General features: G+C 38.1%; 3 protein-coding genes across 4 annotated transcripts; 2 read left to right on the top strand and 1 right to left on the bottom strand.

Moving 5' to 3' along the window:
- Positions 1-16,229: 16,229 nt before the first annotated feature.
- Positions 16,230-45,620, top strand: LOC140925145 (uncharacterized). 2 transcript variants are annotated; one of them, XM_073375103.1, is made up of 13 exons: positions 16,230-16,526; positions 20,869-21,038; positions 23,220-23,314; positions 23,944-24,033; positions 28,988-29,089; positions 31,769-31,835; positions 32,588-32,682; positions 33,246-33,433; positions 33,599-33,705; positions 35,931-36,069; positions 36,339-36,622; positions 39,386-39,583; positions 42,341-45,620. In XM_073375103.1, the coding sequence occupies exons 1-13, from the start codon at positions 16,492-16,494 to the stop codon at positions 43,369-43,371; spliced, it is 2,601 nt and encodes an 866-aa protein (XP_073231204.1). In that variant the 5' UTR covers positions 16,230-16,491; the 3' UTR covers positions 43,372-45,620. The 2 variants fall into 2 exon arrangements, with proteins under 2 accessions (XP_073231204.1, XP_073231205.1); XM_073375104.1 differs by lacking the exon at positions 39,386-39,583 and having other exon boundaries at positions 16,231-16,526.
- A 1,635-nt stretch (positions 45,621-47,255) lies between these two features.
- Positions 47,256-51,656, bottom strand: LOC140924482 (protein transport protein Sec61 subunit beta-like). The gene is made up of 4 exons (XM_073374505.1): positions 51,566-51,656; positions 51,367-51,461; positions 48,481-48,579; positions 47,256-47,507 (listed from the first exon to the last, which is right to left on the bottom strand). Exons 1-4 carry the CDS (start codon positions 51,566-51,568, stop codon positions 47,420-47,422), a joined length of 285 nt encoding a protein of 94 aa, XP_073230606.1. The 5' UTR covers positions 51,569-51,656; the 3' UTR covers positions 47,256-47,419.
- Positions 51,657-51,798: 142 nt separating this feature from the next.
- On the top strand, positions 51,799-56,850 carry LOC140924195 (adenylyl cyclase-associated protein 1-like). The gene is made up of 10 exons (XM_073374232.1): positions 51,799-51,874; positions 52,162-52,225; positions 52,538-52,736; positions 52,841-52,872; positions 52,988-53,056; positions 53,153-53,230; positions 54,146-54,199; positions 54,699-54,788; positions 55,528-55,610; positions 56,237-56,850. The coding sequence occupies exons 2-10, from the start codon at positions 52,169-52,171 to the stop codon at positions 56,343-56,345; spliced, it is 771 nt and encodes a 256-aa protein (XP_073230333.1). The 5' UTR covers positions 51,799-51,874; positions 52,162-52,168; the 3' UTR covers positions 56,346-56,850.
- The last annotated feature ends 3,198 nt before the right edge of the window (positions 56,851-60,048 follow it).

Genomic DNA, 60,048 nt, shown 5'->3' with positions numbered 1-60,048 from the left:
CAAAGCCACTGTTCACCATTATAGTAGATCAGGCAACACAATAGCCAACTGATACCACAGCAAACCGTTCGGGGAACAAGTTTCCTCCTCTTATAATGCCAACAATCCCTCGGATCAAAAATACTAACCATGAGTGTGTTTCCTGATACACCAATCACTAACAACCATATTGATACTAATAGTCCCACTCACTAAATCGACACTATCGCTTGATAAAGAACTGCAGTAGGCAGTCCAAACATTGCTATGACTATTGCAGTGACTATTGTGAGACAAACAATAACTGAAACCCTTTCTTATGGTACCGTGTACTCCCAAACCCTACATTCCCTGGATAGTAATAATACAGTCAATCCTTCACTAACGGCCACCTCTCCACAAGGCCTTTTTTTTTTGTTTCAACAGACAGTCCATAACCTGACTCTTGTTTAAACCCCTCTTTAACGGCCACCTCTCGACAACGACAACGGCCACTGAAGCGTGTCCCCAACTGCCAAAATAACCTCTCAAAAACAGCAAGTTCTTTTCAGGGACTGATAAAAAATTCAAGAATGGTCATGCAATTTGATCTGTACGGCACGTTGATGATTAAACGCGGCAATATTATTTTGATTGTGTTCCATTCATCCCGCTACATTAACCATAAATTTTATACAATACTTATAGCCAATGCTGCGAACTTTGTTCATTTGGTCACGTAAACATTTTCATTGCAAACATCATTTAAGTTTTTTTGCGAATTTCATCTCTCTATTTTAAATATGATTAAATTACCGTTATGGGATACAGCTGTAAGCATGAATTTAGTACAATAAACATTCTGTACTGCCTAACAAAATTGTCATTTTACACCCCTACCTCCCCATGATGGCCATTCCTCCACAACAGCTAATTTCTTCTGTCCACAAGGTGGCCATTGTGGAGAGGTTCGACTGAATTATTGTTAAGTTTTATTTACCAAGGACTGCTGAGACATCTTGAGTTACTGTCCTGTTAGTGTTTATTCCAGTTGACTTAGTGCCCTGTTTTGTAGACATAAGGTCACGATCACTGTCATCAGTGAAACTCAGTTCACCAGCCATTTCAGTTGCAGGGCTAGCTGTTAATGTCATACCACTAAATAAGGATGCCTCAGTATTACTGCTTCCTCTCTTTTCACCCTGTTATAGAAAACCAAAATGATTCATGTAACGAGACCTTCCAAGGTGTAAGCACATGTCAGCAACAAGCGACAACATACAAAAAATAAACAAAGGATAAAATAAAACCACGACATGGTTAAAGAAGCCTTTAAATTTAAACAAAACAACAGCTGGCCATAGCATCTCTTTATATAAAAAATAAGAGCATAAAAGCTTTTAATTTAGCATGGTCAGGTTTAAGGACTAATTATAACAAAAACTGGCTTGGCGATCAACGTTAGGTGATACGGAAGTGAGATCACCGATAAACTTTTAAAGCTCTGTTTGCAAATAAAGAAGGGTTTCTTACCGAAGCATTCTTGATACCATCTCCGGAAGACTGAGATTTCCGTTGTTGGGAAGATGAAGTTTTTGCCAGTCTTAAACGACCAAATAACGACATAGTTTCGCTCAAGATTTGTTAAATTTCAGTTTCATGTTGATCCGACTGTTGATCAGCTCTGTTGATCCACCATATTGAAAATATGAGTCTGCAGTCTTCGTCCGCTGTTACCAGTAGCACCAGTAAATTGGTGTTGGGACATTTCAACTGTCCATTTTTAGAATGGAAGAAAGGGAACGAACAATTCGAAAAAAGATCAATCTATCAGTTTTGTTCATACTCTGCAAGAAGGTAGTTCTACCTTGAAATTCTGGCGATGAAATGCTATGATCAGATGTGACATTTCAAAGGCCCTCGGGAAGCAGAAAAAGTGCCCGCAGCTGGAGTCGATTTGGGGTACTCTTTCTAAAAACTTTCAGTGTAAGTAAAGTCTTGTATAAAAGCGAAGAGTCTAAACGGTGTTTTAGCGGCCATAAGTTCAACTGTCTGCCTTTTCTTTTTTTTAACTTTTCAAACTTTTATTAAATACTGCACAGCGTTAAATACTAACGTTACATGACATTGCATGATACATTAGCTTACCATGCTTACATTACAGTGAATTACAAATTTACATTACATTACACTATGAACCAGACCATGAACTTTAACGGTAAAGTAACCACTAAACGATTTTCTCTCTATATAAAGGTTTAAACCTTTATACAGAGAGAAAATCGTTTACATAAAAACCCATAAAACGGCCATAAATCGACCCGTGGACCACACAGGAGAGACGTAACACACATTTTAAGTAAGGTAAGCTGTTTTTTATTGAAATCGTTTCATTTTCGTAGGTTACAGAAACGATAGGTTTTTTCCCCATACAAATCCTTATATTTTCAATGTTAGGCAACAATGCCGATGTTCGCCGATGCTCACATTTCGAGCTTGGGCTACCCCTGAAGTTACTATACAAAAAAAAAAAAGAAAAATACGTTCTAAGCACAGACGACACTAGGGTACAAAGTCCAAAGGCAGAGCCCACTTCTTATTAAATTTGTCCATTTTATTAGTTTTAACACATTTGTGCTTTTCTGTTTCATACTTAATTTTAACCTTGGATGAAAAGACAGTTATGACTGGAAGAGTCTGATTTCTTCTACAACCCCATAAGTATAGTTTAGCGATCAGTATCCAATAATTCAGTAAAGGGCAATTTGTATATAATATTCCTGTATTAAGGTCTTGTAAGGTCAGACAGATGAATTCTCTTGTCAATGTGTAAGAGTAATATTGAGATTCCTTCCAAAACTGCTTGGTGTGCCTGCATTCGAAAAAGATGTGGTAAAGGATTCCGAATCCGTTTTGCATAGTGAACATTTATCGTCTTGAATATAACCTATTTTGCATAACTTTTTATTGGTAAATAAAACTGAATTAAGGGCTTTGCAGGGGCACCCAACGAGAATATAATTCAAAACCACTTAAACATAGCATTGTTAAACGTATTTTAGTATTTAAACGGTAGATATAGGCATATTTTTATCCCCCAAAAATTTTTTATCTGTTCGGATTTGCTAGCTGAAAGTCTAGTGATCCGAAAATTATAGGGATCAAACCTTACCTTTTCGAAAATTTCAGCCAGAAAAAAAGGCTCCCGAAAATTCTAGGTGACCTTTTAAGGGTAAAAATCCGTTAAAAATGGGCAATTATACCATTTTTTAGATGTTCGAAAATCCTAGGAGAGGCAGGCAAGCAAGAAGTTCTACAACAAATGTTCCGAAAATTCTAGATCTCAAATCGTCTTCCGAACAGATATTTTCCGAAAATTGACGTTGGGTGCCCCTGACTTTGTATTGAAAAGCTTTTAGATAAGGTTCAAACGCTACCTCATGTGGAAGAAGGAATACTTTTTTCAGCTGGTCTTGGTTTAGACTGAAATCTTGACACAAGTATTTGGAGTTTTTTGGACATGGGGCAATTATTTTTTTAATTAGTATGTAGTAATCTTTAAGTCTCTTTTCTAATAAATCAAATTCTTTGTCATCGATTGTCAATATTAAGCTTATTTCTGAGCGAAGACAATTGCTATTCTTTAAATGTTTTGGAACAAAGTGACGAAGCCCTGCCCAAATTAGGTCGTTAATCTTGCTAATTTCATTGGAAACAATAGTAAAAGAATTTGTGGTATCTAATTCAAACAAAAGATCATTTACGAAAATGACATCTTGTTCAAAAAGTTTTTTTTTATAGAAAACAGGCTTATTATCAACACGTATCTCTTTGTTATTCCGCAAAATATATTGATATTCCCTTCAACTATCGAAAACACTACGAAACGCAAACCACCATTGAAGTAGAGCTCGGAATAGAATTTAGAGGAAATATGTATCTCTTTAATGTCATTCAACTGTCTGCCTACTAGAGTTGCAGTAAACGAGATTGTATAGAAATTGGTGACTTTGATAATTGGCTCTTCAGTTTGTAATTGAAAAATGATGGAGTTGCGTCAAAATTTGAAAGTAGTTGAGACAATTTAGCCCCCATTACCATACATTTCAGACATACTCATTAATATGGCTTTTGTCATTCTTTATTAATACAGCGTCTTTTTCTCCTAAAAAGCACTCAAAGCCCGAAAAGACTTCCTTCTCCAGAGCCTGCTGTGTTTCAGTGACAATTTTTTGACGTTGATAAATTACTCTGTTTTGGTATCAGCAAGGACAAGTGCTGAAAACAAAACAGACCATGATCAGTGGAAATGTACGTACAACTACTAGCCTTCCAATCGAGTTATTGCACGAAAGTTAGAGCGGGAGCAAAAAAAAGGTTGAAGGGGGAGGGGGAGGGGAGACGGAGGTTCCTTCGTTCCCCTTCCCCTCCCCCTCCCCCGTTATTCATTTTGTTTTTTGCTCTTGTCCCAGCTTTCTAGACGAACCTCGCGAGGAAACGCTTGCTACACAGGCTATACAACTACGAGAGTTTACCACTCTCGAGGAAAACCGCTTGGAATAAAACGCACAGAATAAGCGGTACGATTTGAGTTTCTCATTGAAAATACCGCCAAGTTTCGATGCGGTAAATACACATCGTACAAATATTTTTGGTCATTTTATTTGGGATGAGAAAAATTGAGAATGCGGAGGACCAAAAGACTGGTCCGGTTTCTTCGGCGAAATGGTATTAGAATGCTCCGCTAAGTTTGTGTTCATCAAAAAAGGCCGAAATGACATTAACGAAAAAACGGAGTAAACTGAAAAATATGATGAGAAGTACAGCTGCAGAAAGCTTTAATTTCAGGATTTCAATCATAAGCTGACGCTCTAAACATTTAGGGAGAGCGAAGAATTACTGGCAAAGACGTGAATTTTCTCACGGCAGCTGAATGTGCGCAATAAGGGAGCCTTATTTTTATTATACTGCAGAACAAACGTGCCACTTTTTTTGCGACTTTGCTACAAAAAGAGCTGGATAGCAATCATATTCCGCTTTCTACCACCCATGAAAAAAAACCTTGCAATCTTATTGCTAGCCTACGTGGCCAGCATTGAAAGGGGAAGGGGAAGGGGCAATTTGGGCGTGCGCGAGGTTCTTTCTCCCTCGCGCGCCCAAATTCCCCCTTCCCCTTTCAACGTCGGCCACGCAGGCTACCTTATTCCAAGACAGGTTCGAACGTGGGTGGTATTAGAAAAGCGCAACATCGCTATTCAACTCGTTATGCGACAATGTTGCAAAACAAATTGCGTGTTAGTTAGGGTAGCTTCTTGAGTTAAGCGTCAGGTTTCGAGCTACGTTCTGCGGCATTGCTTCACTGATTGCTTAATGTTGGGAACAAAAGTGACCAACATAAAATAGTTCAAAACACCTTTTGTTTGCTTTCTTGAACTGTCATTTCAAGCTGTTTAATCATATCATGCACTCCTCAATGGGGAAAATAGATGGCATCACAAGGAGCAACCTCGTCCCCAGGGCTTTTCCCTTAAAAAATGGGTGGGGCGGGAAAAGGCCCTGGCATCGGCTGGTCACGTGTCCCCTCGTACACCCTAAAATCCTGGGTGTAATAAATTAGCGCTATGTGAAAAGCTAAAATTATGCGTAACCTCACAGCGCGCGATCTTGGGCGGCCTTTTATATCTCTTGACGATTAACGAAAAGTTTTACAAGGTTTCCTTTTTGTCACAGATACTGGCTATGGTATTTTTTTGCTTTCCTCCGATTTATATGAAGGGGACAGCGAGCGGTAACATTTGTAAAACTTCCTTTATAGTGCGATATAAATGACAAACAAGCTATCGTCCATGCATAAAGTTTGTACTGGAAAAGTTCGTTTTCGCGACTCTTTCGATGTTTTATTTTATTTCTTGCGAAGTGGACCGCCGTACACAACCTAGTTCCATTCACCTTAACTTTTCCCGCCCCACCCATTTTTTAAGGGAAAAGCCCTGGGGACGAGGTTGCACAAGGAGACGTCTGTTTCTGTAGCTATGTATTTTTAGTTTTTATTTCAGTTGGCTCACTTCAAGGTTTCATAATAACTGTCTCTGGTATTTATAGTTAAATGCCACTGAAATACAGAAAGTAGACAAATTAAGAGACGTGGGCGTTTTACATTTAACCACCTGTCACCATAAAAAGCGCAATAAACAGCTGCACTTAAGCCAATTGGCTTTTAGGCTTAAGCCTTTTTGCGGAACTTCCATAAGGAAGCACCGCTCAGTAGCAGTTTCATTTGAATGGTAACTTTATCATAATAAACAGTGCCACAGGAAAGTATTGCTCAGTAGATTTCATTTGAATGGTCACACTTTAGGATTTCATCCGCAGACTCAACAGTTAGAACCACCTTGTACAGCATAATAAACAGTACCACAGGAAAGTATTGCTCAGTAGATTTCATTTGAATGGTCACACTTTAGGATTTCACCCACGGACTCAAAAGTTAGAACCACCTTGTACAGCATAATAAACAGTACCACAGGAAAGTATTGCTCAGTAGATTTCATTTGAATGGTCACACTTTAGGATTTCACCCACGGACTCAAAAGTTAGAACCACCTTGTACAGCATAATAAACAGTACCACAGGAAAGTACTGCTCAGTAGCTTTCATTTGAATGGTCACACTTTAGGATTTGATCCACAGACTCAAAAGTTGAAACACCTTGTACAGCATAATAAACGGTACCAGAGAAATTACTACTCATTAGCTTTAGCTAGCTTTCGTTTGATTGCTCGCCGTTGAGAATTTCATCAGTTTCATCCACATACAGTGTGGTGTATTCAATTTTATAGTGCAGCCACATTGTCTGACAGCTTATGATTATAAAGTTGATGAGCAGCACAACAAGAAAGTACTGCATATTATCCTCTCTTAGACTAAGATCAGTTTCTCTTTTTTCTTGGTCCGTCGGGTAAAGCGCCCGAGACACGCAAATGACCACGCCCGTAACTGAAGGCGCGAAACGGGAGAGGCACGTACGACAAACTCTTTTTTCTTCTCGGGCTGCCGCCCTCGTTTCTCGCGTCTTGCGGCGTCGCCGCTCAACACTCGCGCGCGCGCGCACTCCCCTTACTAAATCTGAAGAAAAAGAGAGATTGCTCGCAGTCTAATCCTCCCTGACCTGTCCCGAAAAGTGTCCTTAAAAGTCATTTTGTGGATTAGTTCAATGCGATCTAAACGAGCCCGAGGTAGTCATCTTCGATAAATTCGATGCATTTAAAAAGTTTCATTTCCGGCCGCTTTGAAGGTGCGCTATCTGCCTCCAAACATTATGGACTTGTTCTTGTTCGAATTCCACCCCCCCCCCCCCCCACCCCTCCTCCGCATTACGTTCTGAATACTTGACTACCTCGCCAAAGTGTGATATAAAACTGAATTGTCAGGCTAAAACCAACTGCCTAGAATGTTTTAGAGTGTTGTTTGGTATTTTGGAATAGTTCATCCTTTCATTGTCGTAAGCGACCACCTATGGTTACTACTAGTTTATTTAGATATAAACAAGAGACTATAAAGGGGACAGAGAGGCCATCCCCCATATACACCCTATTCCATAGGTAATTCGTCTCGAGTTATTTTTAACACCACAGATCTCAAGGGGAATTAGACAACAGCCAATCACATAGCGCGAATGTGTTCCGCGTGGATGACCCACGCTGAGAGCCACGCGTCCTTCACGAAATGACGCAGAACAAAGTGGGGGAAGACGCGGAGAGCGATTTTGCTATTCCTTTTGTCGACGAAAACGACTACAGCGAGATTTCTGCGAAAGCTGTCTCAGCGAAACCGAAATTAAAAAAGAATCGCCCTTCCTCTCTTGTATAGAGCTAACAGTAGAGCAGGGAAATCCTTAACACACTGAATATTCTCTCAGGATCATTTATAATTTACAGTTTGAAGAGAGCAATTTCTGGTTTGATGTTTATTTTTTTCAGTCTTTATAGCAATTATTCCTACCCACCTACTTTGTCAACTGTAGGCGAACCCTCCTAAAGCTGAATTTCAAGGGACCATATTCAAGCTCAGAAAGAGAAATAAAATTTCGTCGTTGCTTATTTACGTCCTCCATAAAACGCGAAATTAGGCATTTTCACGTCGTAGTCGTGCAAAAACGGGAAAGAAATGAACAAAAAAGTGTGTTGCACGTGCGAAGTTGTTGTTTTGCTAATTAAACGTATTGTTTTTTTGACGTTCTAGTTGTCGTCCGCGTCGTTGGATCTTAAACTCCCTAAATTGTACAAACGACCGGATTCAATAGACCGGCGAAATTTCTCATTTTATTAAAGCACTGAGGTTACGACAACTTCGAGTTAAACTGATTTCATGGGTTGTCAAAGAGTCCAGCGATTCCTTTTTCCCAGGTGAGCGTCGACTCATTTCGCTTCAATATTCAGGAATGCTCTCGATCTTTTTACGCTTTCATTGCCTCTCGCCCGACATGTTTTGTACTGCGTTTGGTCATGCGAAACATCCACGCCTCGCGCGAGGTAACTTTATCCCGATTCTAAAAATAACTCGAGACGAATTACCTATGGAATAGGGTGTATATGGGGGATGGCCTCTCTGTCCCCTTTATAGTCTCTTGATATAAATAATTCAGCTCAATTATCTGTCATTTCTCCTTCATTTCTATTCCACGATTAGCCACGTTCCAAACAGTTATGCAAGAGAACCACTCGATTCTTTGCAGGAATGTCATTTGTAAAACGCAAATAAAAAGGCAAATTTAAAAGGCTTATGAATGGGCTAGTTTTCGTTTATCATATGCGTCCATCTAACCCTGAATTAAACTTCGCCAATTAGAGAATGAGTCCCGGGGGGGGGGGGGGTTACCCGGAAAGGAGCACATTTCAGACTTAGGGCATATGACAAGGTAGGGATTTTACCAGTTGAATATATAAAAGGGTAGGGTAATCCGTCATTTCGGTAGACAAAACGGGCCAAAAGGGCTAACGCCATGCTAATAAAATGTTTCGTTTCCCATCGCCCAGTCTCTTGTGATGGTGGGTCGGTCGGTCGGGCAAACAAAAAAGAAAAAAAAGAATGAAAACTTTGTGTCCCAGTCTACTTTTGCATATTAAATCTCACGGTTAACCTGTATGATATATAATCAGATGGTGAAAGATGTATAGTAACACGACTATCAAATGTCTAAACAGCCTTTAAAAACATATCGATGTTAATTTCAGACAAGGACATCACATCATACCAATTGTTGTTAAAACAAGATCGTGTGCTTGTAAATCAAAGTACTTGTTTCTTTGACTAGTGAATCTGGAATTTTTTTTTTTTTTTTTTTGACTTTTTGAAAAAAATGGGTGGGTCGGGCGATGGGAAACGAAACATTTTATTGGGATGGCCTAACCTATGCGTTTTGTGGCGGTGTAAAAGTCGGGAAAACGTTCTGGTTTATGATTTATTCATATTTAACAGACAATGCATTTACAGGAGTTAAAAGAGGTGTGAGAAAGGAGTGAGCAGAAATTATGAAAAGTGGTTCGAAATTAACGAGGAATTACAATTTCTCTAATTCAGTGCATCAAAAAATGGATGACTTGCTTAGAGCACTATAATTTATTTTTGTTTACAATCATTAGACTGCTTCATTGCAGGTTTTTCGAGAAGACTATGATATTCTTGTAAATCAACACTTAATTAAGACATTTTTACTTCCAGTGAGCATAAAATAACTTCTTCCTGGTCATAGTTTACGGCCGTAGCCAGCCATGTAAACCCCCCCAAGAAAGTATAAAACAGTCTTGGCTGCTTCCTTGATCATCAAAGTTTCCCCTGACGAGAAAAAAAAAAGGAAAAAAAAAACAGGTGTAGCCAATTTTCACAATGGCTTGAAATTATTTTTGATTGTCGTTTCCCGACAAAGACCTCATTTTCCGTTTCCTTGAGACCGCCTTCGCCGACTTGGAATGTAGTGTTTGCTTGTCTTTCGCAGGCGTTCGTATTGGCTAGACTGTATGCTAAATGCCCCGCCCAAGTGTACGAAAATGGTGATAACGTCTTGTTATGGCAAACATATCTACAGACTGTTTGAACAGCTGCCCGAAGGGAGTTTGTAATGAAAATTTCATGGTGTGACCATTCAAATGAAATCTCTTCTGCAGCACTTTTGCATAATACCATCCTCGGCCTTTCCCTTGTTGAACCTTATATTTGTGGGCACTTTTGGGAAGAAACGGTTACTGGTGCCTTTTCCATTTTACAGCGATACCTGTATCAAGCGGATCCCACGTTAAACGGACACGCTCTTTGCCCGGGGGTTAGTCAACGAAGTTTGATCCACGAAACCCTCCGCCCCGAGGTCCAATCCCTTACCTTTTTATACACCATTTTTGACAGAAAGACTACCCCTTCGTATACCTTCTATTCACCAATGGTACCCTCTTTCACATACCTAGGTTAGAACACTGCATCTCTTTTAACTGCTGTATTTTAATATTTTAAACCGGGAAGTTTTCTTGTCTCTTTCAGATCTCCTTACCTTGTCTCCTTGTCTAAATTTATGGTGTTTTCTTAGCATTTTTGATCGTTTCAGGGCGATTCCAGCGAGTTTTATCAACGAACAACGAGGGAACTAAAACTCGCTGGAATCGCCCTGAAACGATAAAAAAGGATAAGAGAACGCCATAAATTTAGACAGAGACAAGGTAAGGAATTCTGATTTATTTTTATCACCACTTTTGACCCCTAAATAACTCAAATCTCCATACAAACCCTTCTAATATTTCTGTCATGCAAAAACTATTCTCACTCGTGAGCTTGGGGTACCTGAGCTTTAACTAACGTATACAAATCCCTACCCTTTTATATACCCGAAGCCTGAAAGGAGTGTGGGGTTAACCGTCAGCCATCAAACGGCCTAAAATTTAACCGTCATCTGTCGAAAAACCCTGTTCGGTATTCATTTGAATTTAATATAAGTTTCAGTCATTTACTCGGCCTCACTAGCCTTTTTGCTATAATTACCGCCTAGGGTAAATGAAGCAATTATTTTGAGCAGAAACAAGCATTATTATCGGTAAGTTGCTAACTTTTCGTGGCCCATATTTTCTATGGAAAAAAAACCTATATACATGTAACGCGGAAAACCTGTCTTGACTTAAAACTCCAAACTCCACTTACAAATTCATACATTTGCTTGAAGAATAGGATGAAAGAATTTGATAAAAGATCAAAGCATATCCCCTGTGGTGATCTTTTCATTAATGCTCAAAACCTATTCTCTAGATAATATATCGATATTGTTAGGAGAATATAGATGTAGGTCACTCTTGGGGACACAAAAGAGTCAAGGGGTCTTTGACGAGGATCCCGAGTAGCTTCAATACAATAAATATGTCACCAGAAACTTATAAGGGGTTGAATCGTGATTATTCATTTTTTCTTAGTACGTACATATTAGGAAACCCTCGCTGCGGCCTCAAAAATTACATTTCTTTGCTAATGCCGACACTGTACGACTACGACATGAAATTGCCCTTTTGTGGAGGGCGAAAATACAGTACAGCGACTTTCTTTTTCTTTTCCTGAACTCCTCTTTAGACGAACTGAACGAGATGGAATAAGCGCGATAAAGTTTGAAGCAGCGCAGATAAACTTTTTACGTACGTTTTGGTAGTTGTCGCCATCGTTGTTGCTTGAGCTCCCTCAGGTTGCCTCCTGAAGATGTGGAGTAAAATTACGTCACTTTCTTTACGAAGTTTGATTGGCTTGTTACCTCTTCTTCTCTTCCCAAATATGGTACTTGCGAAAATGAAAAATCACGAACAAAGCAAACATATGAGAGTTACACGTTTTAACCCCTTATAAGTTTCTGATGTCACTTAGTCAACGCACTAACCTCGCCATTCAACTTAAGGCCTCCTCCCCGGGTTTCCTTAGAAAATGGGAGGGCTTTCCGCCCTCCGGCCCCTCTCGTTCGTAGGAAAATGCCCTGGGGACGGAGTTTGTATCTATCACTGTCCTATTGGCGGATCTACGGGAGGTTCCCACGCCCCCTCCTAATTTGGGGCCAAACTGAAGTCCGCAGGGTGGAGAGAAATTATTTTGGGGCCTGATCCCCATCTTTTCTTAGCTCCTGCATGCATGGACGGAATCACACTACTGAGTCCAATTAGGGGTATGGGCTCCTGATCCAATGACAACGTTTGGAAAACTTAAGGAATCAAAAATGTTTAATAAATACAGCTGTAAATAGCTGATATATTTTAGTAAGCGGTCTTTTAAGGGTTAGCTTGCTGGGAAGGTTGAATGGGGAGCAGTCAGCCTAGTCCCTAGGCGTTCTTTCTTGCCCCGTGTTCCGCGCGAAGTCTGGGAAAGAGCGGGCGGATCTCGGCGAGTATCTCTCGGTGACGTCATAGCTCGCGGTAGAGTGCAGGGTTGACCGAGCCGAGAACGCCTAGGGACTAGGCTGGGTAGGAGTAACACTGGAGGCTCTTTAGCAGTCAACCGCGAGAAACGTTATCTGCCTTCTTCTCAAGAACAACTCTCCAACTTCTCGAGTTTGTCTCGCCAAGGATGCACTTCAATCTCATCAGTTGTGTTCCAAGAGCCTTGAGTCTTAGATTCCCCAAACTCTGCTTCTTTTAAGGCCATCACGTATAAACGTAGACATTCTAGAAAACGCATCGCTGAATTGGCTTTTATTTGAAAAGCGGATCAGTTTACATTGTATACACTGTGTCCCCGGTGGGGGTACTGCCATGTATGGGCTATATAGGTATGTGCCGCTGTGAAGGGTATGGTTTTCAAGCAGTTTACTCTAGGATAGGGTATATAAATCAGAGCGTTTGGGTCTAGAATAGGGTATAATTTTTCAGGAAACTGATCAGTTGGTTGAAGATTTTATCTAGACTAGGGAAACATGTACAGCTACTCTAGGATAGGGGGGTTTTGGGGAGTTTACTCTAGTATAGGGTAGCAAAATTGGGCTGAACTAGCTCTGGTATAGGTTAAGGGTTCCAGGGTCCCAGCGACACATCCCCACCCCGAAATTCCTTAAGTACCTTCCCCCGGGCACTGTGTATATTCGAGAGGCCAGGGCTTTTGATAAATGGACTGCATTCAGTACGTTTTTCATCAACTTGTTCAAACACAAATCGAGGCAAATTTAAATTGCCCATTTGCAATTTCCATCATTATAACCACTCTAAGATAATAGTTCGTTTTCTCATTCACACAGTCTAGGCCTTCAAGAAACTTCCAGAAACCGTATTGCATTTCTTGCGTTTCATTATAGGGTTTCCATATGGTGCTTTGAAATTTTAGGGCTGGTCTTCATTTCCAGTTGATTGCTTTTTAAAATGTGCTATTTAGTTTCATCGAGCCCGGAGACAAAACACTCCTAAAACTTCAAGCATTTCCGACGATGAGGCTATGAATCGCTCAAAATGTATAAAATTGAAACAAACTTGGGCACACACCTTGGACACACAGACACCAACCCACGGCCTGGCAGTACCTCACGCATGCGCACAGCCATATCACCCGAGCAGTGGTAGCCATGGACAGCTGTTTCGCCCTTATTGGGGTTCATCAGCATGGCACTGAGGTCATTTTTTTTGGTGTCAAATTAGTGCCGGCAAATTTGTAAAGTAAGTCAAAACTCACAAATTGTTCTTTAAGCAAGGTGGTTTTTATTAAAGAGGCTATAGTTTTTTCAAGTTGCAAGCCATTTTCTCGCCATCGGACTGCCAAAGATATACAGTGGTAGAGTAACTAGAAACAGATCTGAACCATTATTTCTGGATTTTCATAAAATTCTAAAGTGCTTTTGGTTTTACTGGATAGTGAACTGATATATATACTGTGGGGAGTGGCACACAAGAAATACTAAAATATAAAATACCCTCCATCTGTCCATAATTGCCCGATCAGCCTTGATGGATGTGGAATTGATATTTTTCGATATGAATTATTACAGGCCAAAAAGCAAACATATCTCTTCTCCTTTCAGGTCCTAATCAAGAACCGACATCATTTCTCTTATTACAATTTGTTTACGCGATCTCCTCTGTAAAAAAAAAAACGACCAAATGAAAGAAAAACGAAATTGGACAAAAAGAACAAGAAGAAAAAGAAGAGAATAAAGAAAACCCAAGATCTTGACAAATTTGGTTGTTTAAAAAATGTTATTTCACTATAATTGTTATTTATGGCCTCCCGACTGTTAGCTACTGTTTAAAACCTGTCGTTTCATATAGCATTGTGAAGGCTTCTATTTTGACTGGTGACTGTATTTTGGTTCCTCTACATGCCTTTTTTTTACAATTTGATACAGGTTTTCTTTTCTTTTTTGACAGGTTAAGCGTCCTCTTTTCTTGTAGTTAAACCTACCCTCCAATCAGGCTCCTGCCTTCAATCTCATTTTTGTTTTTTTTTTTTGGACACGTGTCACGTGCATGAACGAGCGCACGTCTCCAGCTGCCTCGGTTCCCGCCAAATTTACTTTTGTGTAAACAAAATTAAGTTTGTCAATTCCGTCTGGTAGACTGCTTCTTTTGTTTGCTCCGTAATATTTTACAGTCTCAAAGGTGAAATGATACTGTGATACAATGGAATTCAACAGGAAAACACCTCTATCAAGTTCTTTCCCACTTGATCTACCGCGACGTGCATTGTTTTTTCTTGACAAAATATTGGTATGAATGTAACCAATTTATGTGTACTTAATAGTGTTCTGTTTTGAATCAAATATGGAAAGGTTTAGAGACTAGCCTTTTTAAAATAAAATGGTCAATGCCCAGAAAGGGAAAAAGCATCAGTGTGACAGCTTGATAGAAAACGACACGGCAATATTAAATAACGTTGTTTTCGTTTATACTCAAACGATGTGTCAAACTTTAATATATATATTTCTTACACTTAGGTACGCGTTTTTTATCTCTTTTTACGGGTCACCTGGCGTGTACATGATGTTTGAACCGTGTCATTATTCAACGGCTAGCTACTTTTTTCGTGATTTTTGCCGCTAAATTTGCCACTTTTCTGATAATTTAGAAATTCACAACATCGAAAAATATTTCTTTTAAAATGTAACTGACAAGAAGCTAGACAAATGACGGAAGCGTGCCTCTCTCGGAAATGGCTTTTAAAAGGAAACCCATTTTTAACCCCGACGCTTGTGGGCTCAGTTATCTCAATCTCAGAGTATTAGTTTGAAATCCATCTACGAAAACACTCCCACTAATAATATTGGAAATTTTGCGGTTAGCGAAAAACGGGAAAGATAAGAAAGGACATCACAAAAGAAATTCGGTCATATTATTTTTAGAAAACAGACCATGGAGCAATATAAAAAGTAACGAATGAATTATAAAATGCAACACGAGGAATATATACATACCGTGCCAAAATTCATTTACAATTGAGAAAATACCACCTGCTGCAAGAATCTGGAAAGATGGAAAACAACAACATTAACGTTGATGGATTTCATTCGAATTGTTGTAAAATTGAAAAATTGAGGAAAAAAAATGGGCGGAAATGTAAATTTTCGTGGTGCAGTGAGATCGTAAAAATTGGCCCCCTGTGACGATTTATCTTATCGCGCCACTGTGCCCTACGGTGGTTGGTTATTTAGGGACAATTTTTGTTCATTCAACCAACTGGCGAAGTACAATGCTAGACTGCTGTCATAATGTTGAATTTCATAAACGCGTTTTATTCTGTCCTGCTGTGGGTTAATATTTCTTTTCCCACAAATGGCCGTGGAAGAGTCCAAACGAAGGCCCGTGCCACGTCAATGGCAAAAATGTTTAAACAACAGGAAAATGAATTGTTAAAAACTGCCAAGATTCGATAGTGGTCCTTGACTAAAGACTTTTTTGAGAACTTTGCTTTCCACTGAAATGCAAAGTGATTTCCTTGTGGTCGCTATTGTAGTAAGAACAATAGATTCACAATAGCCGAAGTCAAGAACATTGTTTTTTCGTATATAACCTTGAATGGGAGACAGTCCTGTAGGTTTGTTCATAGACCGTCGGGGAATGTGGAAAAATAGTTTTTTAACTCTGTTAAAATCGCTGACGGAAAGATATCAATGGGCAAAATAACCAAAACAGGAAAAATTTGAGATTGAAATCATGTCCCTCAAGCGAATGAAAGTTCCAAGTAACTGCACATGTAAATTTCCCTTGTGACGTTTTACGTAACGAGTTCCCCAGCGGACCAATCAGCGAGGGGCCTATTGTGCTAGCTTGAGTCTTCTGCACGATTTTTGTACTCACGTACTTTGAGGGCGAGGGGAAATATGGCTGCCATTTCAAGACGTGAGCTTGAATGAGCGCTGTTTAGTGAAATAATCAAACAAGAAGCGAGGCAATATCCTTGTGGACGAACTGGGTGCATTTGGAGACCTGCAAAGCGCTTGTAAATACCCGCAGAACGCGATTCGAACAAGGAGAAAAGAAAATTACCGTATAGAAGTGTGGTAATGGTTGCCTGCTGAATTTGATTGTTTTCGCAGACGAAATCATGAGTACAGCGAAGCGAAAGAAGCGAAGTTCGAGGTAAGCATGTTTGTATTTTACTTTCGGGTTTTGTTCGAGGTTATAAGGTGCTAGGAAATAGAATTATAGTAAACGTGCGGAGGGAATCCCAAATGACCTGGAGTGTTATGTTCAACGTGTCTGCCTTTGAAATCTCGATCAGCAAAAAACCACTTATAATTCGATTCTTTTCAATTACGCTGCCACACTGATAAATCCTTTGAGAAGAAATTTCGTTTTGTTTTTCATCATTTGAACGTTGTATAAACCTAGAGCGCATTTCACGATCTTGCATTCGCAATGGAAATGTGAGCAAGCTTACATGTATACCCTAGCCTTTTCCGGTGTATGTTTCCGAATGCCTGCCTTTCAAAAATGCTCGGATTTTCGCTCCCCGCGAAGAACACAACTTTAGCTCTTCTCAGAAATGATATAAACAAACCCACCAACTGGCAAGTACGTAAATTTCGCCGCAATCCTGTCGGCGATTGAAATAACCTGCCAGTTGAATTTGCATTCAATCGTCAAATGACATTGTATTACTACAGACGCCGATGATGCCCGCAACTTTGACAACCTTCGAGTTCGTTTCTATTGTAACAACTTAGGTTGGTTTGCTTTGAAATGCGGTCTTCCAAGGCAAAAAAAGTTAGAGGGTGTTCATTTTGTGCTTGAATTGCCCGCTAGTGAGGACGTTTGTCTCATCGATTTTTAGTTTAATATATCTGATGTTCTGTGGCGCGGCATATTAAGTTGTGTATTTCTAGAGATGTGACCTTTGACAGGACAACATACTTTTACTTCAGCAAAAGCGATAGAAATAAATGTTGTGGTGAAATGAACGATTTTAATATTTACTAGACAGCCGAAAAATGAAAGAACAGTTTTCGTGCGCGGTGTGAAAGCGGTCCACTACAAAGAAACGCGCGAAAGCAAACTTTTTCTTGGACAGAAACATAAAGAATCGCTCCGCCAGAAATTTACCGCTCGATTACGGCGTAAGTCTACTTAATTTTTCTCAAATCAGTATTTTTTTAAGGTCGTGGTAGTAATTTATTCAAACAAGGTCTCCTTCTGTGGCAAACTAAAGCTTTTGTTTGAAGCAGGCAGACCCGCCATGTTTGTCTTTGCGAGATCGAGGTGATGGTCAAAATTTTTCTCCCGATGCACGGAATCAATTTCTCGCGATCTACTAGTCGAAATGACATATTTCTTTTTTCTCCAGATTCTTTGAAGCTTCCAGAAGCGTTTTGTAACGTTTTAGTGGTTAATTTCGTTTTATTTTACGTGCATCGAGCTCCTATAACTTTGTCCTCTATGACCATAATAATTTGCGACGGAGAAAAACAATTCTCAGGACGATCTATATTATTCCAAGCATTTTGTTGCGGTTCTCAACAAGCCGTGCTTGACAATTGAGAACTACTCAAATTTTGTATCTGAAAAGATCGATTTAAGAACGGGATTTCTATGGATAGGGGGTCTCCGAAGCCTTTACAACGCTTAACGCGCAAAACATTGTACATTTTTCGAATGTTTTTATCAATTTACATATTCAGCTGGCTTGTCGAATAATTCTTTCCATTTTCTTTTTCATGGGTGATACACATGTCCTTTATCTCTGGTGAGCGTCCCTCGATTCTTATGCAAATTTTCCCTGAAAGTTTTACATTCTAAGGTTCAAGAGGCTGGAAAACAGATTCCGTGAGTCGAGGTGTGAAATCGACATCGCTTTTGGAAGTTCTGTCACGGCGAAATTTTCAACCCGGCTCGAGTAGATCGTAGCCTTGTTACGGCTACCTATTGTGCTTCACGCCTTAAATGCTCTTTCCACTTTGAAAAAATAAACATCTTTTGTTAGTGGCATCGCTAAGAAACACTATGCACTTTCCCATGTTTATGAATTTCTTGTCTCGTAGGAAAAAAAAAAAGAAGAGATTGCGGTCTAATTTTTGCCCTTCAAGGTCAGCCCTAAGAATCGTAGTAGTATCTGGATGGCATTTTGAAGTGTAACTCCACCAGGTTCTTGTCTCCTTTCCTGGTTTTGGGAATTGTAAACCGGGAAACCGTTAGACATGACAAGCTTCAAGTGCCTTTAATTAAAGAAGCGGACACACAATTTACATACACAGGATTTAAGCAATTTTTTTTTTCGAAGTCGAATGTCCGATGTTTTTCTTGTGATTTCTTTGAAGAATGCATAGCTGAGTGAAATGTTTTGAGAACTGAACGTTATGTACATTACAGTATTTGATATATCAGTAATTTGTGACATGATAAAATAAAAATCCTTGTGATGACAGCCCCTCAAAAGAGTTGGCAGAAAGAATGTTAATAATGCATTGATAGGTTAAAGGGTTTGCTTTGCGAGCCAAAAACTAATTGATTTTCCGAGTGTTTTTTGTGGTATCTTTATGCCCAATCACGTCCTGTTCAACCTCAGTAGCACTGTGCAACTGCTGCCAAACGTGATTTCATTTGAAATTGTCTATTGTGCCTGTACATTTACAGAAGAAAAGAGAAACATTCTGTGTCAAGTTAGTTTGAATAATCAGCTAATGAGCTTAAGATGTCCAATCGGTTATGCCTCCTGATGTCTGGACAGGAGTTTTTTATTATTATTTTCCATAAGTAGGATTACCACAGATTTCTTGTCACTCCAGTTGTACTTTAGGCCTAAGGCCTTATTCCTTAACTGGTATTAAATGACCACAGTTTGACTTCTCCTTGTTTCTACACAGTTTCATTTTTTGAGATAACATTTTTTATCAGTTGAATATCATATGATAAGCTCATTGCATGGTCCTATCACAAAAATGACAATGACCTAGAGGGGAAAGTATGCCAAAACTCCATAAGGCCTTCTCAATTGTTAACTGCCTCCTTCTCAAGGTTTTTTAGATTACTTAGTCTTGTTAACAGTGGATGAACGTTATTCTTTTTTTTGCATTGTGTCATTTTGTTGCTGAGCTGTTACTATGCTGAGATAACATTGTATAACCGTGACAAAGAACGTCTTTGCCTTAGGCAACTACTTTCTTGCTTTTATGGCAAATTAATATGTCTTGAACTTGACATTAAATGCATTGTCTATAGGGATTGATGTTTAACCCCTGCAGCCCATCTTTCGAAAACCCAGGATAATTACCGGGTCCAGAAAGATGTTTTATGTTTCCTGTGATTACCTTTAAGATAAAAGTTCTCTTAGTATTGAAAGTAATACAACGAGCCATTAGTCATTGAAACAAAATTGAAAAATTGAATGCTTTGTTGGCTAAGACTGACACTATTACGGTATTATGTAATTTATAGATTTGGGTCTGGAAAGTTACGAAGACTTTTGAGAAAAGAGGAGCTCAATTAGTTTTTTTCTTTTCTCATTGATCAAGTTTATTTTGCAATCAGTAGATTCTGTTGCCTAAGAACATATGTTACAAATGTGAATAGCTACCCTCTCAGCGGAATTGTCATTATTTAGGTTCATTTTCTCTGCCCGGCTTTTCATTAACAATTCTAGTAGCAGGAGAAAGGTGTAATGCTACGGGAGAATATTCTGAAAGAGGCTCCACATCTAAATAACAAAAAGTCATAGGCTACCCAATGTTAGCTGGAGAAATCTGCGCGGTAAACAGAGAATTCTCTGATCTCCAATGCCTAATGTTCATTGTCTTTTGGAATTTTTATTTCTTGGATTATCACAGACTGAGTTATTGCATAATGACAGTGCTTGGTCAAAAATGTCTGGAGTGAATTTCAGAAATTTTTCTTTAAAAATTACAATAAAATATTTGGCTTTTGTACTGTACACGGAGTTCTCGTCTCCACAGAAAGAAGGGTAGCCTTTTTACTACATGTACCTGCCCTTCCCCAAACATAAAAATGTGATGTTTGAAGGAAATATTGGATAGCACTTAATAAAAGGCACCTGTACAATTTGTCTGGCAATGTAAGCTTCTTGCAGACAAAGTATTTTGGTGTTTACTTATTTCGCTAAACATTATTTTGTGTACGTCTATGAGTTTTATTACCCACTTTCTGTGACTGGTCAGTGAGTAGGCCATACGTTTACTGCATAACTTGCTTGCACTCCGTCTTTCTCCACAGACAACCCATAGATATAATAAATGTCTCGTCAGCCTATTTTTTTCTTAGATTTATGGTCGTAGTTTTGTGTTTTGGCCTGAAATCCTCGGGTTTTTACTTAAGAGCTGGCCAATACATGTATATTACTGAAATACATCTAAAGGGCAGCATGGATGATGTTACTTGGGGTGTTTTTAATTATTTCCATATCTCCTGATTGTTTTACAAGCGGTGCAATATAATTTATGTTATTTTAAATAAAATATTTATTTTTTGACAGCCTCAAGGGTTCCCTTAATCCTTCCAAACGTCATCGCGACCGCTTCAACATTGAGTTGGATAACCTTGCAAAGTTGCTTCCTTTCCCACATGATGTGATCCAGAAATTGGACAAACTCTCCATTCTCAGGCTGTCTGCAAGTTATCTCAGAGCAAAGAATTTCTTTAAAGGTATGGCACACTGATAATTAATTTTTCACAATCATTTTTGCTATAAATTAAAATAATAATCAACTTAAGAATAAAGAGAACAAAAAAATGACCATCACCACCACAAACAGTAAAACATTGTTCCCCGGCGGCTACTATGAGTGTGAGCACCAGCCATTCTTATAGGAAACAATTAAAAGAAAATGGAGCCAAAGTAACTTCCCAGCTGTACAACTCCCCTCCTACTAATTGCATACACCTGACAACGTGATATTTTGGTGACAGTCCTGCTTGCCTCTTTAGAGGCCCTCTTAAGGTTGGTACACATATCCCTCATCTAAATTCCAAAACATGTAGTTTCATGAATTGAGCTGTCATGAATGAATGAATGAATGTGCTGTCACAGTTTCAGCCATCTTTGTGTCATTTGTTACCCTTTCATTTGCCTTGTGTCAACGTTTCAAGGTCATGTCACGCGTCAAAATTTTACCCCAACCAAGCCTCTTTATGTTGACAAGTAAATCTTAGTTTTTACATAGGACTTGATTGCTGGACACTCTTAGATTCAAAGCTTTTAGGTTTCTCACTGGTTTTTTAGGAGCACAGCCTAGTGGGTAACTCTCTATTATAGAGAGATGCACTTGTTCCCAGAGCTACCAAAAGTGTGGTCTTACCTGTTAAGAAAGGCACTCTGTCATGTTATTTTGACAATTTTTTTTAAACTTCCAAAATTGTCTTGAAATTGAAGGAAAATGTAAAATATGAATCTACTAAAACAAAACAAAAAATATTGAAGGTAGGAAGCTCCATTGACTGTAAAGTGAGAACTAGAGCCATGTACGTGATACAATGTTGACATTTAATATCTGGGAGGAAACCATTCATAAACTCCAGGTTTCTTTATTACTTAGTTAGAAAATAATATAAAAAAAAAAGCAGTCCAGCCTGATGCCTATTTCTTTACAGGAAATAATACTTCCGGACAAACTCTTTATACTTGGTGAAATACATTACTGAAAAGCCATTTGAAAGGACATGTTAACCCTTTATGTCCCAAGATCCAAATACAAATTCTGGAGACTGATCTCCATACATTTCTTTTAAGAATAATTGAGAGAATTTGGTTTAAGATCAAAGCGTTCTCCCTTTGGTAATCAATTAAGTAATTCTCATAACCAGTACTCTTGGTGATCTGCTGATGTTGTGAGGAGAAAATTGATGTTGGTCACTATTGGGACCTAAAGGGTTAAGAGATTTTTTTAATCTCTTTAGAAACGTAGGGATTGCATGTCATTTGGGACCAAAGCAAAACTGTCTGCACTTACAACTACCTTGTAAAATATATACAGTCACTTCAAGTCACTCATTTTTGTGGAACCTGCATGTAATATCATGAATTTTACAGTTTAAAAAAATTGTTGCAGAAATTAAGCTTCTCTCAAGAGAATCTATTTGAAATAATTCACCCCTCCCAGTCATTTGTTGTACACTGTTGAGACATTATGATACTCTGTTGCGCTCTTCTTTGTAGCATAAGGCTGTGTTTTTATACTAAAGAACATGTTGACATGTAGAGTCATTTTGAATTAAAGTCTTTTGAAATCTGTCTGTTTTTTCATGTATTTTTTCTTCTGAAATGAAATGCCATGAGAGAAAAGGTAGTAATGTTGAAGGTAACATTGTATGCAATGCAAAACTGTCATTTTGTTATTTTTTTTCTTTTAGAAGTTTCACTTTTGTAGGTAGCTTTTTCTCCACAACACGAGGGTCCGAACTAGGTCAAATATGTCCTTAATTGACTTGTAGAATAAAAGGACTTTAAACCTTGGCTCACTTTCATGTTTGAAAAACAATATCACCCTTAATCAAAAATTGTAACATGGAAAGCATTATATTTTATATCGTATTATTGGCCACTCTGGATATTCATTTTTCAATTGTCCCTTTAAGACTTAATCAAGATCAAACATAGCATTTTTATTACAGTTGTCATTTAAAAAAATATAAAAGTTTATTTTCTTTTGTTCCGATCTACTTATCTACAACCTTGAAAACATTCCAATAACATTTGCCTGTTGTACTTGTAATTGCTTTGATATTGGGATTTTCAAGTCAACCATGCTATCATGCTGTAAACATGTACACAGACAGAAACCTGTATTCATCAGATGTTAATTCTTGTAAATTTATTTTCCATCATAGGTCAACAATGGACAGAAGACAACCAAGTTGGAAAAGTTGTAGATGGGAATGCAGATTTTGAGGGCAATGGAGTGTTTTCTAAACTTCTTTTAGATGTGAGTGTTGTTTACTTGTATTGATATTATATTTGAGTTAACTTTCCTTCCTGTGCAAAGGATTATTTTTCAATCATTCCACTTAAGTGCCTGGTGGTTGTGATCTCCTTTCCTGAGATTTTGTTTTAAAAAAAGTTTACATCTGATGTCTGTTTGTCTCGCAATATTGAATTAGTTTTCAAACTAATTGTGGTGTCCGTGATTGCCTTGATTTATTGTGTTTAGAATGTGCATAACAATACAATATTTCATTTCTTGTTTAAAGAATATAATATAGTTAAATCAAACAACAAAATATAATTTATTATTCAAAACTCATTAAACTCAATTTTGTTTATTTCCATCTGTCTTGGCTTTAATTTTAACACTGTAAAAGTAGCACTTTTATTTAGAAAATAGTTTCAGGTATTTCTTGTTCAACATCATCATTTGATTGCACATTATAGATGTTTTTTTTTTCAAAAACCTTTTTATTTCAAACTTAAATCCTAAGATATAGGAGAAGTGCTCTGCATTAATTTCACTCCCTCTTAAGATGATGTAGTTAAATATTCTTTTAAGCATTTATTTTGTTGGCTTCATGTCTTGGAGCCAAATTAAATTCTATTTTTGTCCTGTCACTCGCTTAGGCTTTAGATGGCTTTGTCATTGTACTCACAAGGGATTTTGAGGTGTTCTATGCATCAGAAACTGTCCAAGATTACTTAGGACTTGCACAGGTAAATACTTATTGCAAATATATATTTTTTAATTTCAACATACAGATCTTTCCTTCCTCGTCCCCCCCCCCCCCCCCAAAGAAAAGAGGTGTTAGACAAATCAAAAATATGTAGCTGCTTATCTTAAAATTAGAGAACTTCCATGACATTATATTGAGTCAGTGAGCACAAAATTGTCTTGAAATTGAAATTAATGGTAAATTAATGGTAAAGTAGAAAAATGCAATTTAAAGAGGTATTCTTAGTCTATAAAGGATTAACAGAGTGTTAAGTTGGAAGGGATTAATAAGGATTAAAAAAGACAAACTTGACAAATTTAAGTTTTCATAATTCAAAAACAGTGCTGTTCCAGGTCCTTTAAGCCATCCTTATCTGTCAGCTGTGGTTGTCTGTTTCCTGGGTGGCAAAGGCCCAAGATTATGTTATCAATAACATCTTATTAATAGTACATTTGCCAAATGAAGATGGATTTTCTAAAGATGCAATGATGAATATTGATAGATCGCTTTCAGTATCACTTAATATGTGAGATTAATGTAGATTAATGGCTCATGTTGGCTGTTAATTGCCATTAACTTTTGGTTGGTTCCTATTTACGTCTTGTGTGAGTGCTTAGTTTTATATTATATCTTGAGATGCGGCTGATAACAGGTCCTGTTGGGGTAAAATTCAAACAATCAAAATGGCCTCTAAACAGCAACGTAAGATTACATGTAGGTGAAATGGCAACAAACGACATAAAGATGGGTTAAAAATATCGACAGGGGCAGGGCCTGCTCTTCAAAATGTGAAACAACCATGTTTGAAATTCAGATTAGTGACATATGTAACCCCTTCCCCTACCCCTATGAGGGCCTCTGATAGGTGCAAGTTGATCCTATTTTTTTTAAGTTAGTGAATAAAATTCAAATGGTTGTTTACAACTTTCAGCTGTAGAATACATGTACTCTCTTTGTTATTATACCACTGTGAAAAGTCAACAAAACAAACCTCTTGGTTAACAATCTTTTGTTATGGCTGTGTACTGTTGTTCTAGTAGGTTTTCAATCCTTGGGTGAAATTCTTAGGTTTTTTCCTGTGGTGTTGTTTATTGTGCTGCGCTAGGTGGTTCTGACTTTTGACTCCATGGATAAATAAATGCCTGAATCGTGATCATTTAAATGAATACCTCATAAAATACTTTCCTGTCGTGCTGTTTACCACACTTAACTTGCTTAGCTTTGGTTGACATGTAACAGTGCTACCGGTTAGTGCTTTACACTTAAAGTTCCAAAAGTGACCAACAGCAATTTTCTCCTAACGATATCCATACATTGTCAAGAGTAAAGTCTATGAGAATTAACAAAATGATCACAAAGAATCTTTGATCTGTTATCAAATTCTCTCAACTAATTCTTTAAAGAAATATATATAGATCAGTGTGGAGAATTTGTACGTGGATATTGGGGCACTGAGGCCGAGGGGAATCAAAGAAAAGAAATAAATTATTAATGAATCTCAATGCGATTCTTTTCTTTTAAACTCCTAAACCATGGAACCAAGTATGAATTTAATAATATTCCAAAATGGCCTTTTGCACCATAGTTTTATTTTGAGATTTACAAGGTGATTCTGAGAATTATTGCATCTCAGGGCTCTAAAAAAATCTTGAATACAAGCTTGTCCTTTGGGCAAGCAGCTCTAAAATTTTGCTTGCCTGAGGCCACTTCTTGCTTGTCTTATAGTTAATGATTTTGTTAGAGGACAACTCACCTGGTTCTTGCCAATTGGGCAAGTAAGCTTTAAAAGTAACTTGCCCTGGGAAACTGCCCACCTACCCCTCCCCTAAACTAACACTAACACTTCCTTCTCACTTAGGGCAAAATGATGGCTTAGGGGAGGGGTAGGTGGGCAATTTCCCAGAAGAGAAACAGGAATTGATCCAAAAAATCTACTTGTCCTGGACTACTGGACGGGACTATTCTCCAGCCCTGCATCTGCTGATGTCTGCGTGTCCTAACTGTGGCTTTTTTAATGCTCTGAAAAGGTCAAATTAGTACCTTTTTCTGAGATTAATAAGATTAATAAAAGGTCAAGGATTAGTAGCTTAAGATTAGTTTCTTCTAATCCGCTTATATTAGTTATGGCTGGTGTTTTCCTGATCTGATAGTTCAGTGCAGAAGATCTGATATGCACAAGAGGAGGTTATTGCTGGATGTAGGGTGGCAATGTCTATAACCTCTTCTCTTTTATCTGAGTGTTTATACTCAACTCTTTGACTCGTCCTCCTCATAACAGTCACATTATGCAAGAACTTCACAAAAATTTGAAATTTTGTTTTGTAGAATCCTGAGACAAAAATAAAGCACCATGTGCTACAGTTCTTCCAAAAAGGTTTCATTTGAATGTTCACGTTGTAGGATTTTTTCTGTAGAGTTAAAAAGGTAGTGACAAATTATCTTGCCATAACATGGGGTTCATTTGAAGGTGGGTGTGAACGAGATAAGGGTCTAATCTGAAGGTTAAGGACCATGAGTGTATACCTTTAGACGCAACAGTAATGTAGACTAATGTTTCTGTTTCTGATTTAGAATGTTCGCACCTTAAAAGTGGTTGATAATATAATAATTACTGGAGAGCTTTAGCTTTGAGGAGAGAACAGTACCACAAGGAGATTTAACTTAAAGTTTTTGTGTGTGTTCTAAAAAAAAAAGACACCCCAGAAAGCTTCAATGTACTTTTTTTCTCCAAAAAAGTTAGTACTGTTATTTTACTGAAGGAGGTTAGGCCTCTCCCAATAGCAGAATGATAAAACTTCTTACATTTGATAACTTGTTCCCGCCACTAAACTCTAGAAGAATGACAATGGCTATCATGTTTTCCTGCCAAAATGACACTGGTTCACCCGTGAGCAATACTTGGTATTGAGAAAATCTTGTACTCATAGTTGTTCTCGTCTCAGAATCTAAAGGTCTCTACTCTCATTTTTGTGTCCATCCCTGAAGCATGGTACATTTTGTAGTACCTACAGCTATAGTTTACTTTTCAAGCTTTAATTGTCACTTTTTACCAAAGAAAATAATGTGAAGGACAGGCGGTAAAATCAACCACAAGTTTGTTGCCATTCCATCCCCATTCCATCATGTTCTGTCCACTTGCTTTTGAAACTAAGGAGAAAACATGAAAGTTAGACACTACCTCTTGGACAGTGAAAACAGCAGTAAAAAGGCCTTCCCAAATGACAATCAGTGAAAAAATGTTGATCTTGCATCATAATTCCAACATTTCAAAAGTGACACATGTGTCGAGACGAAAGTGTTGATGTTTCAATAGTCAAACTATGCCTTAAATTTGTCACCCTTCAGTGGTGGTAACAGCAACAAAGAAGTGTTGTATTTTGAGGAACAGGAAGTCATTACTTTTTAATATATAGACACATACTTTGAATTTTTTACCTGGTTCCTTAATTATGACAAACCAGTTGTGGTTCTCTTACTGTGTAAATTTTCCTATTGTTTTTCTAAATGTTTGAAATTCCATCACATTAACAGGGATATTTTTGTTACATTTTATTATGTCAAGGTCATCACTCACCCCCCAAGTAGTTGAAAGGTGATATTCTAGAATGCAGTCTGTGTTTGAAATGTAACATTTGATTGAAAGTTCTTATTCACAAGGAAAATGGACAACGTTAAAAAGTTTAAGGGTTCATTGGAGTGTCTTCATCTCAAAAGAATATCACCCACAGAATTAATAGTGGAAGTGCTTTGTTTGTTTAAGAAATGCCATTTCACAAAATAAACAAATGAATGCTCACAATTGAAGATTATCATTCACTTACCTGAGTATCATTCTCTTCCTTGTAAGAATCAAGCTTTGGTGAAGTCATTAACCTTCAACAAAATTATAAGATTGTTTTTTTTGATAAAGAAAGTACCGGTAGTAACATTTTTCCATGTTAGTAAAGCCAGTAGTTTGTTTATATTTCTGGTTCTAGAAAATGTCATTTCTTGTACTAGGAATGTACATATGTTTTTTGTTTCTTTCTGATGGAATAATAATCTTCCTCTTAAGAGGAGATCACCCCATCTGTTGAGTCATTAAAAAGTATCCGGGCTTCAAAAACTCATTAATATTCAGTAGGCATATTGTCCAATTATTGACTTTGCAGATTTAATCATGTGTATTTAACAATTATTCCACCAGTGCACTTTGGATATGAGATGGTAGATAGCCAAGTCGGCGCCAAGCACCTCTAGCGCCAAGTTGGCTATAATCATCTCATATCCAACAAGCACGAGTGGAATAATTGTTTTATTAGAAAACACCCACAAAAAATTGAGAATTCTTTCTGACTTTATTTGTGCAGACGCGTACAGTTACGATATTTGGAGAGCATGGTATAATGGCTCATATACCATGATGGCTAAGCCAATCAGAACTCTAGAATTGCATTATCCAATGATTTAGGTTTTAGTAAAGACCTTTATACCTGATAAGATTCTGCAAACTGAAAAGTCAGGCTTTGAATTCAGCCTCAGGGGAAATATGAATGACTGAATCAATGGAATACCAATAATCATTTTATATAAAGAATACTAATAAACATGAAATTTATATATTGACAGTCCTCCTAATTTTTCTTCCAGAAAAAGTTCAAAAAAATTTTTTCATCCTTAACTGAACAAAAAAAACCGTTGATCAGTCTGAAGTTATTCTAAAACGAAATACAAAGTTTTCTAACCAAAAAAGCACCAAGCTGCAGTCCATGTTACCATTTCAAGAAGTAATGGGTGAAATTAGTGAGAAGCAACAAAATGAAATTCTTACCAGTTTGCAATTCTGTTAATTATGTCGTGTCACAGTTACATTTAGTGACACTCTACACAATCAATTTTTTCCTCTTCTGTTGTGTTATGTTTCCTCCACCGTCATAAATTCTGAAAAGTTCTAACCTTTTTTTCTTTTTTTCCAGGCCAGTGTAATTCATCAAGATTTCCTGAGGTTTATACACGTTGATGATCATGATCTTATCAGGAAAAATCTGCAACCATTTCCAGAAGATGAAGAGGAACAAGTAAGAGAGTATTATTCTCTAGAGTAACTTGTGAACAGGCTCGCAGAGCATCTGTTGACACTTTATTCCTCTCTTCTCCCCTTTCGTAATTGTAATTGTAAATATCTTATTATCCACTCCCCAAGCGGCTTTTCAGGGATAATTTACAACACTGGTTGGGGGACTTTGCCAGACTGCTTAAGGTGCAGTTTACAAGTACTGAAGGAATGAGTGATGATGCCCCCATACATGAGTGTGAAAGTGAGATAGACCACTACACCGGGCACTACGTGCCCTACTCTTTACGAAGAGTGTGTGGGTTCTTTAACGTCCCACAGATTTACTACATGTGCAAGGGCTTGTGAGACGGGGCCTACGGTTTATCGTCCTTATCCGAGAAGACTAGAAAGTCTAACCATTTGCAGATGTTATTACAAAGGCAGCACTTTCTCCTTAGTCATTTAAAGACCCTGAGTGTTGGTCCGGCCGGGGTTTGAACCTACGGCCTCCCGCTCAGCAGACCGGCGCTCTCCCAACTGAGCTAACTGGGCGGCAGCTACTTTTCAACGTGACTTGTAACCATTACGTTAATGCCAACATGCAGGTTGATGTGATGAAAGATATTGTGCTTAGTGTTTAAGCTCATGTTTGATTTCCAGACTCGGCATGGTTGCAAAGTCCTTTCAATACAAGACGATTCAATACAACTTATTTTAGTTGAGGTGTAATATTAGTTTCACGTCCTTGGCTTACAAAGAATATTCACCCAGAATGTTCTTCTTGTTCACATGCAATCTATACCTGAAGTGAACAAAAGTTTTGTGCAATTTCACTGCTTGGATTGTATCAAAACGACTTGTACCAAAACAACTTAGTATTGAAACAACCAGTTTACAGAATCATACATGGGACAACTTGTAAGCTAATATCGGTCTTTTCCAGTCCATCTCCAAACACCAGCATTTCTAAATTCCAATTCGGCTTGTTTGAAAAAGAAAAGCAACAGTCATCTTGTGAGAGCCAGTGACACCTACAGTTGTAAATGGGTAATCAGAAGCAGGGAATTAACACTTCCAGAACTGGGCCCAATCTTTAAGGTCTTAAGAGTGACTAACATCAATTTTCTCAGGTGCAGATCCATACCGGTTTCCACTGTTTTACGCAAATCGGTCAGATTTTTCATAATAAATGTATTTTTAGTAAAAAACTTTAAACCTTCCAAGTTGAAATCTGAAAAATGGTTTGGACAGTCAGTAAATATCCTGTCTGAATGAATCATAAACCCAGGAAAGGGGACTTTAGGGAGTTAAAATCCAAAACATTTACTAGGGGGTCGGGAGCATGCCGCCAGACCTCCCTAGAAGTAGGAAATCGGTCAGTATTATTCTAGATCTGCGCCTGTTTCTCCTTACAACATCAATACATTATCACTAGAAAAGGTTAGGAGGATTAATGAAATTGTTGCCAAAAGAAAAATGTCCTAATCTTTCATCAAATTCTCTAAACCTGTTTTAAAAAAAAATGTTTGGAGATCAGTCTAGGGAATTTGTATGTGGATCTTGGGGTGTAAAGGACTAAGAGCGAGTGCCAAGGGGTTTTCTTGTTGTTCTTGTAAACTTTGCTTGAAGTTATTGCCTGAGAAAACTGCGGCAGGAAAAGCTCTTGAATGCAGAGTAGGAGGTTGCGGGTTCAACTCCTGGGGCCTGACCAATACTCAAGGTCTTAAAATAACTGAAAAATGAAGATATTGCCTTTGCCCTGCAAACGGCTAGACCTTCACGTGGCTCGGATGACCACCTAAAATGGTGGTCCCGTCTCCTGTAGGAGATGTAAAAAGGTGTCCTCAATTAGTACTTTTGTGCTAAATACATTGACACACAAAATAATAAGGTGGATTTTTATTTTTTACTTTATTTTTTTTATGCTACAAAATGAATTTTAAACCACTAACAACATTAGAGGCCAATATAGTGTTTTGATTTTGGTTCTAAATTGACAAGATAAATATCAAGTATTGAATGTTATCTAGAGCAAAGTTCTTTAATCCTAAAGATGAGGTCCTGAAGATGTTAAATAAAAGAGAAAACGTTACAAGAAAGCGAGGCATTCATGTTGCTTAAATAAATATTTGTCCAAAAGTTTTATGCAGACCTGTCTCCTAGCAATAATTTTTAACAACACTTTCTTTTCTTTTTGGCCTTCATGGCCCAGTAACCTTTCTATGTTGTTTAATGCATTGTAAAAAGAAGCAAGTGGTTATTAATTTTCAGGGCTTCCCATTTTTTTTCATATATTGCTTTGTCCTGATATTGTCTGCTGCACAAAAGGATTTACAATTTATGACAGTGTTCCCTGAAATAATCTTTTTGATATTTGATACACTCATCCACTCCATTTGAACATGATAAAGTGCTGGGATATTTGAATATAAAACAAAAAACAAGGTCTAATTCATTTCCAGTTCTCTCTGTTATTTGTTTAAAAACTCTCTTTCTGCTAGCGACACATACCTTAATTGGTTTTGGCTATATTTACATGTATCTAGTGGATGGGACATTTACGGTGATATTAAGGTTACATAAGTCATTTAAGACTGTTGATTTAAAAAATTTTTTGCATTATATTGCTTTGTTCAAAATTCATGTTTTAAAAATAGCACACTAGTATATTTGACATTCCATTTGTTGAATTATTTTACAGAAAATAAGAATTCTTGATGAAGAAAATGATGGTACAGCTTCGGAGACAGGAAGCACTTGCAGTGGAGGTAAACTGTCTTTTGACTAAAATTATGACTTTCCTCTGTTTTATGGTAACTAAGATTCTTGACCAGCCAAACCTGAGTTTTTACTCTTCTTTGGTAAAAGTTGACTTGCTACAAGTGAACCTCTCATTAGTTCCTAAAAGCGTGGTTATTAGGAGACTGGTTATGAAGAGCGGCAAACATCAAGTATAAAAGCAATGGTGCTGTAGTTTATGGTGGAAGCAGCCTGAAAGTGCACAATCCTTTGTTTTCTTGTGGCAAATTGTGACGGAATAAATTAATGCAACGTTTTTATTGGTCAATACGATCAAAGTGATAGGAATGCTCTTGAACGTTGTGCACTTTCAGGTCCACAAAAACATATCAACAAAGGAATCTGACGGGTTTCATAACAATTCCGCTCTATTAACTATGCTAAAAGCAAGCATCGAGGTCGTGCATCGATTTGTTGTTCGCTCAACTTGTTTCACCTGAATGGATTTGAATCATATCATAAATTCATGGATGAAAAAATGATTGACATATGTTGTGTCGGAAGTGGCGTCAAATATCACTCACTCCTATTGGTCAATTGTCATGACATCACTGAATTGCATGGATGAATTTTGCACCAAACAGGTATGAAAAGTCCTTTAAAATGGCATCACCAACCAGAAAAAAAAAATTAAAGGACTTTTAGAAAGTCTAGTAAAAGTTAAGTTAAGGACCTTTGATCATTTCATCGTTGTTGATGAGACGTATCATAATATCTGCAGATGATGGAAGCAAAAATGGAGACGACGTAGAGACAGAGAGGTCCTTTGTGTGTAGAATGAAATGCATACTCAACACCAGTGCTGGCTTTTTCAAGGTTTGTCAGTAGTAATTGATTTATTTCAGGGTTTGTACAGGTCACGGTAAACCTGGAAAGTCATGAAATTTACGGATCACATATTACAGTCCTGGAAAGTCGTGGAAAATTAAAGTTATGTTTGGTAGAGTAGTTACTGCAGATGTCAAAGCAACGATAATGTAAGATTGAGAGAAGTAATTGAACAGTGCGAAGAGGGGTTGGGGGGTGGGGGTGGCATGGTCCACAAAATCCACCAAAATGTGTGTGTTGAACACGGTACGATCAAAACATATCCTAAATCAAGCTAGAAGCAAGATAAACCTGAGTTTATGGAAAAGTTTAATAGTTCATGGAATATTCCTGGAAAGTCATGGAATTTGTAGAGCTCAAAAAAGTATGAATGGGAACATGGGAAAATTCTTTCACTCTTTTAATACGCTTTCATCACCTATTTTTTGCAGACAAAAGTTGACTGTTTAAAATTTCAATTAAATTGTAGAATCCTTGTCATGGGAAATTATGTTGTTAATTATGTCCGTAAAAAAAATAGATGCTTAGTGTGGATATGTTTAACTCTGCAGCCATTCCGATGTAGTGGACGTCTGCGTGAGATGACCCTTCCAGATAGTGAGAAACGTGAATATGGTCTGTTCATGATCTGTACTCCACTGGAAACTGTATCTTCGTCAATGCTTGAGATCAGGTTAAAAACATCATTGTTCTGCACCAAGAACAGAATGGACCTGAGTTTTATGGACATTGATCAGAAGTAAGACACTGTTCTTTCAGTTCTAAAGATTTCATTCTTTTAGAAAATCATTACTATTAGGTTGGTATTGCGACATACTGATAAAACTGGAAATCCAAGTGACATCCCTCATGAGGAAATACTACTGGTATAAGAGAAATGGTAATGGTATTTTTTTCTTGTCAGGGGGCGATCTTTGCTTGGCTATCACAAGAGAGACATAGCTCTGCAATCAAGTTACTGTATGATTCATTTTGATGACATCCCTGTACTTCAGACTCTTCACAATGACTGTAAGTAAAGCTCTGCAAACTTTTAATATCCACATGTGTAGGTGGTACACCAAATTAAAGTTGTAGCCTCTATGCCTTAAGTGTATGAGTATGGTAAGTTAAGGCTGCAGTTGCTGCTTGATGTAAAATAACAGAGTCATTGCATAAACAATCCATAAAGCTGCTTGTCATCTTTTAAAGGATGCCTTTACACGTCAAAGTGAAATGGTTTAGTTGTCGGTAATCCCTGAATTGGAGAAATCAGCTGCAAATCCAAGAGAAGATCATGCCTCAATTTCAAAATAATTATGACGTTACAAACCTTTGACGGCGATGGCAATGGGAATGTCTAAACGACAATAGGTTTTATGAGCAAAACTACAGCTCTGCACGTGCATCACTTTTTTTGTACATTTCTTTGCCAAAACTACAACCTGAAATGACCAAATTTTGAGTTGACTTGAGAATGGGAACAGCAAGGCCATAAATTTTACCATCTATCTCTGAACTCGGACACAGTGACCCCTCTTCAGCTGCAATCTAACCTCCCTACTTTCAACAAACCAGGTGACTTGGTATAAGGGCAGAAAAGTTTCAAAGGACGAGAATTCTTTTTTTCTATTTTTTAGATCGTAAGGTCCTTAATGTAGTATACAGAAGGGCACAGGTTAAAACGCTGTAGAGAGATATCTTATTCTTTTATTGAATGTTTTTGTTACTACCATTTCCATCCATCCTTGAAGTGTGTTGAATAAAGGGCATAGTTTTGCTTTTCAAACATTAACAGTTTTGTCTGTGCTTTGTCCAATGAAATATTAGAAGTTAGGTTGTAAAATGACAATGTTTTTGTTGCCATACAAACATTATTAACTCCAGCTTCTTTCATTTCCCCAAGTTGCATTTTGCAAACTTCGAAGGATTTTTGGGTTTTTCTGTTCCGTCAATCATCTTAGCGGACCTCTTAGGAAACAGATGTTTACTTGTTTGAGTTCAAAAGGTCATGGTTTGTGATTCGTGATTGGCGTGTTTCAATCCGTTTTGTTTGTTTGGTGTTTCAAGGTTCGTTGCTTTGTGGTCGTCCTGTTTTGGGAAATAATCAACTTGTTAAGTTTGCTTCGTAGATTTTTCTGATCTTTCTCATTCTTGTCACTTGCAAGAATAAAGCAACGTCTGCCTCCTTCCTTCGACAAAAAATCTGCTCACCATCGTGATTTCCTTTGCTATATATAGATGTAGCCAAAACCAAAAGCAAAGCTTCTGTTTTTATCTTTTAAGAAGTGTCTTTCTGATGTAATTCAACTATCGCCATAAACAAGAAGCAAAGTGAATCCCTTCTTAAGATGGAACAAACTTAGTCTGCAATCAATTAAAAACCAATGACTGGTCAGTAAAGAACTTAAAAAAGAAAAAGCCACCTCAGTGAGTTTTACACCCGGGCCTGTAATACAGCCTTCATGTGATACTGAAAATTGGATATCCTATTTTGACACCTGTCAATTGAACATAATGTAATGTGGATGTCCAATTATCAAGCCCCAATATTCAAATACAAATTCTCCAAACTTATCTCTATACATTTCCTTAAAGAATGTGTTGAGAGAATTTGATAAAAAATCAAAGCATTTTCTCTTAGGTGATCAATTTATTAATTCTTATAACCTAATCTCTGGACAATCTATGGATATGGTTAGGAGAAAATTGATGTTGGTCACCATTGGGACTTAAAGAGTTAACACAGATTGTGTATACCTTGGTCTCTAAGCTAGTAAGTTTGACATTTCACTTCTTCTGACATGAAGAGGTGGATGTATTGTATGGAAAGATGAGTTTGCCACCACCAAAATTTCTTGGATGCATATATAACCAAAATTAATGTAATGTAATGTTGTGAATTAGAGGATAACAAGACGCTCCCACTTTACATTATATATTAACATTCTGACGGTAACCTCAGACATCAGCATTCAAGGGCATCAGTAGCAGCCGCAATTAATTCACTTATGAGCTTACTGTAACCCACCCATAGCCCATGATATGAGTGACGCGTGAAAGGTATACCACACAACAGGGGAAACTTCCCCTACCCTATTTGAACAGTAGTGTGTGTTCTTTTACGTCCCCTTTGACGAGGAAGACAAGGCCAACATCACCACCCAAATTTTATTACCCATGGTGCTCTGCTGCACACGCTTCACATGTGAGAGCTCTGCTTACAACATTGTAAGAATTTATTTTTCTTTTACTAGTGATGACCACTGGCAAATGCCAAGGAACTTTCCGCATGCTTAATAAAAACCTCAAATGGCAGTGGTTGACAGGAACGGCACAAGTGGTGTTTAAAGGAAATGAACCTGACTTTATTATCACAACAAACAGACCTCTGAGGTAGGTTTTATATAATTTTATCTTGAAGAAAGGTTATCGTCCTGAGGGTACCTTGTTCCTATGACTACCATGTACAAATTTTTTCTGTTACACAATCTGACATTTCACAACGCTGATGAAGTTCAAGCGGTTCAGTGGAAATATTGATTTTCTGTCTCAAATTTTGCACCGAGTTTTGGAATTTTCAATACATGAGATCGAGAGTCTCAAAGGGCTTCTTTCTTTGCCGAACATTATCTAAGTAACTGTGATTTGGGTACTGTTTGCAGTGATGAGGAAGGTGAAGAAATATTAAGACAAAGAGGGCAATTCCCAGCTCTGCCATTCACAGCCAGTGACTGTGGGTCACCTAGCCCACGAAGCCCAGGCAGTCCGGCCAGTATTGGAAGCTACAGGAATGGTGGCAGTCCACAGGCAGTTCCTTGGGATCGTTTCTCTGTCTCTTCCTTTAAATTTCCGAACATGCCCACAAAGTACCCTAATAGTAATGGTAGAGTTAAGAAGAAGCCGCCGCAGCAAATTTCTGATGATATTGCAAAGTCCCCTGCAAGCGGTAAGTGTTTTCCTTTTTTGGCTTAATAACGCTTCGGTATACAGATAAAATAATAAGGCTATAGAAAGGCCATGGGTTTTTGGTAAAACTAATAGCAATGATCTTGAAGACAACGTTAACTGTATATCTTAAGATAATTATTGTTTCTGGAGAATATGAAGCAATCACTGTCAGCCCTTCACCATGTGAAAACAATGATAAAGGCAACAGAAAAAACTTGAGTTTACAGTTTTGTTTGTCTGATTTTTGAATGCCCAGTGCCTTTGGCCAAGTTATTCTTGATATGGTGTATGAAAATTCTCCACAGCGAAGGTTCCAGAGAATTAGAAGTTAATGGGCTTGGACACTTACCATATTATATAGGAAATTAATCGTCAGTGAGATTATGGTATTGAAAATTAATGCAAATTTAATGGAAAACAAATTTCAAGTAAAGGAAATTAACACAAAGGAGGGGGTAACATTTCAGATTGAAGGAAATTAATGTGCCGTTTACAAAGAAACAAAACTTGTTGAGACACAGGATCAAAGTGAAATGTATAATCTGAAATGGAAACTTTGCGCGTGTTGTTTTCCCCAAATGTACCAAGGGGATCACTGGAAGAAACCTCCCCACATCGAGGGTTCTTAGCAGTTTTACTGGTACTGGCAGACCTCGGCCATGATGAAAAATACTCCTCTTTCTTAGGTGTGAAGAATGTCAAAAGCTTATCGAGAATAAAATAATGGAAATTAAGTTCGCAGAAATTATCGCACCACCTAATTAATGGAGCAGAAATAGAGGGGTGTGGGGCATAAAGGATACTTTGGAGATTGTTTAATCAGGAGGGGGGGTTACACTTGCTTTAATAATCAAAGTGAAGACTTATTTTTGCTATGTATGCACACGGATATAGAGATGCCATTTAAGTAAAAAAAAACAAATTTTTTGAAGTGAAATAGACAAGTGAGTAAAAAAGAGACATTTTATGGCATCGGGTCTTAGTTAATTTTGTATTCTGGCCGAGGGGTGGGCACTTATTTAGTGGCAAGGGCTTGTTTGCTGGTGCTCATTTTTTGAAAGTATGGCTTTTGTAGGAAAAAAGTATTATAGACTACAAACATGAATTTTTGCCCATTGCAAAGGTCACAAGGATGTATTTAAAAACCTGTTCTTAACTGTCAGATCAGTCACTGCAAAAGGTAGCCAGTTGTTTTGCTCATGAGTCAATTTGCTGACATTGTACAAGGTCGTTACTTTCATCAACATCCTTTACATGTTTGCACCTTGCAATTAGAGCCTTTCTTTTGGTTGCTTGGTTTTGGCATACTCAAAAAATACTCTGCATGAATCGAGTCAAATCTTTGTTAAACCGAGGCCTTATAGATTCCCAACAGCCTTGTGCTTGGTACTGTGGGCTCAGTTATGACTATCAGTTTATCAAGAAATGGATGCTTGCATCAGTTGGATATAAGGGCAAACAAGATTGACTAGTCTGGAAGTTTGGGCTGCTGCAACGCCAAAGGCTTGATGAGATTCAGGCAGAACCTCCCCTTTCTCTTCCGTGATCAAAGAAAGTGGGGTGCATTCATTGTTGTCTATTTCCCATACTTAAAGTATGGGTTAGGGTCCCCTGAGCAAAGAAATAAGAAAGATAAAAACAATCATTTCTTGTTAAAGCATTTTGGCATGAGTAGCTGCAGTTTCTTTAAATCTGCTAGAGAATTTCAGTGAACTGAATATGAGCAAAGTTACAGGTGGGAGAAGTGACTGTAAACCACTGTGCAAAAACATCACTTTCTTATTAATGTAAAGTGTGTTTTATTGACTTGTTAAATCCAATGCGTATATGCATGTAGGTGTAGCAGTATTCCTTTCCACAGCAAGTTGCCAGTGTTTATGTTATTGCTATGTGCTGCAACATCCATACGTGCCACCTGCAAGTCTCGCTGTTTCATGACAGCGAAATGGGGATCAGATGTGCTGCTGGTTTTCTTTCACTTGCCCGCTTATTTTGTGCTATGACATCCATGTTTGGCTGCCACCCCCTCCCCCCTCTCCCTCCCCCGTTCTCCTGCCATTAAGGTTACCCAATAATTTAAAGGCACCTCTCTAAACACTCTTAAAGAAACATTCTGTATTTCTTCAAGGGATTGTGATGATTGAATTTCTAAAAATCCCAGCAATTTTGTTTAGGCCAATCCCTTTTCAGAATAAAACAAAGACTACCTTTGATTTTTACTCATTTTAATTCTAAATCCATTACAATTTTTGTTTAAAAATTCATGCTTAAGTAGATAATAATGAGGAAAAATTCGTAAGTTATTTCAAACATCTTGGCCTTTAAAGCTATTTGGTAACCTTTCATGTAAATACCATCTGCAATCACAAAACTATTAGCTGAATTTCAGTGATAATGTACATTATTGCACCTGTAAGTGGAGGCATTTTGCCCCTTTGCATTTAGATTTTTAATTTTTACTGTGCAGGTTATCTAGTAATGTCTATAACTTTAAAAAAATTACTCACTGCAGTTCCAGAGAAGCCACTGAATTTTCTGTCAACATGATCCAATAAAAAATCTCCTGTAATTTTCTCTGAATTACTATAAAAATGCACCTAAAACAGAACTCTTTGAATAGATTTTATTTTGAGGATGTACATTTTGAATCAATATGAAAAACCCTTGAAAATGTTTTCCATCCAAAAGTTTTTAAAGCTCTCTCTAATTACCTGGTTATAGTCGTCCAATTGGGACTCACCATTTGTTCTGTTGTTATTAGGTGCAACCTCCCCAATGGAGGAAGATCTTCCCCCTTCACCACAGCACCCTGGGTCCCCATTTCCTGATGCCCTCTTAAGCTCTACCTCTTGTACTTCTGCACCCTTGTCTCCGCCCTTGCTGGACTTGGGTGTAGATATACAAGCTGAGCTTGAAAAGGATGCTCCTGACCTAGACTTCACGCTTCTTGATCCACAAGGTAAGATGAACCTTGTGTTGCTCTCTTGCTCTCTCTCGCTGCTGCTTGCTTTTCTTTGTTTCCGCTTTCTGTACAACGCAGACTCTTTCACTTAAAGTAACTCTAATGTTATGCACCCTGTAAATAATTAAATTAATAACATAAAGCTCTGTTAATGTCTTTTAATGCTGAGTAACTTGACTTCTATATTCTTATCTATTATTTATAAATGTTAGTTAATGGTTATAAAGTTAACTTTGTTTAGTAATAAAGTTTAGAATGAGATCAAGTGCTCTTTCAAGGCCTTCAAAAGTAATCATATAATTTTATTTGGTTTAAGTTAAATTAATAACGACACTGATATTCTAACCAATCAGAGCAGACATCCTTTGCCTAGCCTATCATCAAATGCAGACGTGCTCACCCAGTCAAAAGGAAAATTGCTGCTTTGTGGCTTGCGTCACTTTCCTCAAATTTCACTCAGTGAACTTGTTTTTGTGTTTGAGTATGCATTTTTTTCGCAGTGTCAGTGCAACGTGTTAAGTATTCTTAAGGTCATAAATGACTACTTTAACCCTTATAATTATGTACAAGGGGAGGTTGGATGCCTACCCTGTTCGTTGTAAGGTTGCCATTTACCCTTTTAACATAGACCATAATGCACCTTGTTTACCCTCCAACACTTTGCACAACCATTGTCTTTGCGTGTTGTCAGGGCATTAACCGTAATACCCAGGAGAAATTGGAAATGATGGTTATGGATGTTTTTTTTTTTGGTGGGAGGGGGGGGGGTAAACAAGGTACGTAATGGTGTGTGTGAAATGGTTAGTACAGAAAATTCATCAAAGTCTCTCACTTTCATGATCATGTTTTGGTGCGAAAGTTTTTGAAAACATTATCAAAAATTATTTTGGATGGAAGGCTGCTATCTATACAAGATGCAGTATTGGGGTTAGGGTTATTCAGCGACGACATCTTGAATGTAGCATTTGAAGGCCATTTGAGTCATTTACTAACCAAATGATGTTTCACATACCACTACAGGTTGTCATAATCATTATAATGCAATAAAACTAATACAGTACACTTCAATGCAGTTGCTGTGCATGATTAAAACCAGTTTGAGTATGTCAGAGTCATGGCCAATAACACAGAGCAAGAGAAACCATTCCTTTTTGTCATTCCATTTTTAGTCATAACTTCCAGTAATTCATTCATAGTGCGCTTGCCAGCTAGCACACACATTTTTTTAACCTTATATGCATGAGACTCCTTAATGTACTAATGGTAATAACCAAGTTTTTTCACATTTTTACCAGTATTTTGAGTGCTAATTTTTTCCACCTTCTGTTTAAAGGGACAGTGTGTCACAGTTTGCTCCATTATGTTTAGTGGTGTTAGTTTTTCCACTTAAATGTATTTTCTCTGAACCTTAGTGACAGCTGAGAAATGTTTTCTTAATTTTGTGAGCACAGCTTCGTGACAAACAGTTTTTTCTCCAGAGCACCAATTCAAAATTACAAATGACAATATTAAACTTTGAAAGCTTGTCAAACTGAATGGGTTTCAATATCGATTGGAATTGTCTTCACAGTTGCATAATGATCTTTCACTGTTTCAAATGGTCATTTTTATGTTTCACTCATTTCAGTGGACAGTCCATAATGCTGAATGTGGCTAAATTGCATGAAGAACAGCTTCCCTTAAAATCTCTCAGCCATGTGTCGGCATACCGCCAACCCACAGTTCACTGACAGATGACCAACAGCTCTGTGGCAGTCAGCTAACAGACTAGCACTAACCCCGGTTTATTAAAAAAATTTCTTCACCATACATTTGTTATTACTGCTAAAAGTCATAAACCAACAGCCCAATTTTTCCAAAAGTGCACAGACAGTTGCTGACACATTGCCAACAGATAACCGACAAGCGATCAACAGTTAACTGACAGTTAACTGACTGCCAGCCATCAGTTGGCTGACACTTATCCGCTTAAATAGGGAAAACTGTTGGCAGACTGTTAGTCATTTGCTGGCTGACAGTGGGCTGTTTGCCAGTTGTGGGCCATTTCTCTGCCAACTGTTGTATGTCAGTTGCCTGACTGTTGGGCGACAGTCTACCTACAGACAGGCGACAGATTTTTGCGGAGCTGTTCTTCAATTTCACTGAGAAAAGCATAATTAAAATATATTACACCCTTTCAGTTTTGGATGTGTCTAGACTTGGCTCTGATCTTCAGTAGTTTGGGGCTGATGCTATTCCATAAAATGAGATTTTTGGTTTTTGGGCTCTTTTGTGCTCATGTTTCTGAGATGCCTTGTCCATTGCATAGGCATAATTGTGGGTGATTAGCTCGTTAAGCCTTTAAGTCCCAATAGTGACCAAGATCAATTTTCTCCTAACAATATTCATACCCTGTCAAGCGATAAGTTATGAGAATTAATAAAATGATCACCCAAGAGAAAATGCCTTGATCTATCATCAAAATCTTTCAACTAATTCTTTAAGGAAATGTTTGAAGATCAGTTTGGAGAATTTGTATTTGGATACTGGGGCTTAAAGGGTTAAACTTTGTGTGCTGTTGGTTGTTGATTTGAGTCTTTGTCTCCTTTTTTCCATAATTACTTGTGGAATAGTTGTTGCACGGGCAATTTCAGCACTCTAAAACTAATTTCATAACCTGAAATTAACTATAGCAAATAATAACAGCCTGTGCTCAAACTGTGAACGTAGTTTTGAAGTAAAACTCTCTAACTGTTTTTGCATCTTATTTCACAGAATTGACATTAGAAGATTTCCATCTTGAACCACTAGAGAATGTTCCGGGCATTGATGAAATGTCGTCATCCATGTCACTACTGGCTGTTGATCCACCAACGTACGAGGAAGCGATACGTCTTGCTACAGAATGTCTTTCGAGTTCATCTAGTGGTGGACTAACAAGCCCGGATGGAAGCCATCCTTCGTTATCTCAAAGCCCACCCAAAGGAAATCTTGAGCATTTTCCAGCTGCCTCACCTTACCCCTCCCCTGGTTACCCCTCACCTCATATGTCGCCTGGTAATTTGCCAACTCCAGACCCCTCCCCCATTGGTAATTCCAATCCTTCCACGGCAAGTGTGAACATCTCTTGGCAGGGTATGGGGCAAATGAAAGTCTCCTCTCAACCTCAACAGCACTGCCCACCGCAGCAAAACCATCTGCCCTATTCAACCATCCCATCGCCACAGCCTCCGATACAAGTCCCAAGCAAATCTGCGCTGATCTCAGCTGAAATGAAAAAGAGAGAAAAGAGTGATACGTACCGTAACAGCTGCATCTCAGGACAATCACCCAACCCCATGACAAGCCCTAGAAGAATGCAAAATATGCCAGGTCAAAGTATACCTGGTAACTGGCAACAGCAGGCGCAGTCAGTGCAACATCAACCACCAAGACACTTGCCACACCAGCAGGGCTATGAATGGAAAGCCTCACAAATGCATACCGGTAATCACATGCCTTATTTTCCCGGAGAAAGAACTGCCACAGCCACAAGGCCAGATAACCCAGTTTATGCCACAAATATGCAAGGGAGGAACTGGACAGTCCCTCCCCCGTTTGAGGACATGCTGCCACCCCTTGAGTGTGACAATGTAGGTGGCTACATGAAGACGGGGCAAAATGTTCAGGGCCATCTTCAACACCACAGTATGGACCCCTCTATTTTATCACCACCTTATCAGGAGGACTTTCACTCAGGATTCGCCTTTCAAGGGAATCCATTACCGGCGATGAGTCAAGGGCAAACAACCCTTGGGCACTGGTGAAAAACCGGCCACACCCAGTAATAACATACTGTCAGTCAGTAGTAGCTTACTTACTGTACCTTCAGAGTAAAGTGGGGGGGAGGCCAGTCGCAACTTGTCCTTGTCATGGTACTGTGGTAAATCACAATGACGTGCTTCAAAGGGACATTAGCAAAGCCTTAAGGTCAGGTGTCAGTGCATCTAGATATGTTTTCAAGTTGTTGATAGTTTGTATTGACATGATTAATTAACTCTAGCAGGGAATTTTCTATTATCTTTAGAACATTCAGATTGACGGCGTCTCTGTGATTATTTGCTGGGATGCAGATTATAAAGTTTTATTTTGCTGTGTTATGACCAACTTCATGGCATTCAAAGTGCCATGCACTATTTAATGAGATTAGCCAGAGAATGCATTCTCGTATTAAAGGAGAAGTGACTTGCCATGAGAATCAATACATCTAATCAGATTTGCAACCAAGTGCTTTATTGATCACTCTGCCGTAATATGGTGGAACTTTCAGACTAAAATCCAAATTAGCAGGGAAGAACAAAATCGAAATCGAAATTGCTTAACCAAGTTAAAAGTAAAGAAAACGTTTTGTCTAAATCCTGAAAGTTGATGACATGTAGAAGTTACTTTATTTGAGCTTTAAGTTGTATTATTCCTGTTTTTCTTTGCATACTTAGCATCTATGGATCTTTTTATCTTCCCTCGTTGTCAATCAAAGTTATGTCTGGAAGTAGTGAAAATTTCATTTGGTTTTCCATCTGTTTCATTTGGTCAACATTGCACTTGGTAATGAAAATCATACTTTCAGGGTTTTAGCCAGGAAATTATTCACACATGATCCCAAAATAACCCCCACCCCTCTAATGAGGTCAGGGGCAAGCCCTCCATCCCTTCCAGGGGGAACTTTTTGCAATTTTTGCGGAAAAATAGGCCCAAGACTCTCTTAATTCTCAATCCAGTAGATCTAGAACCAAGATGTCAGAATTTTGTTTTCTTCAAGACTAGGTCTCCGTGGGACAATGTGACTCCCACCTGGCTAAAACCTTGCTTAGTTTGCTAGTTAGAAATTGTTTAGGGACAAAACAATACGTATTAGGAGTTTCTAGGTTAGTGTTCTATTTGTAGGGTTCCGTGCTGGTCACCATACCAGGATTTGTACCAGTAATTGATTTGCAGAGGTATAATCTGAGCTATGTTCACAAAGGAGACAAATACAAAAAAGGATGTGTCTTAAAACCTGTAGTCTTGACGTTCATTGTTCTGCCACTCAACTCCCATGTACAGATGTTTAGACAGGACTTCTTGCTTGTACATTATTTTGCTTTTTTTTATTATCACATTTTTGGTCATTTTGTACTCATTTACATATTTATAGATACAGTACGCTCAACACTTCTTGATTTCACTTAGCACATTTGTAAGCAAAACAAGTCATAATCAAGCCAAACAGGAGCTGCAAAGTGTATTCAAGATAAGTTTATTTAGAAGTGGATAGGAGCAATTTGTATATTCATAGCTTGAGAAATAATTATCTGTAGAAGACACATCCTTTTTCCATTCATTGTCTTTATAAACTGCGACTTGTAATTTTTTCAGAAAATTACTCAAGCATTAAGGGAGCAATTTCCCTTGTAAATATTCCCACTAGATTGTCCATATGGTTTAGATTTTTGGATTTGATGTGAAGACTGCATCTGAGTAAAAGGATAAAATCGCTGTGGCAGTGGAAATGATTAAATGTAAAAGTGTGTAGTGTTAAAAAGTAATGATCAACTTAATATGTTGATGTGGGAAAGAGGGCACAGCTATAAAAACCAGGCCCTTGATCATAGTATGTGACTAGTAGAGAGTATATGTTAGCTTGACACGAAGTACTTTCTGCAAAGGTTAACAAACTAGGGCATACTTATAGTAAGAGTAATGGATCCTCGTTAATTTCCATTAATTGTTTCAAAATGTGCGCGACAATCAAAGAAAATGACTGGATTTCAATATCTTAGTTGGAAAAACTCCCTTTAAAAGAATTGATCCAAGAGCGTGGTTTTTGGCTACTTTTCATGGCACACATCAATATATTAATTTTTAAGGTCTTTAATTTAAGTGCTAATACAATAATTAGTTTAGAGTAGTTGAAAGTCAGGCGATTAAAAAAGTTAAGTGCTTTATAGTATAAGAGTACATTAGTTTTAGGGTGTCTGCAGTGTCAGGTGACGGGAATGTGTTGTTAGCTACAAGTATTAAAAACTCGCATGATCCAGCCTGGTTTGTCATTACTTTGGAAAAGTAAGCTTGAAGAAATTGGTTGTCTTTACACTAGGCTGTTAAGTAAGTCTTAGAGCTGTCAAGTTTTACTTCACCAAAAATGCACGTGGGAAGGCCTAAGTAAAATCTCACAAAACTTTACTTTGCATCTCATTAAAGCCAGAAAGTTGAAACGATTCAAGAAAGTTTCAGGTGACTCGAAAACCATCCTCAAATCCGATTTAGAGAACTTGCAGTTTCTTAGTTTTGAGGAAGGCAAAACATGTCAATCAAACTTAATTTACGTTGCATGGGAAAATAGGCTTAAGTAAACCTGAAGTAAACAACATAGGTTGTGTGTGAGGCTTTCTTTTACTTGAAGAATTTAAAATTTACTTTCCTTGAAATATTTCTTAGCTTATTTAGGCTCTAGTGTAAAGACTACCATTTACTTGGCTAGATTTAGACCATTTTGTAGGTGTTAATTATGCAAATGGTGCATAATTAACAGCTTCAGGAGCCTATGACACCCCCTTTGGCACATTTTTAATTTGAAAATGTTGGTTGACACGTATTGAACCATCGGCAAAGCAATACCAACTTTCTTTGACTATGTTTTAAGAAGTCTCTACAATATTAACCCAAAACAGTTGCCTGTTTTAGAAAAACAGAGCAAACCGATAATAACTTTTTTAGCCATATGGGTTGAGGGTTGAGTTTGATTGATTTTTGTTCTTTTCTCTAGTTTTCCCCTCTCCTCAGAAATCAAAAATTCGAATTTGACGTACCATCTTGTACAAAATGGATGGAAAATTTATACCCCTTCTCCCCCAAAAATCAAGGATGGGAAAATGGCACATTTTGGCTTTTACGCGGCTTTATCCGGCTTGATCTAGGGGGATGGGTGTTGCTGTTCCATTTTATTCTGTCCAAGATTGTGGCCTTTGAACAGGCTCTCTGTTTGGCAGAAGCGGGCTAAAAATTGTAAAGGTGACAGCAAGGGGGAAATGGAGGAGCCTAGCTCATATCCAGTTATAGTTGCCATGACAACCCATTTGTTTTGCAGTTAACCCAGGATAAGAACTACAGTAGCGTTCAAAAGTAAGTTACCACCCTCTTGCAAGACTCAAGTTGTGTCGTGTGCTACATGACTCTCTGTATCACTGAGTTGAACAACTTTGCCCAGATAAGTGTGCACTGACATAACATGCTCACCTACAGAACAACCCTGAGACATTTTGTGATGCCACTACTGGTTTCACTGCAAAATGGGGTCTGAGAAATGACTGCAGGAATTCCATACCAAAGATGTGTCACTACCCAGATCTGGGTTACTAGTGCTTATGATTCATTGAAGCAAAGTTCCCTTGCCAAATTACCCATCAGAAGCAGTACCCAGATCTGGCTAGTGATGCGTTATCAGTATGGAATTTCTGCAGACGTCCCAGATGTCATTTCGCAGGGAAACCAGTGGTGGTGGAGTTGCAAAATGTTGGCTGTTTTCTCAGGCTTCAGCATTAGCAATCTGTGATGCAATGGTGCAAATCCTATTGGCACCCTCCATCACACACAAAACAATAAAGTCACGTGGATAAAACCCCTTCACCCGGTTAACAGCACCAAGTGAGCAAACTAATAAACAATAACTACATAAATTTTACATTAATTTTATTAAGGTTCTTAGAAGCAGCACATAATGCTATATTTTTGTTGAAAAAGCAGTGTTACAGTTTCAAGGTAGACTTTGGACACCATGATGTAACTATGTCCAGGAGAAGATGATGAATGAAATTATATTACAAATTTTTAATAATTTTATCCACGTGTGTATTTTCCCCAGATGTGAAGCATGAAAACTGAAGCAATGAACAATAAACTCATAACCAGAACTGGAACAGGGCCCCTGTGAAAAGCAAAAAAAAGAGAAAGAGCCAAACATTAACAAAATTTTAATAACATTAGTGCTATATAAATATGAATTATTATTATTATTATTATTATTAACATTACTATTACATGTATGTCGCTCCATGGAATGGCAAAAACAGAAACTCAATGTAAACCAAAAGTACTATTTTTTATTTAACCCTTAAAACCCCTGGTGAAAAGTGACCAGCATCCAATTTCTCCCAATAATAACACTGCCTGATCAAACATACAGGTCATCAGAATGAAGGAAATGATCACCAAAGTGAAGTGTCTTTATGTTTGAACAAATTCTCTCCAGCAGATGTATGAAAGCAGTGCTGAAGAAGAATGTGCATGTTGATATTGGGGCTTAAAGGATCAAGGCAGCCCACTTGGCTTTTTTGGGAGCAATACAATGTACCTTTCAAGTTTTCAAGATTTTACCATCAACAAGAGCACCTCAGTGCTAGTTCGGTCAAAAAATAAGGGGGGCGAGAACTCCCCTGGATCTGGATCCGCTACTGACGATGAAGTGTTGAATCTTAACATTTGCAGTAAAAATGATTTTAAATCAACTTGTTCAGACCCCTCCCCCATAGAATTTGTAATGAGACCTTCCACCCATTCAGGTGATGATGGTGGGGTTATTGAGGGATCTTTTCTCCAACCACGTGACTTTTAACCCTTTAAGCCCTAAGAGTGATCAGCATCAAATTTCTCCTTGTAATACCGATGCTTTTTAAAACGGAGTGGTCATGAGAATTACGGACATGATCACATAAGATGAATTTGCTTGACATTTTATCAGATAAGAGTAATGAGGTAGGAAATGAGTAGGGGCAACAAATGTGAATTCAAATTTTGATCTTAGGGTTTAAAGGGCTAAGAAAGATTACAATTTTTAAAATTTTATATACCGGTAGTAAGAGTAAAAAGGCTTTCAAAATAGAAAACCACTTTAAACTCACACTTTAAGTCCAGGTGAGTCTTCAGTATAAAATCTCCACATTCCACTGCTACTTGCTGCTGTACGAGATCTTGCTGCTGGCGCACTGCTTCCACCTTTTCTGTTAAAACAACAATACACCAAAAAGCAAAGTTTTTTTAGATTCCTTTGTCTTTAATAGAGTTTTAATTGAGAAGTGATTGCAAGAAGCATATCTGGTAAATGCTTTCAAAGCTTCTTGGCCTTACAGATGATGCATTCACCTAATGACAGAGTACAAGAGAATGAAAAGACAGTCAAGAATAAACACACTGCCACCCAATTGTCAATGATAGAACAACAACAATACTGATACACTTGGTCTCACACTGGCATAAAACATAAACATGATGCTTAGGAGAAATAAGAGTAACTATTCATCCATCACTACCGCCTTTTGCCTACACTGTTGTTTTCAAAACGCCAAGAAACATCTGTTATGTTACTTTGCTCTACTTCCTTAAAAGATAAATGTTTGGAAATTTTTTTTTCGTACAGCAATTACAACAGATAGCATTCCAACAAGGAGGACATGCCATTCTGCATAAAAGGGTTTAATGGAACAGAGGAGAAACTCTTTGGCACACTACTGAAAAATTGACACTGAAGTGTCCACATTAACGGAGTTTCCCTATTAAGCGTGTTTAATTTAGAGAAAATATAAAGGCTTTTTATTCTCAGGGACAAAACAAACTGACCGTAACATTGATGTGTACACATTAAGCGAGTGTCTGTATAGCAGAGTTTGACTTCAGACCACAAATTTATTATTTGTGTGACAGTTCATTTTGTTGCCAAAACGTTAACAACTAATGTCATGTGGCTTTGTTTGCCAAACCAAAATGGCAAACTCATGTGGTCACATTCCTGAACATTTTGCAGGCCAAGACAAATTTTCTTTCCCGGAAAGTCAATCAATGAAAGTTCTTTCGGTTGCAGCCTTCTAGCACTTTATGACTCCCATTTTTTTGAGAAAATAATATTCCTTTATTTACACAAAAAAAGTTACAGTTACAATAGTTAAACTAAAAGAAAGGTCAAAATATCAAAACTGGACAAAATACAAGAAAAAGAAGAGTTTTATAACTCTAATGCACAGATCTTAAATCAAATCATTAATTTTACTTCTTGCAAAAATCTCAGAATATCCTGTGTTTAAATTTTGTTACAGTTATTATACATATTAATATTAAGTTATTAATTGGTAATAGAACTTTGTGTCGTCCAATTCAAACTGTAATTGTACTTGTGATTAAACAAATCGGACTCTCCCTACGCGGTCATTTGATTTTGTTAATCACTGGCATGATTTACCCTTATTAATCACCTTAAATTAACTACAAGTGTGATTTTTTGGTAAGGATTAGCCCCTGGCTACAGTTTTATCCTTTCTTTAATATTTACTTATTTTTACAAATTTATTTTACTTCTTTATTGAAAACTCAGCTGGGAAATAAATAATAGTAACTCCTGCTCAAATAAAACATATACAACAAAAAAGGTTAACTTACGTGCAGTAGAAAAAGAACAACATGTGAAAAATAAGACAATTAAGGTGATTCCATAGTAAAAGAACCTAACATAGATTTTAGCTAAAACTTGTTACACTGATGTAACAAGTCAAGAAGATGATAAAAAAGTAATAAAAAGTGGGGGTCACCGTGCTCGTTTTGACGTCACAATGCTGACAAATACGGCTATTTAGGACCCTTTTACAAAAACCGCGGGCAGCGCAAGACTAGACAAAAAGGAGAGATTTTTTCGATGATACATGTGACATCACACAGAATTTGACTTTAATGTATTGTTTATCCACTTACGTACCAGAAAAATGCCTTTTAATGCCCTTGTTTTTACTTTACGCTCCAAAGTAGAATTAAATTGGACGCGCGCTTTTCGACCCGTGATGGCTCAATCCGTACAATTTAGTAAAATTGCCAAAAAACTGAACATAGATTTGTGCTAATTTTTTTCTCATCGAAAGGAAGCAATGTCCTTATTAAAATCATGAAATAAAAAATGGGGGTCACCGTACTCGTTTTTGCGGTAGAGCTGCAGAAAGTGCGCACCAAACGCATTTTCTCTGATTTTTGAGAGAGGACTGGGGCGAGTTTCAAAATAGAATGTATGTGAAAGGGGGAAGAAAGTATTAAAAAATCCGTTTTTACGGAATTTACATCGAGATATCACATTTAGGACACAATGTGATAAAGAAAGTGTTTAAATGAAAATCAAAGTGAGTAAGCACAAGTTAAACATCCACTATCGAGGTTCTGAGAGGAGGTCGAACTCAGCAACACGCGTGCTGCTTACGTTATGCACATTCCCAGCACATTGAGTCTCACCTCGAAAAGGAAACAACAGCAAGCAAAAATTCCAATAGTGTTTCTCTTCAGTCAACTTCATTTTAATAATATTACTTCACATGCTCTTTTTACGGCGGCCATCTTGTTATGCGCAGTAAGAGATGCGCAGTGCAAAACTAGGGAATCACCTTAAGTAGGAATAAGAGAAACACTTCACTCACAATAATGGAAAAACTGCAACGAATGCTGACGATGTTTTAGAATTCGGGGCAGAAATAGAACAGACTTATTTACGAGAAAAACAAAATAATACACAATAGCAACAGAGACTTGACCAGGGCATGAATTCGAAACAAATTTTGGATGGGTCCAAAAATTTGTTGCTTTCAAATATCAACAAACCTTTGGTTCAAACACGTCATTGTTCAGACGAAACCTCACGCGAGAAAATTACGACAAATCCGGTAACGAAAAACGTGAACAAGCTTGACGATAGAACAAGACGATCCAGTCTCTCTTTGAGAAGTAAATCTCGCTGAATTTCGTGCTAATCTTTTTCTTACCTTTGCTTGACTTGTGTGCCACCAGATGATCGAGGGGTTACAGACTTGGAGCCCGATCGGCCGGCTCCGACGCTCGTGGAAGAAGCTGATTGAACCTGTAAAGGAATAAGAGAAAGAGGCTTAAAATATCTGTGAAGAGATAAATTTTGCGTTAAAATTTAGGATCTTTTTGTCAGTTACATTTCAAGATTCTACTCACCATTGTGATGACTCGTCTTTTAGCACACAAAGAGGAAGGAGACGTATGACGTCACTAGTATCCCATGTTCCATTGCAAGACAAGTGCTGTGGGCTCCAGCTCTCCGCAAAAACTTGTTACCAGTCTCTCGCAACTCTCGCAAAGATATTTTAATTTTTAAAAATGCTTTTTTTTCACTCTCGAAATGTTTTTCTGCACGTTTTGAAGGAATTAAAATTCTATGTCATGCATTTCAACACAGATAAAATTATATTTTACAAACTAACTAGCTCTTCAAATCTTTTGACAGATGTTGACTCAAACTTAGCGGTATTATGTTTTATATTTACGTTGTTTTTTGTTCTATCTCAGCTTGTTTGGAACTTTTGGAAATTCCACTGTTTCTTTTGTTTACTTAAAAAGTTAATTTTGTCAAAAAATCTGACGTGTTATATTGCCTTACAATTTCATCAAGGACTCGGGAAGAAAACCCTGGACCAACTCTACTAAGACAAGACACATGACAATACTTTTTCGCCCTGTGGCGGCCTTGTTCCAAACATATCTAAAAAGAAGTCAAATTTATTGAATTATTCATAAATAGTATTATTTTACAGAATTAGAATGGATTTTAAGCGTAAGTGCGGGGTTAAAGTTTTCGTGTCTACGTGTTCGATTCAGGTAAGTGAATATTAGGTATCACTTTTGCCATTATAACTTTTGAATTAAATTTGTGCGTAAGACATTGCATATATTGTAGTCTCACTTTCGACTAAGGGTATTTTAATACAGTTATTTCTTATTCGTTATTTATTTATTTCTGTTTTCAAAATTTAAATGGTAAAAGATATCTATCTTGCCTTGGAACTGCACTGGTTTGCCGCGTACAAGCCTGGCTCGCCCATTGGCCAATGTCCAACTTGAAATTCAGTCGTAGCTGGTCGTGGTGACTTTCCTACTGAAACGTCTTCTCTCTCGCCTGTTTAACTGTAGATTAACATGCCAGCAAATCAAGCAACTCTGAACAGACTTGAAGTCGTTTTGGCTCGACTGGAAACAGTAGCAGTAAAGCTTGGGATCGATAGTCCCGCTAAAAGAGGACATGCACAAAGCTCCGCGGATATCCTGTCTTTGGTGGAGCGACTAGAAGCCGCGGCAGATAAAATTGAACAGCAGTCTTCAGGTGGCGTAGGTAAATGTATTTCACGTCAGAATATCGTGTAATTTTCAAATTGGAATTTGTAATCTTATCATGAGTGTAAAAATTGTCGACTAAAAATTTATTTTTCTTGTAAGGGTCTGGAAAAATTGTCGAATTCTACGATGAGGTGGGCGCAGTTCAAAGTTTATTTGATCTATGTCGAGTCTGCTTCTTTGCCAGCTTCATTCATTGATTTATACCAATTACATACTTCACAGATTGTTTTTCTTTCTCTTTTTTAGTTCCTTGGAGGGAAGCTAAAAACATTTTTTAAGTTATCAGATGAGTTGGGAGGCGATGTAAAATCTCAGGTACATGAAGAATTCTCTTTTGAATAAGAAGACATTGCGTGACATCATGCTTTACGCTAAATTAAAAATATTGTTGATTTCATTTTCCACGTTTAGGTCGACTTGGTCAAGAAACTCTTCCAAGCGCAAAGAGAATTTTTAGGCAAAGCTTCAAGCACAAAAATGCCTCCTAACGTAAGAAAAGTTTTTCTTATATTTTGTGTTAAGATATAAATTTTTATATTTGAGAAATAAACAGAAGCATTAGCACACATGTTAGTGCTTGGATCTTTAAATTGTTAATTTTTCTCAGCGACTGCGATTGGCTCTTTTAATCTAAGGACCTGTCACGCGATATCTTAACTGGTGTTTAAAGCCATTTCCGGTTACTTGCTTTAAACTTTTAGCACTATTGATTTCCAAACCTTAAAGGAAAAAAGAAAGAGAGAAAGCCGCCCAAGCTTTGGTGATCAATGAGAACAGCTAATTGCAAACGCGCGAACGAAAATCGAGCGAAACTGTAGAAGAGCGGTCCTTGTCATCAAAACCTACAACTCTTCAATTAATTCTCTTCAATATGGCAAGCTTATTCAAGCCCCGCCAAGACCGGCACACATGTCAGCTAGAACAGTTTTGTTTGTTTTAGTTAATAACGCTTGTTTTCCTTTTTGATATCTTTAACTTAAGATGAGCTCATAGACAGAGCCGGGAGCTTCCATTTTCGCGGAAAATAAGCGTGCTCAGGAGCCCATCTGGCGTGCTCTAAAACATGCTAAAATGTATCTTAAGATAAACCGGTCCCTGAAAACGCCGTGACTTAGGCCTAGTTTGGGAGTTGGTCGCTACGGGTTATGGGCTCCTGAAAAAATGAGAATGCTATGAGGGTGCAGATATTTTAAGACACTGTACGTTGAACAGTGAAAAATAGCCAATCAGGCCTTGGGAATGAGTTAGTGACTTTAGTGAGCAAGTGAAAACAAAAAACTAGCCTGATAATGACGAGAGTAATAGAATGGTTTCCGCAGTTCATAAGAGCTACAGACCCGTGGGGAAACTAATTTCTACTCTAGACGATAACTTCAATATTTCGTTAAAATGTATAATTCACAGGACAAGATTGCAGCAATGATACAGCCCACTGTGCAGCTTAGACAAGAAGTAGAGGTGAGAAAAATTCTAAGTTTCGAAAATTCTTCATGAGTACAACAAGTTTAGTGACTAGACTTGCTAGACTTTTTCTTAAGATCGTCCCAATTCTGCATCAAGAAAACCATGAATGAGAGAATCGGAAAGAAGGACTTGTTCTCTTTATTTACAAACCTAGCTCCGTGAAGTTTTACTCGGGATCAATTAAAGTTTCTGGGAAATTGCATAGCTAAACCTCCCCCTCCCCCCCCCCCCCTTTGCCATCTCTTAATTCAATGTTAACACTTACTTTTCAATTAGGGCGAAATGTTGGCTTAGGGGAGGGGTAGGTGGCCAGTCTCCTAGAAACCTAGACAACAGGGGTTGAAAGGAAGGGGCAACTGAATAATTTTCTGCGCGTTTTCTCAGTTCTGAAGCTTGCTACCAGGCAAGATTTTAGTTGCAACAGATCAGACGCTTAACCAAACTGAGAAAGAAACTTCTGGTCTTTTACTAATCAGTTTTTTTTTTGAATAAGGCATTCCGTGACAGGAACCGTAAGAGTCAGTTCTTCAATCATTTGAGTGCGGTCAGTGAAGGCACCGAAGCCCTCTTATGGGTTGGAGCGGTTAGAATGAAGTTTATATTTCTTTAATTTTCATATTTTTGTATTTAATGAGGTTATTTCCCAAGGGCCTCCCATATGAAAATGGCGGGGACTGCTCGCGGAAATTTTAGATTAATTAAGAGATCAATCGGGGCGTGGCCCAACCTTTTTTTACCCCTAAAAGAGACAATTTTAAACGTTGATTGCATGGTTCGAGTAAATAAAACGTATTGAAAATACATAGTTTTTTTATATTTCTTCGCGTGCAACCCTAAAAGAGACCTTTACGGCTAAATAATGGCGTTTTGCCCAGAACACCCTAAGTGAGACCAAAATCCGAAATTTACACCCTTAAGAGACGACGAGCATCCCCACCCCTTTCATATGGAAGTCCTCCCTGGGGGTTATTTTCAGTTCACTTGACGCAAGAAAACAAATAGACAGTTAGAAGCCTTTCGCTGACAAATCCCGTCGTCTCCCCCTTCAGAAAGAAGACGGTGTTATGCAGCTCCGTCTTTCGAGCTTGCATCTCTTTACTTAGCCTACGGCCCGCACCAGAAGTTAATTTCCGTCTGTGTGCTCTTTAAACATCCAGGAACAAACAATCCGCGTCTTTTGTCGCGGATTTGCTGCTCGATTTTAATCGCGCTTTTTCTTGCGAAGAGAGAAAGGACCCTACTTTGCATGCTCTGAAACTTTATAGATTTTCCTCACTGGGATTTCTCTCATGTCATGCTCTCTTATTTTTGTCTCTTTTTAGCCTGGCAAGCCTGACATTTTTGTAAGAGACAGGAAAGATGGCGCTGTTTTCTACACTAATCGAGTCCTGAAAGATTTTAAACAGTATGTCACAACACTAGAGCTTATCAGTTATTATAAGAACACTAAAGGCTGGTTTTCACTACCGACGGAGTCGGAGTCGGAGTCGTAAGCGGAGTCGTAAGAGCGCTTATGACCTAGTGAAAATAAAAAATCGGAGTCATAACCGCGACGGAATCGGAGTCAGACGAATCAGACTCCGTCGCTCACGTTCCGCTTATGATCTAGTGGAAACCAGATTGTTGGAGTTGGAAGCAGAAGCGGAAGGATAAACCAACCACAATGCACGTTCCCACACTTCGGAATCGGAACGCTGTTTTCACTAGATCATAAGGTCTACGGTCCTCTATGCTTCTGATTACGACTCCGACTTCGACTCCGTCGCTAGTGAAAACCAGCCTTAACTTAGAACTTCTAAAACACTGCCTGGCATGCGCTTCGTATTTCGCATAGAGGCAAACGAGAAACGTGAGTGACTGAAGACGAAGCGCAATGGACCATTGGAAGGGAAAAGAAGAAAGGCGAAGCCCGTTTTCTCCTTCCCGCCTTCCTTTGCGCCCAAATTTTCATCGAGAAAGAAACGTCTTTTTACGACGCAGTCCAAAACATCTGAGTCATTTTTTTCTCCTTTTTATTTTGATTTCCTACAGGAATCCAAAACACGCTGAATGGGCCCATTCGTACATAGCAGCTTTAATTGAATTGCAGCAGTACTGTAAGGAGTTTCACCCCATTGGCGTATCCTGGGCTGCAGAATGATAAACTATCATAATCATCATAGATATCCTTGAAGACTAGGACAAGAAAAAAACATTACACTTCTATTTCATTTAAAATAGACGGTTAAAGGACACCGTTTTTAGTGCATTGTTGAGAAGGCATATAATCGCGAAAAATCTTTTTCTTATGCCTCTTTCCCTCAATGAGAGGACGAGTTTTCTCTTTATTTCGTTTGCGCTTATTCTTATTATTTTAAGAAATTGCGTGTGCTCTAGTAACCAGTTAGCGTACATCATAACTCGATGAAGCACGGCCGTTATGTAGGTCACGTGCTTTATGGGAATGTAAACCAATCATAACGCGAGCATTTCTCTGAACATTATATGATATTCTTAAGGCTACGGTACACTTGGAGGCTGTGTTGTTTTTGTTCAGACTACGACACTGCTAAACATGCATTTTATTTCAGTTTAGAACCCAGGGATTTAGCTAAAAAACTGTCCACAATTTGTCTGTTTGGTCATTAAACGCGTCTTTTCTTTGGTCTGTGCCAAGAGCTTTTTACCCAGATGTTACTTATGTCGTCCCGATACTCCAGACCGAAAGTGCTATGGTTGGGGCACTCAACGGAAATCTGGGTAGAGACAAGGTGTGCCACCGAGGCCTTCAAACCCAGACCCACCTTAAAGGCTTTCGGTTCAAAAGAGAGTGCACCCTTCCTCTCCATCCCCCCACCCCACCATCCCACCCAACGCCAGGGGATAACAGAAAAAAACCGAAAAACTAGTTGTTGCTGGATGTCTCTCAAGTAATAAGCGTTTTTCTTTTGTTAAAAAGAACCCTTCAATATTTTTCAGAAAGTAACGATAAGAAAAACGTGATGCGCAAATATATTAGAGAAAAGTTTATTAGAGAAACTGGGCTTTTTTACATCTTGTCCTCATGAAACCACGGCAGGGGGAATTCTCCTAGCTCAATATCTCGCTTTGTACTCTTTTTACACCTGATTGCCAAGCCTTTAGGGATGAACGTCACTGTATCTCCCTTAATTTTCTTTGAAAAATCACGCCCCTGTGTCCTTTATACAAATCAAACACAATAACAATCTCACTCCGATAATTACTATAATCAACCTCGTCCCCAGGGCTTTTCCTTCAAAAAATGGGTTTGAGGGAAAAGCCCTGGGGACGAGGTTGTAGTATATTGGGAGTCCCATTTACAGCCCTCACATTCGCAGTCAATACGGAGTTTAAGCAGCGACCTTTTTGAGCAACGCTCGTCAACCAAAAGTGAGCCTTTTTCTTTTTAATATGCCTAGGCACCACTAGTTTTGTAAAGCCATATCAACCGGGCGTTAGCAATCTCGACCCTAGAGCCGCTTCTGCGCAAACCCGAAAGCACTGGCGTGGAGAATGTGGCAGACACCTGTCTCTCGACCCAAGGGCGTCCTTATTAGGGATCATCAAAATATGGAATATCAGCAAGTCCACTGCGACAAACCAATCAGCATGGTATAACCGTCTGGCCAATGAACCGCGGACTCTATCTCCTGGAATAGGTTCAATAGGCCATTTCCGAGTTCCCCCCGCCTCTGTTTCAAAACGAGGGTAGGTGCTCAGCCTTTGATATGGAAATGATTTTTCATTCTTATGCAAATAAAATTCATTTTCACAAGAAAGGTTGTGCACCTAGCCTCATTTTGAAAGTGAGGTTTTTGGAACTTGGATGTGGCCTATTCAATGTTAATGAAAGATAATCATGAAACGGCAGACTGATGCTTACGGCAAGGAAAACAAATTTGCCCATTTGTTGAAATATATATTTTTTGTTTTATTCTTTTGTTTTCTTCTTCATCGCCTTGCCGTAAGGATCAGTTTGCCGTTTCATGATTTTCTACAAGTTATTATTGTTCTGATCAAGGCCCCCGTTGTTCCAACGTTAGATAGCGCTGTCCACCGGATAAATCACCATCCAGTGGGTAGCGTAATTGATTTCTGTGATACTTTTCCGCTGGATAGTGATTTATCCGGTGGATAGCGCTTTCCAACGTTTGAACAACTGGGGACAGGTCTACAACTGGGAGATCCAGCACCACTCATTGGTTTGTCGCTGTGGACCTGCTGATATTTTATATTAATGAGAGATAGCCTTCCTATTTTACTTAAAGGTTCGCAATCGCAAGGGTGGTGGATTACTCGCGATTCGATTCGAGGGCTTGGGCGAACCATATTTTGCGTTCACATAAACCAGGAGCCCCTGCATAAACTCATATGGGTTTTAGCTCTCACATTCCTCAAAAAAAAAAAGAAAAATCCTCATGTGCTGGTTTCATCACTCAGTTAAAGTGCTCGTTACTGTTAGAAGTAATATTTACTATTTATCTCACTCATAAATCGCGAAAGTTCATGAACAAGTAATAGGCATCAAAATGTTTATTTTCCTGACGAGTTTCTATTGAGCGCGCCACGAGTACTCGAGAAACGCGAAACGAGTACTGCCAAAGCCCGCGCGAGAGATGCACGCGCCAATGGAGAGACTGGGTTCTAAACGAAACCAATATGGCGACTTAATATAGCGACGGATTACGCAGAACACGTGTGTAGTAAATTGGATCTAAAGGAACATAATTAGACTTCTGAAACTCGGATTTGAGCTTCAGCAGTTCTTTTACTTACTCGTCAACACTTGGCTTTATTCATGATCTAAAAAATCTCGCTCGTGGCATGGTAGAAGTCGTGAAAAATCTGGCACGGGTCTTGTGAGGTAAGCTTATGTTTAATATCTGCTATTTTGCAGAAAACGATGGTCTCATAAGCAAGTAATATTGCTGATGGTAATTAAAGGATTAAATCATCAGGTAAATCCATTAGATCTGGTACAAATTAAGGCGAAACATGAAATTTGGCAGGTACAGAGCTATACGTCAAAGGTCACAGGTCACAAGTGCAGGTCATTGCTCTGTTGATGAATATTATCGGATTTTCATTCCTCATGGAAGGAGTTTATTATGTTGCCGACCTTTGTAACAGTTGTGAAATTATAAAATGTGCGTGGATCATATAGTGAGGCAGAGACACGAGTCTGCTTTGGAAGGTAGTTGCAGTGATGTCATTGATTGTGATGTTGAGTTGCATTAAGGTTTCCAAGCAACATAACTTTCACTGGGTATAATGAAAGGCTGATATGTTTACTTCCTCTGTGAAAAAATGTTTAAAATGTTTACAGCTGGTAATCGTGACCAACAGACCTTTTCACGGTTTATGGCGCCATCTTGAGTGGTGGGCAAACACGGCTAAAATTATAGTAAATGTATGGAATTTTGGCCCACTTGGAACTGCTGTAAGGCCACTACAAAGAGGCAGATTTCCATGGCAAAAATGTATTTTTAAAGATATTTGTACTGAGATTATTTTCATGAAGTATAAAGAAGAGATTCAGGATTGTAATAAGGATTATAAACAATTTTTTAAGATTTCATACAAACCCTTCTAATCAATATTACGCAAATTACGATAACATTAGAAGCCACATGAGAAGATTTATTATTCGAATTAACGGACATTGTACCTTCTGTAATAGCCTTATTTTCTGTTGAATGAATGATAATCAATAAAACTATTTAAAGTAATGGCAAATGTTGGAAATCCGCCCTCTTTGTAGTGGTGTTACAGCGTTTCCAAGTGGGCCAAAATCCCATACATTCACTGTAATTTTAGCCATGTTTGCCCCCTAGCCAAGATGG

This window comes from Porites lutea, chromosome 14, assembly GCF_958299795.1.
Source record: "Porites lutea chromosome 14, jaPorLute2.1, whole genome shotgun sequence".
NCBI classification, from domain to species: Eukaryota; Metazoa; Cnidaria; class Anthozoa; order Scleractinia; family Poritidae; genus Porites; species Porites lutea.
The sequence above is the reverse complement of the archived record's forward strand: the minus strand, read 5'-3'. Positions and strand labels throughout refer to the sequence as shown.

Excerpts from the sequence above, each read along its gene's own strand:
- LOC140924482 (XM_073374505.1), bottom strand. Across the intron at positions 48,580-51,366 it reads GGCACACAAGTCAAGCAAAG|AAAAGGTGGAAGCAGTGCGC; the intron begins GTAAGAAAAAGA and ends TTGTTTTAACAG. Across the intron at positions 47,508-48,480 it reads GACTCACCTGGACTTAAAGT|GGGCCCTGTTCCAGTTCTGG; the intron begins GTGAGTTTAAAG and ends TGCTTTTCACAG.
- LOC140925145 (XM_073375103.1), top strand. The coding sequence starts at position 16,492 with ATGAGTACAGCGAAGCGAAAGAAGCGAAGTTCGAG. Across the intron at positions 24,034-28,987 it reads ATTACTTAGGACTTGCACAG|GCCAGTGTAATTCATCAAGA; the intron begins GTAAATACTTAT and ends CTTTTTTTCCAG. Across the intron at positions 36,623-39,385 it reads TGCAAAGTCCCCTGCAAGCG|GTGCAACCTCCCCAATGGAG; the intron begins GTAAGTGTTTTC and ends TGTTGTTATTAG.
- LOC140924195 (XM_073374232.1), top strand. The coding sequence starts at position 52,169 with ATGGATTTTAAGCGTAAGTGCGGGGTTAAAGTTTTCGTGTCTACGTGT. Across the intron at positions 53,231-54,145 it reads GCACAAAAATGCCTCCTAAC|GACAAGATTGCAGCAATGAT; the intron begins GTAAGAAAAGTT and ends TATAATTCACAG. Across the intron at positions 54,789-55,527 it reads CCCTCTTATGGGTTGGAGCG|CCTGGCAAGCCTGACATTTT; the intron begins GTTAGAATGAAG and ends GTCTCTTTTTAG.